The following is a 72,089-nucleotide window of genomic DNA, read 5'->3' on the forward strand; positions in this document are numbered from 1 at the left end:
TTCCGTGATGTGCTGGGCTGTGTCCACAACTCTCTGCAGTTTCTTGCAGTCACAGGCAGAGCAGTTGCTATACCAAGTCGTGATGCATCAGATAGGATGCTTTCTATGATGCATCGATAAAAGTTGGTGCGTGTTTAAAGGGGACATGCCAAATTTCTTTAGCCTCTTGAGGAAGTAGAGGCGCTGGTGAGCTTTCTTGGCCATGGTGTCTACGTGATTGGACCAGGACAGGCTATTAGTGATGTTCATTCCTAGGAACTTGAAGCTCTCAACCCTCTCGACCTCAGCACCATTGATGTAGACAGGTCCATATATACTGCCCCCTTTCCTGAAGTCAATGACCAGCTCTTTTGTTTTGCTGACATTGAGGGAAAGGTTGTTGTCATGACACCATGTCACTAAGCTCTCTATCTCCTTCCTGTACTCTGACTCAGAATAGAGGACGCAGCCTTGTGGGGGAACCAGTGTGAGAATAATCGTGCTGGAGATGTTGCTGCCTATCCTCACTGATTGTGGTTGTTGGTCAGAAAGTCAAGGATCCAGCTGCAAAGGGAGGTGTTGAGTCCCAGGTCTTTGGAGTTTGGTGATGAGTTTGCTTGGAATTATAGTATTTGAGGGCGGAGCTGTAGTCAATAAACAATAGTCTATTGCGTGCCATGACCAGCCTCTCAAGCACTTCATGATGGTGAATGTCAGGGCCACCGAGCAGTAGTCAATAAGGCGCATTTCCTTGTTTTTCTGAAGTACTGGGATGACAGTGGTCTTCTTAAAGCAACTTGGAACCTCAGATTGAAGCAGGGAGAGGTAAAAGTATCCCCGCCAGCAGTTCTGCCACAGGATCTGAGGGACACAGCTCGGGAACTCCATCCAGGCCAGATGCTTTCTGCTGGTTCACTCTCTGGACGATTGATCTTCTAAAGGAGAGTTCTCCTCCACTGCTTGTTTCAAATAGTGCTGTAGGATCTTGTGTCCACCCGGGAGGGTGTGGAGGGTCTTGGCTTGAACCTCATCCATAAGAACTTGCCCCTCACATTTACTTCAGAATCCTGCTTAGTCTGTACTTTGTACTCTAATTTCTTTAAGCGGGATTTGAACTCACAACCCTGACTCGGAGGCTGGAGTACTACCCTACTGAGTCATGTGTCACACAGGCAACCTTTGCAATCACTCTGCACTGATATGCTCCAGTAACAACACTGAAATGGATGACCAGCTCTTGATGGAACTGTACTGGAGGCCTGTCACCAGGACAGGAGTTTGTATGTTTTAATGTTTCTCATGAGCAATGAGAGAAAATATTTTACCTTGAGGGGAAAGGGGAGACATAGAGCAAAGTAAAGTCAAATTTATTGTCATATGCACAAGTACATGTGTGCACAGGTGCAATGAAAACCTTGCAGCAGTATCGCAGGCACGTAGCATCAGATAGACAAGGTTCACAAGAAACACATAAATTATCCACAATTGAAACAAAAAAGAAACAAAGTCCATTGTAGTGCAAAGTGGTCATAGTGTTGCTATACTGAGGTAGTGATTAGGGTTGTGCTAGTTGGTTCAAGAACAGAATGGTTGAAGGGAAGTTGCTGTTCTTGTACCTGGTGGTGTGGGACCTCAGGCTTCTGTACCTCCTGCCCAATGGTAGCTGTCAGAAGATGGTATGGCCCAGATGGCGGATGGATGGATTCTTGATGATAGATGTTGCCTTTTTGAGGCAGCACCTCCTGTGGATACTACACTACCAATGGTGGATGGAAACGCACGGGGAATTGAATGGAGTAGAAGACAGCAAAGCAAAAGAAAACTGGCTTTAAAATCCAAATGGAGTCATCGATTCAAACAGCAGGGAAACAGGCCCTTTAGCCCGACTCATCCATGCCGACCAAAATGCCCATCTAAGCCAGTCCCGTTTGCCCGCGTTTAGCCATATTCCTCTAAATCCCTCCTATCCATGTACTTATCCAAATGTCCTTTAAATGTTGTTATTGTACTTGCCTGAACCAATTCCTCTGGCAACTCGTTCCATATACACACCACCCTCTGCACGAAGAAGTTGGATCAATGGTGCTGAGCTTGACAGCTTCAAGTTCCTAGGTGTAAGCATCACCAGTAGCTTGTCCTGGTCCAACCACGTAGACGCCACGGCCAAGAGAGTGCACCAGCACCTCTACTTTGTCAGGCGGATAAGGAAATTCAGCATGTCCATTTACCCCCCTCATCAGTTTTTATGGATGTATCATTGAAAGCATCCTGTCCAGATGCATCACAACTTAGTCTGGCAACTGTTCTGCCTGAGACCACAAGAAATTGCAGAGAGTTGTGGACACAGCTCAGTCCATCATGAAAGCCAGCCTCCCCTCCATGGACTCTGTCTATACTTCTCATGACTCGGTGATTCCCACAATGTGGTATTTATTAATCTGTAGTTGTGCCACTAGGTCATCCACTTTATTCCCAATGCTACGTGCATTTAAATATAGTACATTTAGTCGTATCTGCTACTGATTTCGTTGTACTTCTATTGTTCAGCAAATTATCCTGACTTTTCACCTGCCTGTCCTTCTTACCATCCTCGCTGCATATTATCTTGGACTTGTTTCTATATACCTCCTCCTCTATCCTAACATCCTGGTCTCCATCCCCCTGCCAGATTGGTTTAAACCCTCCCCAACAGCTAAATTAAATATTCCCGCCAGGATATTGGACCCCTTGGAGTTTAGGTGTAACCCATCCTTAGTGAATAGGTCATGCCTCTCCCAAAAAAGGTCCCAATGATCCAGAAATCTGAAGCCCTGCCCCCTGCACCACTCAACCACACATTCATCTGCCAGATCTTTCTATTCTTACTTCCATTAGCACGTGACGCAGGTAGTAATCCTGAAATTACCACCCTAGAGGTCCTACTTCTCAACCTTCTTCCTAACTCCTTGTAATCCTCCATCAGGACCTCTTCTCTTTTTCTACCTATGTCATTGGTACCTACATGTACCAAGACTTCTGGCTGATCACCCTCTCCCCTCAGAATATTCTGGACCCGGTCCGTGACATCCCGTACCCTGGCACCAGGAGGCAACACACCATCTGGGATTCATTGTCGGGTTTACAGAGTCTCTTATCTGTTCCCCTCATTATAGAATCCCCAATAACCACTGCATTACTCCTTCCCCGCTGGACCACAGAACCAGGCACAGTGCCAAAGTTCCGGTTGCTGTGGTCTTCCTCTGTCGGGTCATCTTCTCCAACAGAATCTAAAATGAGATACTGATTTTCGAGGGGGACCTCCACAGAGGTACTCTCTACAAACTCTTTATAACTTCTGTCTATTTCCCACTCACTCTCCCTAATCAGCCGAAGGTCATCGAGCTGCTGCTCCAGACTCTCAACACGTTCCTTGAGGAGCCACATCTCAATGCACTTTGTGCAGATGTAGTCATCGGGGAGCCTGGTAGTCTCCCAGGGTCCCCACATCTGGCACTCCAATCATAAGACTAATCCCAGATGCATACTGCTAAGGCACTGTCCAATACTATACTACTAAGATAAATAAACCAGTGACTTACACCCGGTCTATAAATCTCGCCTCTTACCCAGTTTCGCCGAAGCTCCTTGAGCCAAAGCCCAACCACTCTGCTCCCTCTCACTCTGCTGCCCGCTGGATATGGCAGTCTTCTTTTTAAATTGCCCGCACGCTACCGAGTGACGTCATGCACCTGCACAGTCACTCGCCGCTATCCCAAACGCTAAGGGAAAAAAACACTCACACTTCATTAATTACTGGCTCTCTCGCCGCCGATCAGAACGCTGAAGGTACTGCTGTAACTTTTAAATCGCCCGTGCACTACTGAGTGACATCACGCGCCTGCGCAGTCACTCGCTGCTATCCCAAACGCTAAGGGAAAAAAACACTCGCACTTCGTTAATTACCAGGTCTCTCTGCTCTCTTGCCCTAACCCTAACCTGGTTCTACCTATCACCTTCCAGCCTGTCTCAGCCCTCCCTCTCACCTCTTTATACTGGCTATCTTCCCTCTATGCTCTCAGTTCTGATACAGGGTCACAAGCACAATCCCATTGCCTGCACAGATGCTGCTTGACATGTCCTCCAGGAGTTTGTGTTTTGCTCCAGACTATAGCATCTGCAGTCTCTTATGTCCGCTGATTCGTCCACTATTTTAACACTCTTTGACTACTGATAATCAGAAGGCTCATTTGGAGAGCATTCGTGAGAAATTCCTCTCAATGTGAGAATGTTATGTGGCACAGGGTAACAGGACAATTGTTTCAAAAAGGTTGTACAATATGGACACAACCAAGTACTAGCTGTGGAAAATATAATTCAGATAATTAACTACAATACTTCTCAATAAATGCAATTTGATGCAAAAGTAGATTTAACTCACCATTTGATACATCTTTCTCTGTACGTAACCAGATTATTGCATAATTGTACATAAACCAGTGCTTCCTGGTACAAACCATACACAAATATTGCACACATTGCACACTGTACAACAATATTTAACAGCATTTGGCAAGTCCTAAATGTACATATATCTCTGTGTACAATGCCAGTATAGCAATTGTTTTGAGCATGTGTGTGCCAAATTAACAGATATCTACATGTTATTTTATGTCAGTGCACAGTAATAATGTAGGGCCGTGTTTCTGCTCCTGGGATAGTAACCCAGTGGCCGAGACTAATGATGCGCAGATGCACGATCAAATGCCTGACAACAGCTGAGGAATTTAAATACTGATAATTAAATATCTGAAGTACGACATTAGTATCAGTAACAGTGAAAAATCTGGTAGCTTCATCTACCAGATTAGGATAAAAACTCATTTGGTTTGCTTGTGCTCTTCAAGGAAGGGAATCTCCCATCCTTATCTGATCTGACCTATATGTGACTCCAGACCTGTGACTACATTTATCTCTTTAAAGTCTCCTGAAGTGGTCTGGTGGGACAACTGGCTCAAGGAAGTGGGGATTGGCACCAGCGACACCTACAAATTGTGAATGCATGAAAAATGTCTTTACCTTTTGTCATGAGTTATGTCAGTATAGATCTGTATGCACTGCTCATGAGCATAACAGCCTATTAACATACAATAAGGTACATCATATGACCGTCTGCATCATATAAACACGTGACACTCTCATGGGGTCCAAGAGGTTATCGCACATGGGATCCAAGGCAAGCTGGTTAATTGGATCTAAAATTGCTCAGTGACAGGAGGTAGAGGATAGTGGTGGAAGGTGTTTATCTGTTTGGAAGTGGTTACCTCAGGGATCAGTGCTGGGACCTTTGCTGTTTATGATATACATTAATAACTTGAATGCAAATGCAGGAGGTATGATTAGTAAGTCTGGATAACGTGAAAATTGGTGGCTATAGATATTGAGGAAGGTTGTCTAAGATGTAGATCTGATGGAAAGTTGGGCAAAGCACTGGCAGATGGAATTTAATCCTGGTAAGTGAGAGGTGATGCATTTTGGAAAGTCAATAATAGGACATACACACTAAGTGGTACAGCACTCAGGAATGTGGAATGAACAGAGACACCGAGAGCTCCAAGTCCATAGTTCCTTGAAAGTGGCAACACAGGTCAATAGGGTGATGAAGGAGCCATGTGGTATGCTCTCCTTCATAGGTCAGAGCACAAAATGTAAGAGTTGGTATGTGACTTGATTGACCAGGATGTTGCCTGGATTGGAGGACTTTAGTTATGGGGACAGATTGGATAGCTTGTTTTATGCATGGCATAAAAGAAGACAGTGCTGCTGGTCTTGACAGAATTAAGAAGAAAAATCTCAAAGGTCTACTAAACAATGAAGGTGACCTATTACCAAGACTGTTTACATTGTGGCTCAGGTCGGGTGCCATACCAGAGTGCCTCAAAAAAAGCAGGACAGTATTAATCCCAAAGACTGATGATAAAGAACAGCTGGAGAGTCTGGACAATTGGAGGCCCATTACCATTGGCCCAATGGTCCTCCGACTGTTTACCAAGACCTTAGCGAAACGACTGAGTCGGAGAAAATCAGTCACCGACAAAAGGGATTTCTACTGCATACGCCTGTAATGAGAATATCACCATCCTCAGAAACATCATGAAAGGTTCCAAACGTAGTGGTAAGGAACTCTCTGTTCTTTTTGTTGACCTAGCAAAGGTGTTCGACTCGGTCGGGAATAAACTAATAATGAGATCTCTACAGAGGGTGGGCACGCCGAAGGTCTTCATTGACCTTGTAATGGATTTATATAACAACACTTCTACTGTAGTAGAAGTTGGCGTGGGTAAAACGAACAGAATCGAGATGGGGGGGGGTAAAACAAGGCGATCCCCTTTCGCCGATCCTGTTTAATATCGCTATGGACCCCCTCATCAGGATGTTGGAACACCGTGGCCACAGAGTGGAGATGATAACATCTGTCACAAACCAGCAACAAAAGAAACACACTGAGCATGATTCAGTGTTAAAAACTATTTTATTAATCACTACTTATGATAATACGTAAAATAAAAGTAAAAATGTTAGTATGTTAGAATTCAAAAATGTTAAACCTCGAACGTTAACCCCAAAACTAAACTCTTCGTGTGTGTGTGTGACAAAGTCCAAAACTCCCAGTTCCGGAATGGTTCTTAAAGTTCAGTTCCGCAAGCCATAAGGTGAAACATGAGCAAGGGCTTCTTCAACAACCACCGTTGTCTGAAGATAAGATGTAGATGTAGAAAAACATAGAGAGAGTACATACGAAATCCAAATGTTCCACGATGGAACCCAAACGACACTTCAGTGTTTACTCGGTAGTGACTTCCTCACCCCGAAAAGCATCCGAACCGTGGTCGTCCACATACAAATACCTGTTTCCTTCTACAGGTCAGCAACAAAGTGAACTCCATCGGATTACTTCCAACTTCCATACATGGATTTCAGTGGCAAACACAGTTATTGTTTCTCATCCATCGATAGAGAAAACAAGCAGGCTGGTGTCTCTCTCCCTTCTCTCTCTCTCCTTCTTCTTCTGCCTTCTTCAACAACGTCATTACGTCCTTTATTTTCTATTGACGTAAGCACGCCCCACACACACATACACACACACTCTCTATCTTAAAGGGACTTTCACTGAGTCCATAACACATCAAGCGGATGATCGCGTTGCACAGCACTTGCTTTTGCAGATGACGTTGCAATTTTAAGTGGATCCTACGAGGGCATGGCCAGAAATATTGAGATCTTGAGTGACTTTTGTTAAGGCACCGGCCTGGGGTTAACATCAAGAAAACAAAGGGCTTTCACTGCATCAGTACCCAGAAGATGTACATCTATAATTCTAAAGAACAGTGGCAATTTGGACCGGAAAAACTAGAAATATACCGCCAGGGGACGTTGAAAAATATCTTGGAGCAAAGGTCGACCCCTGGTGTGGGATTTTAAAAGAAAATACAGCGTCGATGCATGGTTTAATAAATTACAAAGGTCAAAACTTCAACCCATGCAAAAAGGCATATTGCTCCGTACCTATAAATAAAATTATATAAGGTATAGATAGGGCAGATAGAATCTTCTCCCATGGTAGGTGACAGAAGGGAGTTTTAAGCAGGCAGAGGGGGTGACCTGATAGAGGCAAAATTATATTAGATAGGGCAGATAGAATCTTTTCCCCATGGTAGGTGACAGAAGGGTTTTTTAAAGAGGATTTGAGGGGGAGGTTTATGGGCTTTTTTTTTAAAGAGAGTGGTTGAAATCTGGAACTCACTGCTGGGGAGGTGGATTCAGATATAATTACTGCATTTAAGAGATATTTAGATATACAGACGTAGAAGGATTACAGACTTAATGGGGGAAAATGGGATGAATGTAGATGGGCAAACAGGTCAGCATGGATGTGGTGGGCCGAAGGGCCTATTTCTGTGCTGTATGGCTGTATAAAACAATTCTGTCAATACAGAGCTCTACTAGGGACTTTGACATGGCTTATCCGCCCTTGGCTGCTTGGCTTTCTCTCGGTTCCTTCAATTCCATCTCCTGCTTTCTCTGCTGGTACAGATCCTGCAGGTACTTGTCTGGCTCAATCCCACTTGCCCGGAGCTCGCCCATGACTTTCTCCAACCTATGCAAAGTTCTGGCGCCTCTCACTTTTCGCCCAGCAATGTACAGAGCAAACTCCGTGGCGTCGAGCAGCCGGCAGGTGTCCGCCTCGCAGAGGTCGCGGCACTGTCTGGCCTTGTCCAGGCCTGGAAAGAAAGTGAGCCCGGCCATCTTCTCCAAGGTCTGCAGATTCACTTGATACTCAGTCAGCCGATGCTCGAAACCAATTGGTTCGTTGGGCACCACAAAGGCTCCCAGTGACAACAGTCCAGTTGATGCGCTGTCCTTTTGTGCGAGGATCACTTTATACAGGTGTGTTGGTACAGCAACCTCATTCGACCCTATTACCTGATTTGAGAGAGAGGGGACAATGACAAGACCAAGCACACAACCAAAGCTGGGACACTGCAGATACTCAGGCTGAGACCAATAAGTTTCCAGACACTAAGCAGATTGTGACCCCATTGAAGGGCAAACTATTTCCTTCTTCAGAGGAACTGCAAGTTCAGAAATAATTTGAAAAGGGAAATCAGGGCAGCTGGTTGGACAGTGCAGGCTGCCAGTTAATCATAGAACAGTACAGCACAATACAGGACCTTCAGCCCACAATGTTGTGCCGACCTTTAAACCTCACCTAAGACTATCTAACCCCTTCCTCCCACATATCCCTCTACTTTAAATGCCTCCATATGCTTATCTAGCAACCTCTTGAACTTGACCAATGTACCTGCCTCCACCACTGTCCCAGGCAGCGCATTCCATGCCCCAACCACTCTCTGGGTAAAAAACCTTTCTCTGATATCTCCCTTGAACTTCCCACCCATTACTTTAAAGCCATGCCCTCTTGTATTGAGCATTGGTGCCCTGGTTAAGGTAGGTAGGTAGGATCCTACAAAGTTAAGGTAGGATCCCAAAAGCAAAGAGGGGAGCTAATTACTTCCTTCCTTGTCATCTGCTGAGGTGTATTTTATTACGTTTCGCTGACAATTTTTGCTTTTATTTTGTACTATTATTCTTCCTGTACTGCAAGAGCTAGACCACACCCTGCAGTGAAATGGCCAGCTGAGAAATACAAGCTTCACAGTGTGTCCTGCGCTTGAATTTTTAAATTTTTTTAACATTTTATTTGACTGGCAGTGGTTCTTTTCAGGTTTTTCTTCATGATGGACAAAATCAAATATTTTATTTAAAAACACCCAACATCTGATCTCTATAAAAGGCAACAATATCAAAATCTGTAGTAATAATTATTTTTTTCAACAAAATACTTTACATTCCTTCCTCTAATCACAAAGACCTGTTGCTTCCTGTCCACTTTCACTCTTCCTTCCTTGCCTCCTTCACACCACTTACCAGAGGTTCCCAAAACAAACAGGCTTTGCTGGTATCACACCTTCTGACTACAAGTAACTTGGTCTTTCTCTTTGACTCTATCAGACCTGGTCATTTCTGCCAGTCATCCATCTATGACTTTACTTGTTTTTTTTACCTTCCATTAGCATAGTCTGGCCTGCTGGGTAGACCTACAGCCCTCGTTATCTGCTTCGAACCACATTTTCTCCTTTGGTCTCAACCAGTCAGAGATATTACAGCGCCAGCGACCCAGGTTCAATTCCGGCCACTATCTGTAAGGAGTTTGTACGTTCTCCCCGTGTCTGTGTGGGTTTCCTCCGGGTTCTCCGGTTTCCTCCCACATTCCAAAGATGTACAGGTTAGGAAGTTGTGGGCATGCTACAGTGGTGCTAGAAGTGTGGCAACACTTGCAGGCTGCCCCCCAGAACACTATGCAAAAGATGCATTTCACTGTGTTTCGATGTACGTGACTAATAAAGATATCTTATCTTATCCTACCCACTGCACTTTCTCTGTAGCTGTGACACTTTACTTTGTACTGTTACTGTTTTTACCTGTACTGCATCAATGCACTTTGTACTAACTCAATGTAACTGCACTGTGTAATGAATTGACCTGTACGATCGGTTTGTAAGACAAGCTTTTCACTGTACCTCGGTACAAGTGACAATAATAAACCAATACCAATATTCTCCGTAGGTACTCATACTATTCAAGTGTCTTGACTGGAAGGTAATCTCAGAGACTATCTGACCACAGCGCCCTTACAAGTGGCTTATGATTACACCACCCATACGTTAGCCTTCATCATCACATCAAATCTGGGTTGCAATTTGGCTGGAAGGGACTTACTCAGAGGACTTGGAGTGGAAATATTGTGTACCGCTAGGGGGCTCTATCTGATTTCACCCTCTGTGCAGCCATGAGATCGAGTGGCAGTCAGCCCTCCCCAGTAGACCTTCCCCCGGCATCATTCCTTCCTTGCCTGTCTAATCCTCATGTCACCCTGTGCTACGATCCCACTGGTCACGATTGGGAGAAGGAGCACTTCTACGAGCTGTGTGAAGGACACACGGCTAAGACACAATTGACAGGGAAAGTTGAGGGACCGCAAGAAACCGCCCTGACTGCAGAAGTACCGGATAAGTTGTAGAAGCAAACAGGATTAATTCACCCATGTTACACTCACTGTTAATAAGGGACATACAGCTAAGGAACCCGGTGTTTGGACACAATGTTTGGTGAATCTTGCTGATCCTAATTTGATTACTAAGCAGGAGTTCCCTCAAGGTGTGTTGATCTACTGGATGACCACTCAAGAAATTTTTGGTATATTGAAATGTCACTGGCCACAGGACAAGACAGAGAGTTGTGGACACAGCCCAGTGCATCACAGACACCAGCCTCCCCTCCTTGAACTCTGTCTTTACCTCTCATTGTCTTGGTGAAGCAGCTAGCATAATCAAAGACCCCACCTACCCGGATCATTCTCTCTTCTCCCATTGGGTAGAAGATACAGGAGCCTGAAGGCACATACCACCAGACTTAAGGACAGCTTCTACCCCACTGTGATAAGACTATTGAACAGTTCCCTTATATGATAAGATGGACTCTGACCTCATGATCTACCTTGTTGTGACCTTGCACACTATTGCACTGCACTTCCTCTGTAGCTGTGACACTTTACTCTGTACTGTTATTGTTTTTACCTGTACTACATCAATGCACTCTGTACTAACCCAATGTAACTGGACTGTGTAATGAATTGACCTGTACGAACGGTATGCAAGACAAGTTTTTCACTGTACCTCGGTACAAGTGACAATAATAAACCAATACCAAATACCACCCCTACCCCACTTTCTCTGCTATTGTGAACTAACTAGTTTTTCTCTGTCCTAGTTCTGACGGAGGATCTCGCACCTGAAGCGTTCACAGCTCCTCTCTCCACCTGTGGAATGTTTCCAGCACTTTGTTTTTATTGAGGATTTGCCAGTAGGTGCATTTTGCAGATCACATCTGGCATTATTAGTGAAAATGTACATTCTGCATGGTTAAAATGTATTGTTAGTACATAGTTTTACATACAGGCCTTTAGGGATTTTGTTTTTTTTATTGATTATAATAAAAATCAAGCTGTAGATTTATTTACTGTAGTTTCTACCAACCTGACTGATTGCATCACCACCTGGTATGGAGGCTCCAATGCACAGGATCGAAAGAGGCTGCAGAGGTTTGTAGACTCAGCCAGCTCCATCACGGGCACAACCCTCCCCACCATTGAGGGCATCTTCAAGAGGCGGTGCCTCAAGAAGGCAGCATCCATCACTAAGGATCCTCACCATCTGGGACATTCCCTCTTCATACTACCATCGGGGAGGAGGTACAGTAGCCTAAAGATGCACACTCAACGTTTCAGGAACAGCTTCTTCCCCTCTGCCATCAGATTTCTGAACAGTCCATGAACCCTACCTCGTTATTCCTCTTTTGCACTATTTATTTTTGTAACATAGTAATCTTTATGTCTTGCACCGTACTGCTGCCGCAAAACAACAAATTTCACGACATATATCAGTGATAATAAACCTGATTCTGAATGTACTGTCACTTTCCACCTTCTCTGAAATTTGAAACTAACTTTTCTCCCTTTCTCAATTCTTCTACCCGAGACACTAACTCTGTTTCTCTTTCCATAGATACAGCCCGACTCCTGAGTATTCCCAGTGTTTTCTGCTATATTTCAGATTTCCAGCATCTGCAGTTTTTTTTAATTTTTGCCGGCTAAGTGACTTCGGGTACACCAGTTCGACTGGAGTCCTGGCCAAGTGTTAAAGTCCACACAACGCTGCACTATAATCTGTTCTTCGATCACTCTTATTCTGAAGGAAACTTCTATTTTCATACCAAGTGGAAAGGATAGCCAGTTGGACAGCTACAAGATATCCTCTGCTTTCTGACGCTGCTGCACTTGAAATCTGAGTTGATCTGAACGACAGCTAAATAGGTTTGATAATTAGATCACTTGTTCTGTATTGAGGGGTGGCCACGGCTGGTAATATCATCTTTACATCAGTCTAAAAGGCATTTCAATTTACATCAGCATGTTCTATGTCACAGGAGATGGCAACAGGTGGCCTCCAGAGGAGTTGTCCTCTGCTGGTACAGAAACCAACTGCAACATTAATTATCATCAAGCTGTCAGAGTTGACACAGTCTTCCTTCAACACTGTGGACTGAATACAAGGCTCATTTCAAAACACAGACAGCACAGCACGGGAGGGGAGGATACAGTTACAACGTCGGGATCTCATATGTAAAACTCTGATACAACTAATTTGTCTTGATGAGACAAAGGGATTCACACAATAACAGCATCACTATAGGTTATTATCCACTACTACTTGGTATTGGTTTATTATTGTCACGTACCAAGGTACAGCAAAAAGCTTGTCTTGCATACTGATCGTACAGATCAATTCATTACACAGTGCAGTTACATTGGGTTAGTACAGAGTGCGTTGAGGTAGTACAGGTAAAAACAATAACAGTACAGAGTAAAGTGTCACAGCTACAGAGAAAGTGCAATAAGGTGCAAGGTCACAACAAGGTAGATTGTGAGGTCAGAGTCCATCTTATTGTAGAAGGAAACTGCTCAATAGTCTTATCACAGTGGGGTAGAAGCTGTCCTTAACTCTGGTGGTATGTGCCCTCAGGCTCTTGTATCTTCTACCCGATGGAAGAGGAGAAGAGAGAATGACCCAGGTACTGTAATCTATAAGTCATAGGTGAGTGAAAATTTTGCCCTCTCTACAATACCAACACTACAATTCAGTCAACGGGACCATGTTGTTCAAGCTTAGGATTCCAAATGTGAACAACTGCAATTTCTTTTGTTTAAGTTTTTACCTTTCAATTGCTCCTTGTCCTAGGTCTCGGGTCACACATAACTTGAAGACAGTCCCCAGACACTTGAATGGGATTCTCCTTGGGAAGGCATTTTATGCCAACTGCACACTAAAGCTGAAGTGCAGGAAACCTTATACCAATGTCTAAAAATCTACTCAGTACTAGGTGAATCCCATCAGGTGGCCATCGATAAGCTTCATAAGGAACATGGTCTCAGATTTAAAGGATTTAGCATTTGCCAATAAATCTGTGTGCAGTTCATCCCTGGGTAATGAACGGGTTCCGTTTTACAAATTTTTCTCGATTAGAGGGAATGTGCTATGAGGAGAGGTTGGACAAACTTGGGTTGTTTTCTCTGGAGCAGCAGAGGCTAAGGGGAGACCTGACAGAAGTTTATAAGATTATGAGAGGCATAGATAGAGTAGAAAGCTGGTATCTTTTTCCTGGGGTTGAAATGTCTAATACTAGAGGGCATGCATTTAAGGCAAGGGGGGTAAGTTCAAAGGAGATGTGCAGAGTGGTGGGTGCCTGGAATGCGCTGCCAGGGGTGATGGTGGAGGTAACTACGACAGAGGCTTTTAAGAGGATCTTAGATCTACACATGAATGTGCGAGGAATGGAGGGATATGGACATTGTGTAGGCAGAAGGGATTAGTTTAATTAGGCATTTAATTAGTTGAGCATAACATTGTGGGGTGAAGGGCCTGTTCCTGTGCTGTACTGTTCTACACCCATAAGTTGATTTTGTCCGTAAGTCAGAAAACACACAAAAATCACACGATATGGTAATCACACCTCCACAGTATTGCAATGAACGGCATCAAAAGCACACAAGTCTGATAAGAAAGAACATCTACTAAAAGTGGGGAGGGAGGGAGAGAAAGAAAGAGAGAGAAAAAACTAGTAGGGATGAATGGATGTACATATATCGCATTTTTGAATTTAATAATATGATGGGAGCTCCATCGTATATAGGTGTGTCCATAAGTCATGCGTTCATAACCCAGGGATGGCCTGTACTGACTTAGAAAATCAAGTTGTTTTAATTATAAAAGCTCCCATTCATCTATTCTATTATAACCAGATCTGTTGGTTTACGGTAACTAAATGCTACATTCTGTAACCAGTTTTATTTTGAGAAGTAGGGCATATACAATCACACAATCTGCCTGTATCTATTGCTGTGCTGTTGGAGAAATATTTGGAGTACCCCGTGAAGGATTAATGTCAGTCACTTGACACGAGAAGAAAAGGATAGGATCTGAAAATCTAAATCTCTGAGAAACTAGACTCACAATGAAGTAAGATGCGTGCCAGAAATGTTTACTGTCTAGCGTGAATCCAGAACGTTTGCAAACCAAAAGGAGTAACAGCTAATTCCTGGTCATCACAAGGCCTGCTAGAAAGGAACTGGAAACCAAACAGCTCAAAGGTAAATAGGTCTGACGTACTAACAAATGGAAAGAAATGCATTGGAGATGAGATGAAACTTGCAGGAAAGGAAGGCAGGCAGGCACAGTAGTGTAACAGTTAGCGTAAAGCTATTACAGTGCCAGCGACCCGAGTTCAATTCCCGCCGCTGTCTGTAAAGAGTTTGCACATTCTCCCTGTGGCTGTGTAGGTTTCCTCCAGGTGCTCCGGTTTCCTCCCACATTCCAAAGACGTACGGGTTAGGAAGTTGTGGACATGCTATGTTGGTGCCAGAAGTGTGGCGACACTTGCGGGCTGCCCCCAGAACACTCTACACAAAAGATGCATTTCACTGTGTGTTTCGATGTACATGTGACTAATAAAGATATTTAATCTTAAAAATGACTTGAACGGAACTCTTGTATGTTAAGGATGAACGCTTGGCCTGACAATCTAATTCATCATGGCCCTTGCACCTGATTATCTACCTGCACTGCACTTTCTCTGTAACTGTAAAACTATATTCTGCATTCTATTATTGCTTTTCCCTTGTACTACTTCAATGTCCTTACGTTTTGAAATTACCTGTATGGATGGCATGCAAAACTAAGTTTTTCACTGTATCTCAGTACATGTGACAATAATAAAGCAATTCCAATACCTAAATGAAACCAATCAAAAGTAGTAGATACAGAGAGTGACACCAGGACTGATGGGTTAGGCCCACCAGAAAGATTAAGCAGAGTGGATGCCATTTCTCTGGAATAGAGAAGACTGAGTGACCAGATGGAGATCTCCAAGATGAGGGAAATGTTTGATAGAGCAGGTGTTTCTACTTGAAACGCAGCAGATCATAAATATAAAACAATTACTAAAATAAAATGTAAGGAATTAAGAAACCCCTTTACCCAGGGTAGAGTTAGTGTGGATCTCACTAATGCAGAGAGTTGAGGAGAGCAGCATTAGACGGGGAAGTTAAACAAACACACATTGGAGAAAGGAATACAATGGGAATTACAGAAGGATGGGGGGAGTCCTGGAACACAACGGCAACATGGACTGAAGAGTCTGCTTCTGATCTGGAAACACTGTGTAACAAATAGATAAACATGTTTATACCTATTTGCTGGGATGACACTTTTGGCTCAGTTCTGTGGCTTGGGACCATGGGCTTCTTGATATTCAGTGGATTGTTTTCATTTCTCCTTACACATCTTTACAAGACACAGATCAGTGACTTTCACTATTGCTTTTCAATTTGGATCAGGGAGGGTCCACAAGCTTTATTGACCTGCTGCTCATTTGAAACTGGACATATTAGTCCCTCAAATAGCATCAGTAAAGGAAGATCTTCTGATCAGTATTAAGATCGCTGTTTGTGGGAGAATGCCGTGCACAAATTACCTAACATAAGAAACAAAAGCAAGAAGAGGCTATTTGGTCCTTCTAACCTGTTCTGCCATTTAATAATCATGGCTGGTCTTCTGGTCTTGATTTATTATTATTGTCACATGTACCAGAATACAGTGAAACTCTTTTGTTTGTGTGCCATCCAGACAGATCATTCCGGACGCAAGCAGTAAAAAGGAAAACAGAATGCAGAAAAAAAGTGTTATAGGTACAGAAAGAATGCGGTGCAGGTAGACAAATAAAGTGCAAGGGCCACAAGGAGGTAGATCGAAAGATCTTTAGCATATGTGCTACTTCCCTGTGCTAACCCCATAACCATTTCTTTAATATCTAAAAATCTATCCATCATCTAAAGATCATGTTTTGTACATTATTCACAACATATTAACAACACAAGAGGCCACCCTTTGGCCCATCGAGTCCATGCCAACTCCTAGCAGAGAAACCTCATGAGGCCCAATTCCCTTCGCCTTTTTTCCTCGTACTCCTGCAATTTATTCTCTCTCACATGCCCATCAAGTTCCCCTTTCATTCCTACCTACACCAAAGGGGCGATTTACAGTAGGCAATTAGCCAACTGGTACGTTGCTTGACCCACCAAAAGTTCCTCCAGCAGATTGTTTGTTGCTCCAGAATCCAGCCTCTGCGGTCTCGTCTCCAGCATGCTTGTCGGATGTGGTAAGAAACTAGAGCACCAGAGGAAACCCATGCGGTCATGGGGAGAACATACAACTCCGCACAGACAGCACCTAAGGTCACGATCGATCCAGGGTCCCTGGAGCTGTGAAGCGGCAGCCCTAACAGCAGTTATATTATGTTAGTTATAAACTGCATTGGGGAATCCTGAGGCTCTGAACAAGAGATGCAATGTTATATTTTAATATAGCCCACCCTAACAAGTCAGGAACTGTGCATTGCACTTATTCAGTAATGGCTCACACAGTGAATTATTTCCATTGCACACATTAATATTTTTAAGTAGTGAAAACAGAGTTTCCTTCCTTCCAAAGTTAGAATGGTGGGTGGAGGTCCACCAGGAATGTGCTGATATCTGCAGGGGATTCCCCCCATATAGAAAACTTGGAAGTCATTCAAAAAACAGATGAAACTGGCAATCAAGCAGCCAGACATGCAAATGCCATTCACCTTCACAAGTATAGCAACAGAGCAAGTGTGCTTCAGTGGTGATTTGTGTGCATTACATTTAAGTACTATTTTAGAGCTTGCAAGCTATTTTGAAATGAACATTTGTTGCTGCAAAAAATTCAAACCATGCTGAAAAAAAAAGTTTAAAACAAATCCAGCATCTGATGAGAGGATCAGCTAAAGCTACAAAACTTAGGGCAGGAAAACAGACCCCAAATCTCTCAAGGCACTTCATAACAGAATTTGACTTTGACCCACTGAAGCCACTGGGCTGGAATGCACTCAATCTGAAAGACTTCCCTCGCTCGCTCAAGCTGGCCCCATAAGCCAAATTAACCCCTTGCCACCACTCGACTCCCAACCACTTCCAGGGCTCAGTTCTACTGCCGCCCAGTGGGTGGAGAGGACAACCAGCCCTCTAGATGACCAATGAAAATCAAAGAAACTGCAGGTGCCAGAAATCTGAAACAAAAACAGTAAGTGCAAGAGGAACAACAGGTCAAGCAGTAGGCAGTTAACCAACTGGCATGTTCTCTCCTACCTTCTCACCTTTCCAGTTCTGCCGGACAGTCGCAGAGCCAGAGATCATACAGCACAGAAAGAGGCCCTTCGGCCCCACTTGTCCATGCTAACCAAGTTGCCTAACTAGCTAGCTAGCTGCAGACTTGTAACTCAAAATATTAATTGTTTCTCAATCCATAGATGCTGTCTGACCTGCCAAGTCTTTCCAGCATTTTCTGTTTTTACCCTGGGTGACACCGTGTCCCCGGCACTGCTCTGACAGCTCGTGCCCTCAAAGACCTGCCACACTATTTCTAAACGTCTCTGCTAATCAGAGGCATTTAAAATTTTGAAATTGATTTGAAATTTGAATTTGAAGAAAAATGTGAAACTTCAAAAAAAAAGTTAAATAATGCAACTATTTAAAAACACATTAATGGCAAGTTATAAGATGCATTTTGAAAGACAGGGAAGTTAGGGCTGCTAACAAGTGAAAAGTCAATTCCTAACAGGTTACTGATTTTCCAGTGCTACTCATAACATAATTAAAACATCCATTTGTCCAAGGAAACACAATAATGCATCATTTTAAGATAATGGTATGGGAAGTTCATCAGTAGCAATTGAGGTATACACTAAGAAGCTAAACACTTTTCCAAATCACTACCCTTTGTGATTGGGGCTAGGTCTTCAGAGAGTAAACTACTCTCCTCCAAATATAAATGTAGCACCCTCCACATTCCTGTTGTTAAATCTATTGTCTGAAATGGTATAAAGTTGTCAAGTCAGCATAGTCACTAGGTTCTATCGAGTGGCTAAAGAACTTTGATCTACAAGAATGAGGGGTGATCTTATTGAAACACAAGACCCTGGGGCATAACAGGGCAGATGTTAACATGTTTCCACTAGTGGGAGAATCTTGAATGAGGGAACACTGTTGCAAGATTAGGGGTGGTCATTTAAAACTGAGGTACAAAGGAACGTCTCATATGAGATGGTGTGTCTCTGCAACTTTCTATCTTGGAGAGTTGTGGAGCCTAGATAATTGGGGTTATTTAAAGTAGATACATTTTTGAAAGATCAGGGAATTGGGGGTCATGGGGAACTGGCTGGAGAAGAGATTGGCCCTGGGGCAGATGGTCATACTGAACGGCAGGACAGGTTTGAGGGGCTGAGTGGCATACTCTTGCCCTATCCCAGGTTGATCCCGATACACACTGCAGGATTACAGCTGGAGAACACAACTGGTGCTGGCATTCCTCGGTATGAGGAGGGAAGTTGACTGTAGATCCTAGCCTGCCTCAGCTACAAAGTGCTGAGTTGATTTACAGCATCAGGCTCAGCTGTGATGCTTGCAAAGTTTAAACAGCCTTTTGATACCAGCAGTGAGGATGGGAGGAGGGGGTGCATTTTCTTTGGTAGACGGTCCCCTTGGGACTAGCAGTACGTTTGGAGCTGCTGCATGCCTGACAGTGACTGCAAGTGCAGAAAAAATGCGGCCCGATTTATATTCCCATGGCAAACAAATTCAGGATTCATTTTGCTGGCTGCTCCAATCATTCTGCTTGATCCTTAAAACTGTCATGATGTAGGGGCTGGAGCAACTGCTGCTATTAAAGCAACAAAAAGATTAATGGTGAGGAGAAAAAGAAAGGAAATAAGTTGCAAGCGAGTGACCTGTCTGAGAATAACAGCGAGAGAAAAGGGAGGGGGAGTGAGTGAAAGGTCCAGTCTGCTGAAACTAGAGTCAGGATGATTTTTTTGTAGTATGTTACCGGCCAAAAACAGTGAACAAAACCAGAGGAGACACAAGAGACTGCAAGCACTGGAATCTGGAGCAACAAACACCCACACCCTCCTCCCACTGGTTCACCTCCCTCCCTTTATTCCATGGTCCACTGTCTATCTTCTTCAGCCCTTTGCCTCTTCCACCTATCACCTTCAAGCTTCTTACATCATTTCCACTCTCCCCCTCCCTCAACCGGATCCACCTATCGCCTGCCAGCTCTTGCTCCACCCCTTCCCTCCACTTTTTTATACCGGCTATCTCCCCTCTTTCTTTCCAGTCCTGTTGAAAGGGCCTCGACCCAAAGCCTCGACTGTCCGTTTCCCTCCAATTGATGCTGCCTGACCCGCTGAATTCCTCCAGCACTTTGTGTGTTGCTCCAGACTCCAGCATCTACTATCTGCCGGAGGAACTCAGTGGATCGAGCAGCATCTGTGGGAGGCAAGGAACTGTCGACGTTTTGGGTCAAGTCCTACATGAGGACTGAACAAAACCAGTCTGACCCAGGATTTTACGCATTATTAAGGAGGAACAATAAATGCTGGCTTTGCCAGTGATGTCCACATACTGTAAATGAATGAAAACGAATTCCATTCTATTTAATTCCACTCTATTCTAATCTGTTTAATCTGGGCAAATATGAGGTGTTGCATCTTGGGAAGTTAAATGCAAGGGGAAAATATGCAGTAAATGGCAGGACGCTTAGCAGCACTGATGTACAGAGGGATCTTGGGGTCCAAGTCCATAGCTTCCTGAAAGTAGCAACACAAGTAGATAAGGTTATAAAGAAAGCACACAGCACACTTTCCTTCATCGGTCGGGGTGCTGAGTTAAAAGTCGGGAAGTCATGTTGCAACCGTATAAAACTTTGGTTAGGCTCCATTGGGAGTAGTGTGTGTAGTTCTGGTTGCCCCATTTACAGGAAGGATGTGGATACATTTGGAGAGGATGCAGAAGAGGTTCACCAGGATGTTGTCTGGATTAGAGAGTATTAGCTATAGGGGGAGGGAGGGGGGGGGGGGAAGAGGGGGGGGGAGGGGGGGGTGGAGAGGGGGGGGAATAGAGAGAGAGAGAGAGAGAGAGAGAGAGAGAGAGAGAGAGAGAGAGAGAGGGAGAGAGAGAGAGAGAGAGAGATAAGAGAGAGAGAACAAACAATGTGTAGAAGTTTGTAATGAAAGCCAGAGCCGCTGCAGGGAACTGAAGCCATGAAGATTATGTTGAATATATCCAGCAGATTAGATCATATCTATGGAGAGATAAAATATTATAGATAGATAAACTTACAGTGAAACTGGCCAGCTCTAGATTAAACAAAGAAATAAATTAACTGAAATTGTTAAATTTGATGTTGAGTCCTGAAGGTTGCGACATGACCCAAGAGATGAGCTGCTGTTCCTCAAGCTTATGATGAGCACAGTAGCAGCAGTTTGTACCACCTACAGGATGCACTGCAGCAAATCACCTAACTCCTTAGACAGCACTTTCCAAGCTCATGATCTCTACCAGCCAGAAGGACAAGGGCAGCAAAAGCATGGGAACATTACCTCTTGGAATGTGCCCTCCAAGTCACACACCATCCTGACTTGGAAATATATCACCATTCCTTCACCGTCACTGGGTCAAAATCCTGGAACTCTCTCCCTAACAGCATTGTGGATATATGCGCACCTCAAGGACTGCACTGTTTCAAAAAGGCAGCTCACCACCTTCTCAAGGGCACCTATGGTCAGGCAATTAAATGCTGACTCAACGAAGCCCCCATACCTTAAGTGAATTAAAAAGATTATTATTGTAAATTCCCCAGTTACCATGGTGGTATTTGAACCTATAGCTCATTATCTACCCAGGCCTCTGAGTACAAGTGCAGGAACTTAACCAGAGCCAAGAGTGAGACAAGCAAAAAAGTAACAGTTAAAAAGGAAAATCATAAATATTTAAGTTAAGCTAGCAGAATACAAAATGCTGGGCCCAACAAGATGCAGTCATGGATCCTGTGGTAAGAAGTGTCTTGGGTTTTAAAATGATGTTTTTAGGTTCTGATGAATATGCACTTATGTTTGATGATTGGAAAGTGGCCAATGAAGTAGACATTTGTGGAAAAAAACACACAGCCAAGCTGGATAATTCCAGGCCAATTAGCTTAACATCTGCAGTAGAGAAAATTATACATCAGTTAATTGAGAATGAAATGATCAAGTGCCTGTTAGGTGCAGCCAGCAAAAATTTCAAAAGGGACAATCTTGCTTGAGAAGCAGTGTAAAATACTTGGAGACAGTAACAGACTAATAAAGGCAAAAAATAATTTGTTGAAACAATCTGAGGATAGTACAAGATATAGATATCTGGCAGAGAATTTAATGTATTTTAATTCAACATCTCTGACAATATCAGGCTGCTTTCATTCTCTTTATGGTTTCAATAGCGCCTCTGAACCCTACCCTAATTGAATCAAGGCTTTGCTAGTCTCTAATGATATACATTTCTCTTTTCCCTATAATTATACATCTCAAACTCAGATGCTTTGACTCCTCCCTGTTCCGAGTGGCAGCAGGGAAAATATTCTGAAGGTTGTTATACACAGACCCTCTCATCTCATCTCACCTCGTAGGTAATAGTTTTCTTTCCATCGGCTCCTGATGTTGGTAGAGTCAGAGGGCCAGAAATGACCCAAACGTTTTCGTACCGCTGGCACAGCTCTCGACAGTACATTTCCAACCTGCCAAAAACAACATGAATGCCTTGCATGAATTAATAGCTTCACTTCTTTTCTTTAGTAAGCTACTGCTGGCCATGCCTTTAGCTGCCTAGGTCCTAAACTGCTACTGATCAACATACAGTAAAAGTTCAGTTATTCAGCATTTCACAAACTGCCCAAACCAGTAGAGGGAGAGCCCAGGCTGGAGGGACAGCGCTGAGGGAGCACCCAGGCCGACAACAGCTTGACTGGCCTGTGCTGGGTAACCAAGCCTTTAGCATACTTAAATCATGTGTTAATGCCGACTTGTCACCAAACCGTTAGTCAGCTGGCAGGCACAGTAGTGCAGGGCAGGCATGGTAGCGTGGTGGTTAGCATAACGCTTTACAGCACCAGTGACCCGGGTTCAAATCCAGCCGCTGTCTGTAAGGAATTTGTACATCCTCCCCGTGTCTGCGTGGGTTTCCTCCAGGTGCTCCAGTTTCCTCCCACATTCCAAAGACGTATGGGTTAGGAAGTTGTGGGCATGCTATGTTGGCGCTGGAAGCGTGACGACACTCTACGCAAAAAATGCATTTCATTGTGTTTTGATGTACATGTGACTAAACATATGTATCTCACGTAGCTAAGAACCAGTTTATTGATACTGCTTCCACAATGCATTAAGGATGTTACATAGATGCAAATTGTTCTACTTCTGCAGATTATTGATTTTTTTCATCCACTTTTCTCACCATTTCCAGTAAACCATTAGTCTTCAATGGAGCAGTTTCACAGAGGCAAGCAGGCACCTCAACTAGATGCCCATCATTCATGTGTGAAACCCAAGTGACTTTCTTGCATTCAATATTCCTGATATGTCTTCCTACACAATAACTGAGTGCTTATAGAAAGATAAGAGAATGCTGAAAATATGAAATACAGACAACGCCGTAAGTGCTCCAGGTCACACAGCAACCGTGAAGAGGAGCAGATTTAACTCCCCAGACCCTGCTGGAAAATGCTGGCAGTGTGTTATCTGTTTCACTGCAGTTGTGTTATCTGTTTAAACCCTTCCCAGCCCCATCTGTCCATCAACCTTCCTCACCTGGATCCACTTATCACTTGCCAGCTCCTGTCTCACTCTTCCCCCCTCACCTCTTTATATTGGCCATCCCTCCTTTACACTCACAGTCCTGATGAAGGGTTTTGACTCAAAATGCCCATATGCCTCCACAGATGCTGCCTGAGCTAATGAATTCCTCACAGTGTGTTTTTTTTGCACCAGATCCCAGCATCTTCAGTCTCCTGTGTCTCCAGCTGTTTAAACAGCAGGTCCAAAACTTCCATACATGCGCTGTCAAAAACTAAGCCTATCAGTTCACTCCACTGCAGGATGCCAGACGGAGCTTCAGCCTGCTGTAATTCCCCAGCACTTACACCGAGGAATTGCTTCTACTATCTTGCACCAGATCATGTCTCAATGAAACATCATGGTATTAGAACAGTACAACACAGTACCGGCCCTTTGGCCCACGATGTTGTGCTGACCTATATAAACCTTATCCACATTTAATATATCCCCCTCTCTACTTCACCTCCCATAACCCTCTATTTTTCTTTCAACCACATATTGTAGCAGAGGAAGCCACTCAGCCCATTGAGAATGCAAGCTCCACACAAACAGCAGCAGAGACCGGCGTTACTGAAGCTGTGACACAGCAGCTCTAACTGCTGCACCACTGCGTCACCCACAGATCGGTAACCCCACTGATTTCAGTGGGGATTCTCAGGCTGCAGAGAAGTAGTAAAGGTGGCAGCAAGTTCACTTTGGTTTCGTCTAACATCGTTCATGATTTTAGCTATTTCTTAAGCAGCATCAAAGGCTCTTTAAAATAACTGACCCTCACACATTTGACAGTCGGCATAACTGGAGGAAGGCGTTTGCTAGCTGTCAAAGCTTTCAGGGAGAGGACAGGGCATCTCAGTTTGCTGTTGAAGGCTCTGTCATCACTCAGGACACGTTGCTGAGTCCAGGCTGCTCTAGGCCCTTCACATCTACACCGAGTACGAGTTCAGGGTAGCCTCAGGATCCAGTCAATCATCTTCCATCGGCACTGATGTATATGTGAGTGCCCTTCAATGTAACAAAAGCATCTGCCATACCATGAGAAACCTGTAGTAAGCTGTGCTCAAGGAACTTTAGGTAATTTCAGTTTAGCTAGTTAGAGTTCAAACTTACTTACACCAGCTTATTTAATCATTATTCATTCCCCAATTTAGGAAGAGAAATATGGAAATGTTTTCAAGTTGAGTATTTCCATCATTTTCTGTTTTTATTTGAAATGCAGAACCCTTATTTCAACTGGTGACTCACAGTTCTAGATTCCTCCACAAATATATCAGAGATCATTCATTCACTCTGATTACAAGCAAATGCATGCTACTAATTAGCACGCGATACTGCTAAATGAAGGGATGGGATCACTTTAGTACAGGAGCACAGTTAAAAATCAAAGCGCAGACATGGTCTTGGGATCTTCGAAGGCCAATGTGATTTACGATTCGGTGATATATCTGGCTTTGATTTTATTTAACAGTATAATGTGCAGTCCCTATAATCAGCATGAATGAACGAACTTGGGTATATTTGTGTTGACTAACTACAGCCTACGTAAAAGCACGGATGACACACCTGACTCAAGGCATTTCTGATCAACTGTTCATTGGCTGCCGTGAAAGTGTGACGAACTTGAGGTGAGCAGGACCGGATTTGACTGTGATGCCCTGCCAGGTCAAAGGGGCTGCTGACAGTCAAAGCCCTGGCCGAATGGGTGTTGAAAGCAGGTCCCTATCTGTCAGGTTGCAGCTGTTATGAGCTGGCACATGTGAGAAACAAGGAGCAGAGGATGATGCCATTCAGGCTGACATTAATAGTCATCTCCTTGTCATGACTTTTCCTGCAGCAGACAGCAGGGAGGACCCTCTGTGTTGCAGCAATCTAATTTGTTGTCTTTCTCGAACACTTCTGAAGATCCCCGGCACATCCTCTGGCCTCTCAGATGTGAGACACAAAACTATGATACGCACAAAATTCTTAAGTGGCTTGATAAAGAAATGTAGAGTTAATGCTTCTCCCTGTCTGAGGTTTGCGGGTAGTGGTGGAGTGTTATTCTGGCTGAATATCCGTGGCCAGTAGTGTCCCTCAGGGATCAGTGCTGGGGCCTCTGTTTGTGATATATATAAATGACTTGGATGGGTGGGTTAGTAAGTTTGCAGACAACACAAAGATTGGTGGCGTTGCAGACAGTTAAGAGGGTTGTCACAGGATACAGCAAAATATAGAATATGGGCAGAGAAATGGCAGATGGAGTTTAATCTGAGCAAGTGTGAGGTGTTGTAAGGGGAAGGTTAAATGCAAGGAGAAAGTATAAAGTTAATGGATCTTGGGGTCCAAATCCATAGCTCCGTGAAAGGGGCCATGCAAGTAGATAGGGTGATAAAGAATGCTTGCCTTCATTGGTTGGGACATTGACTATAAGAGTAAGGAAGTCATGTTGCAGCTATATAAAACTTTGGTTAGGCCGCACTATTGTGTGCAATTATGGTCGCTCCATTACAGGAAGGATGTGGAGGCTTTGGAAAGGGTGCATAACCAGGATGCTCTCTGGATTAGAAGGTATGAGCTATAAGGAGAGATTGGACAAACTTGGGGTGTCTTCTCTGGAGCAGCAGAGGCTGAGGGAAGCCCTGATAGAAGTTTATAAAATTATGAGAGGCATAGATAGACAGTCAGAATCATTTTCCCTGGATAGAAATGTTGAGTACTAGAGGACATGCATTTAAGGTGAGAGGGAAGGTTTAAATGAGATGTACAGAGCAAGTGTTTTATTTACACAGAGTGGTGGGTGCCTGGAACGGGCGGCCAAGGGTTGTGGTGGTAGCAGATACAAGAGTGGTGTTTAAGAGGCACTTCCTGTTCTGTACTGTTCTATGTTCGGTATGTATCCAGAACGTGAGGTCACAGTCTTAAAATAAGGGGCTGATCATTAGGGCAGAGACATTTCACTTTATTCTTTTATCGTAGAATTGTTTGTTCTAAGGATGGACAGTGAACTTCTCTGGAGAGCCTTGCTCTGTGTGGTAGCTGGTGTACATCGGCTACCCCACGTAAAAAGAGAGGTGACTTCCACTCCACAGTATTGGTTAATGGGATTGGAATGGATAGGTGCTTGATGGTTGGTATGGACTTGGTGACCATGGGCATGTTTCTGTGCTGTATGGCCGTATGAGCCCAGTACACGATCAGGGTCAGGAACATGCGCTGGCTGTGCAGCTGGAGCAGGGGTTCAGTAACAGGGCCTGATATGTGACTGGGCTCCGGAGCTGGAGACCAGATGAGAAGAGGGAGACAATGCGAGGGAATGTGTACTTGCCAAGTGGCACCTGTGAGTGTGTGCCAACTTTTATGTATGAGTGTTAACATATGGCAGAGTTGGCCTCCAGTGGAAACTTTACCCTTGCCTCTAGATCACGACCTTGATCTGTGAAGCCCATGTGGTAGCTGGTGTACAATGGTTACCCCACTTTAAAAGAGAGGCAACTTCCTCTCCACAACATGAAGTTAGGGATCTGGAATGTCAGGACCTTCACGGACCATCTCGTCAGTGACAGGTCTGAGTGCCGCTCTGCAACTATAGCTTAGGAACTCGGAAGCTTTGACGTTGACATTGTCGCACTAAGTGAGACATGTTAGGCGGCAGATGGCCAGTTTAAAGAACAGGGTGGTGGGTAACAAACAACCTGCCAGAGGAACTCCGCGAGTCGAGCAGCTTCTGTGGAGGGGGAGGAAATATTGACGTTTTGCGTCAAAAACGCTGCATCAGAACTGAGAGTGAAGATGGGAGATGGGCCAGGCATTGTTCGACAATCGTCAACAATTCGTTTCCCTCCCACGGACACTCAACCCGCTGAGTTCCCTCCGGCAGACTGTTTGTTGCTCCCAGATTCCCGCAGCCTGCAGTCTCCCCTCCATTGTTCAATCCCATTTGCAACTCCTCAGCTAGGGACCTGCATGCAGCAAGATCTAGGCAACAGGTGAGGCTGATCAGTGGCAAGTAACATTTGCACCAGAGAAGTGCCATGCAATAACCGCCTACAACAAGAGAGTCTAACCATGGATCTTTGATATTCAATGGCATGAACATCACTGAGATGTCCCAACATCAGTATCCTGGGGGTCACCACTGACCAGAAACTTGACTGGACCCAGCACATAAAAACCGTGGCTTCAGGATCAGGTCAGAATCTGGCAAGCAGCTCATCTTGCCAACCCTCACTGCACAAGTCAGGAGCGCAAGAGCCGCTCCAACAACTTTCAGTAAGTTCAGTACCATGTAGGACAAAGTAACTTGACGGGCAGCCCATCTACCACCCTAAACATCCATTCCCTGCACCACCTCAGCATGGTATTGCAGTGTGTAGCATCTATAAAATGCTCTGCAGTTATGCCTAAATTACTCTGACAGTGCCTCCCCAAACTCTCAACCTTTACCACCAAGAAGGGCAATGACACAGGTACATGGAAACACCACCACTGCAGGTTCCCCTCCAAGTCACAAACCATCCTGATTTCAATATACATTGCCATTTTTCTCAGGGAGTTGCCTTTGCACATTCCTTCAGTGATCTTGGGGGTGTCATCCAATTTCTTCTACATCTGAAGATCTGCTGCAAATTGGCTGCTGCAAATTGTTCCAACCATATCCTTATTTAGGTGGGAGGCAAGGGGGTGGGGAACAGGAGGGAGGGGGTGCAGTTAAACAGCACGTATGAGAGAATAAAAGTTACAAGGAAATAAGGAGAATGGGACTGATGGGATTGCTCTGCTGGGAGCTGGCAAAAACTCAATGGGCTGAATGGTCTTTATCTTTGCTGTAATACTATGACTACACCACAAGCCATCCCCTTCAAGTTGCGCACCATCCTGACTTGGTAACATATCACCATTCCTTCATCATCATGGAGTCCAAATCCTGGAACAGCACTGTGGGAGTACCTTCACCAGAAAAACTGCAATGAGTCAAGGCAGTGGTTCACCACCACCTTCTCAAAGGCAATTAGGGGTGGCCAATAAACGCTGGCTTTCTCAGTTATGCCCGGACTCCAAAAAAAATGAATAAATTAAAAAAAAATCAAGCTAGCTCTGATGAGCAGACCATGCTCAACACCAGGTTCTCAAAGCAGACACACTACTCTGTCATACCAAGACATAATGAGGTGCAGAAGAAAAGATTGAAGGACGTTCCCAAATCCTTCTTGAAGTGGAACATCTTTGTGGAACTTGTGGGAGTCCCAGGCCAAAAGATCACTCAATATTGAGATGCGTATTCAGGATGGCACTGAGAATGCAGAGTCTCTTTATTGGGAGAACAAGGAAGCCCAGCATTAACAGAAGGAATGCTCCTCCCTTCTAATTATCCACCCCCTACCCACACTATCAAGTATCTCTTGCCACACTTGTAGCAGAGGTCCCACATTGGCAACATTGCAGAACTGGAGAGGAAGCAAGTCACCCTCAAGCCCAAGGGACTACGTAAGATAATAGTCACCTGATTCAGGTATAAATTTAGATTTTGATCCTCACCGGTTCCAGAAGCCAGCATTGTTTTCATAATTCTGAGGCACAATGTTGGATAGATAGAAGGTTTCGGCCATGGCTTTCTGCAAATGAGAGCAAAACACACCGCAGGTTCAGCTAATGTAATAAAGTAACTGTTTTAAAGGCAGTCTTTGTACACGGGCTAATCAAATTGACACAGAATGCTAATGTGAGACTGCTACTGTATATTCCTCATAATGTGCTCATGCTAACTTTTAACCATTGTTTGTTCAAGTGCTGATTGTGTGTTCCAAGGCTGACCCTTCAACACCATATAAAAATTTGACACTAAATATGGTCTGTAATATCCATTCAGTGCATCAACCAAGACACGTTAACTCTCTTTGAGCTATGGACATACAGAGAAAGACATGATATTAACACGTACTCTTCCTCAATCCTGAATCTCTAAATGCCAAGAGAAAGCTCAAGATTTTTTAAAGGATATCTCTCAACACCATGCTTGGCAATTCAATATGGCACAAGATTTTTTTTTAGTGAAAAAGACCTCCCCAACATCAGATGACAATTTGGAACCAAAGAAAATTTACAAAACAGAAAGAGGTCATTCAGCTCATGTCCTGGCTACTCAGCCTAATACGATCTTTCTCCACTTGATCCATAGTCCTTCAGATTAAAGCTCTGAGTACGCATTCAGGCAATTTTCAAGTGTACTAGGTACCGAGTACAGGCCCTTACCTCAGAGGGCAAAAAAAGTCTTCCTCATCGCCCCTCAAATCCTTCAGCCAATCACTTTAAAGTATGGCCCGGGTTTCTATACACAGCATGGAAACGGGCCCCTTGGCCCAACTGGTCCATACTGATCAAGGTGCCGACCTGAGCTAGTCCCATTTGCCTGTGTTTGGCCCATATACCTCTAAACCTTCCCTATCCATGTACTTGCGCAAATGTCTCTTAAATGTTGTTATTGTACCTGCCTCAACAACTTCCTCTGGCAGCTCGTTCCACAGACTCATCACCCTCTTGTGTGGAAAAAGTTGCCCTTCAGGTCCCTTTTAAATCTTTTCCCTCTCACCTTAAATCTATGCCCTCTAGTTTTAGACCCCCTTACCCTAGGAAAAAGATTGTGACAATACACTCTCATGATTTTATAAACCTCTATCAAGTCACCCCTCAGCCTCCTTCCTTATAACTCGAGCCCTCTGATCCTGACAACATCCCTGTGAATCTTTGCTGCACCCTCTCCAGCTTAATCATATCTTTCCTGTAGCATGGTGACCAGAACTGCACACAATGCTACAAGTGCATTCTCATCCATGCTGTGTACAGCTGTAAAAGAACATTCCAACTCCTGTACTCAATGCCCTGACCAATGAAGGCAAGCTTGGAATATGCCTTCTTCACCATCCTTACTGTGTTGCCACCTTCAGGGAACAATGTCATTTTGCTCTACAACACTCCACAGGGCCATACCATTCACTGTGTTTATTCTGCCCTGGTTTAACTTCCCCAAAATGCATCACATCACACTTGTCTGAGCTAAATTCTATCTGACATTCGCTTGACCACTTTCCCAGTTGATCCAGATCCTGTTGTAACCTTAGATAACCTTTTTCACTGTCCATTACACCACCAATTTTGGTGTCATGTGCAAACCTATTGATCATGGAACCTATATTCTCATCCAAGTCGTTAATATATACGGCAAACAACAGGGGGCCCAGTACTGATACCTAGAGCACACCACTGGTTAGACACCTTCAATCTGAATAACATCCCTCCACCACCACCTTCTGACTCCTTCCATCAAACCAATTTTGTATCCAATTGGCTAGCTCAACCTGGATCCCATGTGATCTCTCCTTCTGGACCAGCCTACCATGCAGGACCTAGTCAAAGGCCTTACTAAAGTCCACATAGACAATGTCTACTGCCCTACCTTCATCAATCCTCTTGGTTACCTCTTTGAAAACCTCAATCAAATTGTGGGACACGATTTCCCACAAACAAAGCCATGCTGACTATTCCTAACCAGTCCTCACCTTTCCAAATGCAGGTAGATCCTCTCTCTCGGAATCCCCTCCAGTAACTTGCAGGACATCACTGTGCACTTCCCCGAACTCACACACCTAAGGGAAATAGGTCCTTTTCATCTACTTCATCTGAATGCTTCACAACTCTATACATCTCAAATGTCTCCCCTCACCTCAGCATCCTCCTTTCCAAAGAAAACTACAAACTCTAACCCAATCTTTCCTCATAGCTACAATTTTCTACTCGTGTTAACTTCCGCATGAAGCTTCGCACCTCAAAGTGCAATCATATCTGTCCCACCATTTGGTGATCAGAACTATAGACAGTCCTCAAGTCTGGTGTTTTACATCGTTCGAACACAAGTCTGTACCTTAACAAAGGGTTATGTCTTTTTCACCACCTTGAACACCTCTCCTTCAACGATCAAGGTCTGTCTCTTCCTTTACACTGCTTAATATCCTCCACAATTTATCGTACGTTCCCCTGCCTTCTTGCAAAGGCATCACCTGCTTGCTTTCCATCTGTCATTTTGTCCTGTTACCCATCTCAAGCCTGCCCCAACCACCTTTTTCCCAGGATGTGGCCACAACAAGCATGAATCACACATTCTGCAAATTCAATGCAGTCAACATAGTTGTACACTAACGCATTAACACTGAACACATCCTGTGAATGAACAACCTTGTCATTTCTAGTTAGAAGAAAGAGACCAAAAGCTTCAGATCTGTGAGATTGAAGCAAATGCTACCCTCGGTATACGTGAGCACACAATTAAGGAATGCTACATTTCACTGGGTTCATTACAAATCAATCCCCGATTAATGATTTTGATTAAAGTAATGCCATTGCATACCGTTTCCTGTGTCAGGGCGCTGTGGCCAGTGACATCTCCTAGTGAATCAATGCCATGTACTCCCTATGGCTTTAGTGTCCAAATGCAGAACTTCTCCAGATGTTGGGCCCTTCTGCTGCTGCACCTCTCCAGCAAGAGATAGCGAATGATTAATTTTAAATAGACAGAATTACCCTGAAACCCACAGCAGAACTGAAACAGCAATAATGAACCCGTGCGCACATGTCCTACCTCTCAAAGGCGTACTGCTTCAAAGACACACACATAGGAAGTGCGACTACTGAGCGAGCTGGAATGGTAGAATCACCAGTGCTTAACTATACAACATTGCCATCTTCTGGCTAACAACTTGTGGAGTGAAATTAATAAAAGGGCTTGCATTTTAAAGCGCCTGGCACAAACTCATGATATCCCAAAGCATATTACAGCCAATTAAGAACCTTTTTTTTAAGCACAGCCCCTCACGTAATGTAGCAAATGCAAATTTTAACGCGTGGCAATATGCTGATTAAGTGATTTTTAATAGTCAATGGGGCAGGTAAATGCTGACAAGGACACCGGGGATAATACTTTATGTATATTTTGAATTTGTGGAAGACAAAGGCCAGCTGAGATTCTGAGTTGTGAGGAAGATGCAAGGAGGCTTCAAGGCAATTTAGACAATTTGAGTGAGTGAGCAAATACATGGCAGATACAATGCAATGTGAATAAATGAGAACTTTGGAACTTAGGAAATGATGTACAAAGTGATTGGGGTGGAGGGGGTAGTCCTCAAACACCTGTCACTGAAAGCAAACATGCAGGCAGAGCAAGCAGTTAAGAACGCAAGTGGTGCATTGATGTTTACTGCAAGAGGTTTTGAGTACAGGAGCAAGGATGTTCTTCTACCATTATACTGCACCTTGGCAAGTACCGCGTGCAGTTTTTGTCCTCCTTACCAAGGAGATGCCTGCCATGGAAAGAGTGCAGCAAAGGTTCACCAGACTGATTCCTGCAATGGCAGGAAGGCTGCACAAGATTTGGTTTGACAAGGCCCGAGTTCACCGGAGTTTTTAAGAACGAGAAATGTCATTGAAATGTACAAAATTCTGACAGGGCTCAGCAGACTGCATGCAGGAAGGATATTTTCTTTGACTTGGGGAGGCTCCAGAACCAGGCATCAGAGTCTCAACACAGGGGGCAAGTTACTTCAAACAGAGGTGAGGAGAAATTTCCTCAGAGGGTGGTAAGCCTGTGGAATGCTCATCATTGATGCTGTGAAGATCACTTCCTCCATCGTTCCTTGTTCAATCACATCAAACATGCCCTTCTATTCCTTCCCCTCTTGCCTGCTCCCTCTAAGTCACACCCACGCACATTGAGACAGGCCCACAACATCCTGACATGTGATAAATCAAAAGCTCTCTTTTTCCTTTTCTTGTTTCTCATTTCTAAGGTTTGTTGCAACTTTCTTCAGGTACACATCATCCTCAGCCACAGCAGGCTCCCAGGTTACACTGGCTTCAAATTGCCGTTACGTACTACCTAAAACATCCTGAAAACCCGCAGCAAGACCTGTGCATAAAAAATGTGAGTGGCCGTAACCACCCTCAGGGGGGCAGAGAATTTCAGAGATTCACTGCTCTCAGACAAAATTTCTACACAGGTATATAAAATCATGAGAGGTATAGATAGTGGATGGCCAGTCTTTTTCCCCAGAGTAGGGGAGTCTAAAACTAGAGGGCATGAGTTTACGGTGACATGGGACCCGAGGGGAAACTTCTTCCACAGAGGGTGGTGGGTACATGGAACGAGCTGCCAGATGAAGTGGTAGAGGCGGGCACCATAACGACATTTAAAAGATATTTAGACAGGTACATGGATAGAAAAGGTTTAGATGGATATGGGTCAACTGCAGGCAAATGGGACCGGCTCAGATAGACATCTCGATCGGCATGGGTGAGTTGGGCCGAAGGGTCAGTTTTAAATGACCGGTCCCCAAGTATGTCCTCTCGTTAGAGACTCTTACATGAGTAAAAACACTTCAACATCTACCCTGTCACGCCACTTTAGGATCTTATATGTTTGAAGAAGGTCACTCCTCATTCTTATAAACTTCAAGAAAGACATGCATGTATGCACGCACACACAAACACAGAAAACAGTACAGAGATTGATCTATACCAGTGAGTACTTGTTATCTCCCGCTGGGGCCATGTGTCCTCGGCTCCAGCCGCTGTTGAAGTAGTCCTCGTTAGTGGCACTGAACCATGGTGGGACACTGGGGTCTGGCTTAAACCTGCAGTGCTCCCGAGTGGCTGTTCCTGTTCAAAACCACAGCCCAATGTAAATATAGTTCCATGGTCGATTCTGGCATTCCAGCTTATTAAGCTTAATGCCGCCATCTATTATTAGTTAAACTTCAAAACAATTCAGCTGTAAAGACTCTCTATCTTGATGCTGGTAATTTCACAAACAGAAAGTGGAGAACCTTTGATGACCAGAAGGCACAGAATTTGGGTAATTTAAGAAGAATGTTTTTTCACACAAGTGGTTGGAAATGAGAGGGTGGCAGATACAGATTCAACAGCAACCTTTTTAAGGGAATAGTATAAGTACTATTCCCTTAAGGAGAAAATTCCTCCCAGAATCGTGGAATTGAATTTAGGAGCCGAGAGATAATGTTGCAGCTATATAGGACCCTGGTCAGACCCCACCTGGAGTACTGTGCTCAGTTCTGGTCACCTCACTACAGGAAGGACATGGAAGCCATAGAAAGGGTGCAGAAGAGATTTACAAGGATGTTGCCTGGATTGGGGAGCACGCCTTATGAAAACAGGTTGAGTAAACTCGGCCTCTTCTCCTTGGAGCGATGGAGGATAAGAGGTGACCCGATAAGAGGTGTATAAGATGATGAGCGCATTGGTCATGTGGATAGTCAGAGGCCTTTTTCCCAGGGCTGAAACAGTTGCCACAAGAGGACACAGATAAGATCTTTATTAATCACATGTACATCAAAACTCACAGTGAAGTGCATTTCTTGCATAGTGTTCTGGGGGGCAGCCCGCAAGTGTCGCCACGCTTCCGGTGCCAACATAGCATGCCCACAACTTCCTAACCTGTACATCTTTAGAATGTGGGAGGAAACTGGAGCACCCGGAGAAAACCCACACAGACACGGGGAGAACGTACAAACTCCTTACAGACAACGGCGGGAATTGAACTTGGGTCGCTGGTGCTGGGGAGTAGGTACAGAGGAGATGTCAGGGGTAAGTTGTTTTTACTCAGAGTGGTGAGTGCGTGGAATGGGCTGCCGGCCACGGTGGTGGAAGCGGATACGATAGGGTCTTTTAAGAGAATTTTGGATAGGTACATGGAGCTTAGAAAAATAGAGGGTTATGTGTAAGCCTAGTAATTTCTAAGGTAGGGACATGTTCGGCACAGCTTTGTGGGCCAAAGGGCCTATATTGTGCTGTAGGTTTTCTGTGTTTCTAATTGAGCAGAGCAGTGGAATTGATTGGTGTGCTCTTCCAAATAGCCAGCTCCTACTCGATAAAATTGTAAGCCTGCAGGAGAGGTTCTGGGTACATGGAGTGAACCCAGAGCTTTTCTCTGGACTCCCACAGTGAGGAATTCCAACAGATCCTCTCTCTCCTCTTCTATTTGCAAACTTGATCAGACCCTTTGGGTTTTTTTGTCCCAAGGATAAGCCATGCATTTTGGGAAGTCAAAACGAGGGGTAGGACTCTGACAGTGAACGGTCCGGCCCTGCGGACTTTTGTAGAACAGAGGGATTTAGGTGTACAAGTACATAGTTCCCTGAAGGTGCTGTCGCAGGTAGACAGGATAGTGAAAGGCCTGGATAGACTGGACAAGGAGAGGGTGTTTCCAGTAGTCGGAAAGTCTAGGACCAGAGGGCATAGCCTCAGAAAAAAAGGACATCACTATAGAACAGAGGTGAGGAGGAATTTCTTTAGCCAGAGGGTAGTGAATCTGTGGAATTCATTGCCACAGACAGCTGTGGAGGCCAAGTCACTGGGTATATTTAAAGCAGAGGTTGATAGGTTCTTAATTAGCAAGGTGTCAAACGTTACAGGGAGAAGGCAGGAGAATGAGGTTGAGAGGGAAAAATAAATCAGCCCTGATCGAATGGCAGAGCAGACTCGATGGGCTAAATGGCCTAATTCTGCTCCTATGTCTTATGGTGAAGAAAGTGTTTGGCCCGCTGGCCTTCATCAGTCAGGGCAATGGGTATAGGAATTGGGAGGTATGTTACAGTTGTACAAGACATTGGTGAGGCCACACCTGGAATATTCTGTACAGTTTTGGTTACTGTTATAGGAAAGATGTCATTAAGCTAGAAAGAATGCAAAGAAGATTTACAAGGAGGTTGCCAGTACCCAAGGCCTGAGTTACAGGGAGAGGTTGGGCAGACTAGGACTTTATTCCTTGGAGTGTAGGAGACTGAGGGGTGACCTTATTGGGCGTATAAATCATGAGGGACAGAGACAGGGTGCATGCACACAGTCTTTTTCCCCGGGAAGGGGAACCAAAATCTAGAGGGCATAGGTTTAAGGTGAGAGGTGAAAGGGACCTTTGGGGCAACTTCCTCACGCAGAGAGTGGTGCGCATGTACAAAGAGCCGCCAGAGGAACTGGTTGAGGCAGGTGTATTAACATTTGAGAGAGACTTGGACAGGTACATGGAAAGGAAAGGTTTAGAAAGATATGGGCTGAACACGGGCAAATGGGACCAGCTTCGATGGGAATCTTGGTCAGATGGCCGAGTTGGGTCGATGGACTTGTTTCCATGCTGTTTGACTCTATGATTCTATGTACTAAGATCCAGTACATTAAAGGGCTGGCATGATTTAATTTCCAAATTAATAATCCAGCTGATTTATACCAACAAGGATATCAATCTCCAGTTTGTCAGCCATGACTGAGTCAGTGTGAGGTGGTTTAAACCTGGAGTGAATAACTATGCTGCCTCATTTCCTGAGGTGCAAGATGTGAGTTTGCATTGCATTTGTGAAGTGCGTGTAAACAATGCACCACTGCTTTTCCCCAGACCGTGAGTTCTGTCATGTGTGCATTCACTTCTCTCATTCCCTGTCAATGTGGAGCAAATAAATCCTCCTATTGAATGTTTCAGTCCTTTACAGATCTTTTAAGGAAATCCACTCGACTACTCCCATGAGCTTATAGCACCTGTAAGGATGGATCACGGTGATTTGTCAAAAATTACCATTGGAGCTGGGCAAGGGATAACTGGATGCCAGATCCCCGAAGGTCTCAGTGCCATTTAACCTGATGGTTAATGTACCTTGTACTTTTTCTTTCGTAATGTGCTCGAGAACCCATCTGGGAGTCCTCTTGGCCTGATCATACGAGGAGACATGATTGGTATAATAACGAACCCCTGTGCCGAGTAGAGGCAGGCCGAACCTTTCCAGCAGGTTGTCCTCCAAGTGCTCTACAGAGAGAAGTCAAAGTGGAGTTTATTGTCACAAGCACAAGTACACATTTGCACAGGTGCAATGAAAAACTTACAGCAGCTTCACAGGCACATAACATCATATAAGCAGCATTCACAAGAAAAACATAAATTAAACATAAATTCTTACAAGAAAAAACACAATTAGAACAAAAAACAAAATCCATTACAGTGCAAAGTGATCAGAGTGGTCATAGAGTTGCTGAAGCTGTAGTGATTAGCGTTGTGCAGGTTGGTTCAAGAACCGAATGGTCAAAGGGAAGTAGCTGGTGGTGTGGGACTTCAGGCTTCTGTACCTCCTGCTCAACGGTAGCTGTAGAAGGTGGCAGGGCCTGGATGGTGGCGTTCATGAACATCAGTAAAGGAAACAAAACAGATAATGATTTTCAAACAATGGGCCATCTCGAGCCAGTCTCGTTGGCTTTGCTCTTCCACTGTGGCGCAATGAGAGACCGGCGTTTGTCAACTGTTACAGGGTCCCAGCCAGGAATCAGCCCCCTGTTGGCTGTAGGTTAACAACTGGGTAGCACAGCACAAGCTCTCCTGATCAGACACCCAAAATCAGGTGCACCGATCCATGCAACACCCGATCTGACATTCAATGATAACACAAGAGACTGCAAATGTTGGAATCTTGAGCAAATTCACAAAACGCTAGAGGAACTCAGCAGGTCAGTCAGCATCTACGGAGGAAAAATGAACAGTCAACATTTCGGGTCTCGATCCGAAACATCAACTGCCCATTTCCCTCCATAGATGCTGCTGGAGCTGCTGAGCACCTCCAGCATTTTCTGTTGCTAACGTTCAATGACTTTGCTTCGCATTCACTGTATTGGAAGCTGTATTCATGGTTGGCTGGATCGAGAACAGTACAAAAAAATCTGCATTTGTCTATCAATGAGGAGATTTACCAGGATGCTGCCTGGTTTAGAGAGTATGCATTATGAGGAGAGACTAAGGGAGCTAGGGCTTTACTCTTTGGAGAGGAGGAGGATGAGAGGAGACATGATAGAGGTATACAAAATATTAAGAGGAATAGATAGAGTGGACAGCTAGCGCCTCTTTCCCAGGGCACCAATGCTCAATACAAGAGGGCATGGCTTTAAAAGTAATGGGTGGGAAGTTCAAGGGAGATATCAGAGGAAGGATTTTTTTTACCCAGAGAGTGGTTGGGGCATGGAATGCGCTGCCTGGGGCGGTGGTGGAGGGCAGGTACATTGGTCAAATTCAGAGATTACTAGATAAGCATATGGAGGAATCTAAAATAGGGGGATATGTGGGAGGAAGGGACTAGATAGTCTTGGGCGAGGTTTAAAGGTCGGCACAACATGGTGGGCCGAAGGGCCTGTATTGTGCTGTACTGTTCTATGTACACAACCTCAGGTTGTCCCAAAGTGCCTCATAGTTAATGAAAGCTCTCTTTAGTGTAGTCTCTGGGTCAAGGCAGAGTCCTGTCACCTATCGTAGGGTCCACAGGTGATTGGGGGAGGGTGAAAGAGCACCAGGTGATGTTGAGTTATCTTAAGCGAAATGTATTACCTCAGGGATCCAAGTCAAAATTGACTTGTCACGTGCACAAGTACATGAATGCACAGAATGTAGAACAACACAACACACGATCAGGCCCTTCAGCCCACAATGTGCCAAACTAATTAAACTAGTAATTAAATGCCTAACTAAACTAATCCCTTCTGCCAACACAATGTCCGTATCCCTCCATTCCCTGCACATTCATGTGCCTATGTAAGAGTCTCTTAAATACCTCTATTGTTTGCCTCCACTACCACCCCTGGCAGCACATTCCAGGCACCCACCACTCTCTGGGTTTAAAAAAAACTTGCCCCGCACATCTTCTTTGAACTTTCCCCCCTCACCTTAAATGCATGCCCTCTAGCATTAGACATTTCGACCCTGGGAAAAAGATACCAACTGTCTACTCTATCTATGCCTCTCATAATCTTATAAACTTCTGTCAGATCTCCCCTCAGCCTCCGCCGCTCCAGAGAAAACAACCCAAGTTTGTCCAACCTCTCCTCATAGCACCTGCCCTCTAATCCAGGTAAACCTCTTCTCTGCGCTCTCTCCAAAGCGTCCATAAGCTTCCTATAATGGAGCAACAAGAATTGAATGCAATACTTTGGCTGCAGCCTAACTAGAGTTTTATAAAGCTGGCAATGTAACTCCTGACAACTGCACCCCACTTAAATGCAGCAGCATCACAGGCACATAGCATCAGTTACTCAACATTCACAAGGGAAAACATAAATTATACACAATTTTTAAAGGAAGAACAGAATTAGAACAAAAAAAAGTCTTTTGTAGTGCAAAGTGGTCACAGTGTTGCTATAGCTGAGGTAGTGATTAGGGTTGTGCAGGTTGGTTCAAGAAGCCAAATGGTTGAAGGAAGTAGCTGTTCTTGAGTTGAATTGTCTCACGGATTAGAAGGTGTGAGGGAGCTTAAATGTTTTCAGGGATCCTGTTAACCATTTCCTTTAGCGTGCAACAACAGAACAACTAGCCTTTGAATTAGAGAAGGCTGTTCAGGAACGACGTCGGAAGCACTTCTTCACACAAAGTCAAAACCTGGAACCCACTCATCCAAAAAAGTTGTTGGTGAATGGCTGATGGCGGGAGAGGGGTAGGGGAGACACCCCTTAGTTTAAGTACTGCAGAGTAGGTCAGCCAAGCACAGGATGGTGTGACTACAAGTCATGTGATCCAGAAGACAGTGTGAGAGGAACCACAGCCCTAGAACTTGTTGGTATTGGTTTATTATTGTCACTTGTACCGAGGTGCAGTGAAAAACTTGTCTTGCATACCGATCGTACAGGTCAATTCATTACACAAGATCACAAGATAAGGGAGCAGAAGCAGGCCATTCGGCCCATCGAGTCTGCTCCAACACAGTGCAGTTACATTGAGTCAGTACAGAGTGCATTGATGTAGTACAGGTAAAAACAATAACAGTACAGAGTGAAGTGTCACAGCTACAGAGAAAGTGCAACAGGTACACAGTACTTGCAGCCTGTGTGGATGAGAACTGAAGCCGGAGAGAGGAAGAGCAGACTGACCACAGCTTCGGCATGCAGGGGGGCATTCAGGTTCAGCTGTACACGTAATAGGGGACAGTGTAGTTAGAAGGAGCGATACTGCTGGCAGTAACCATAGGCGAGTCCTTTTGGCTGTGTTGCCTGCCTGGTGTTGGGGTTGAGGACGTCTCCTCAGGGCTGGAGAGAATGAGGAACTTGGAGCCAGCAGGAAAGCATCCACCTACCATGTCCACATGAGAACCAATGACATAAAGGCACAGTGGCACAGCTACGAGAGACGCTGCCTCACAACTCCAGTGAACAGGAGACAATATTACTGAAGAAATAGGAACAGCAAGTGTTTGGGTTCAAAACAAAAAGAACCCTGCAGTTAATAATGCCTGGATTAGTGCCCAAGGCATGTGCAAACTGACACAGGGCTGAAAGGGTAGCTCGAAGATTGGTGTGGGAGAAATGGGTTTCCATTAATGGGAAAGAGGCACCAGCACTGGGAAAGAGGGAGCTGTTCCACTGGACAAGCTTCACTTGAATAGAGCTGAGACCATTGTCCTAACCAGTTGAATATCCAGGGCTGTGGATAATACTTTAAACTAAATAGAGTCAAGGGTTCTGATGAGAGTAACTTGGAAAGTTAAAAATGCAAGGAGTGATAGTGAAGGGTAATGGATAATAATATCCAGACTCTGTAAGGAAGCATCAGTAAATATAAATTAATATAACCACCAGTTAAAGTCAGATCAGGGGGAAAACGAAGGCTCTTTATCTGAATGCATGCAACATTTGCAAATAGACGGATTAACATCACATAGAGAAATAACTGGGTACAATCTAATAGTCATTACAGACACACAAATGTAAAATGGACAACATTTGAAGTTATTAGAAGAAAGAGTCAAAATGGAAAGGGGGCAAAGTAGCCCTGAGACATTACAAATGGGGGGGGAAGGACAGGGGGAGGGACAGGGCTGGATCAATGTCTGTCACATCCCACCCCCACCTTCCTCCATCCCTATCCCCCTCTAAACCAGTTTCACCACCATCCCCTCCCTTTCCCACCACCATCAAACTTCACTGATCCAACCTACCTCCCTCATCACCTAATGTCCCCAACACACCCCTCGCTCAACGCCATCGCCACTATATCCCCCTTTACCCAGACACACACCTCATTCCCCATTTACCGTCCCAAACCCCAACACAACGCTGCTTCAAACCTTCCCCTGCCCCCTCCACCACTCACCTCCCCAACTCCCTCACCTCACACTCCACCTACTACACTCCCACCACCCTCCCTCCCCACTCCCCTCCTTTGCCCCCCACTGCCCCATCCCCACCACCTCCCCCCACTCTTTGTCCACCTCCAACGCCCCTTCCCTCTCCCCCCACCTCCCTCCCCTTCACCTCCCTTCCCTCCCCCCCTCCTCTCCCCCCTCCTCCCCTCACCTCCCTTCCCTCCCCCTCCTCTCCCCCTCACCTCCCTTCCCTCCCCCCTCCTCTCCCCCCCTCCCTCTCCCCTCCTCCCCTCCTCTCCCCCCCCCTCCGCCCTTCCCTCCCCACTCCTCTCCTCCCCTCCCTTCCCTCCCCCCTCCTCGCCTCACCCCCCGTACCTCCCCCCCCCTCTCCCCACCTCCCTCCTCTCCCCCCTCCTCTCCTCACCTCCCTTCCCTCCCCCCTCCTCTCCTCACCTCCCTTCCCTCCCCCCTCCTCTCCTCACCTCCCTTCCCTCCCCCCTCCTCTCCTCACCTCCCTTCCCTCCCCCCTCCTCTCCTCACCTCCCTTCCCTCCCCCCTCCTCTCCTCACCTCCCTTCCCTCCCCCCTCCTCTCCTCACCTCCCTTCCCTCCCCCCTCCTCTCCCCCTCTCCCCCCTCCTCTCCCCCTCCCCTCACCTCCCTCCTCTCCCCCTCCCCTCACCTCCCTCCTCTCCCCCCTCACCTCCCTCCTCTCCCCCCTCACCTCCCTCCTCTCCCCCCTCACCTCCCTCCTCTCCCCCCCTCCTCCCTCCTCTCCCCCCCCTCTCCTCACCTCCCTCCTCTCCCCCCCCTCTCCTCACCTCCCTCCTCTCCCCCCCTCTCCTCACCTCCCTCCTCTCCCCCCCTCTCCTCACCTCCCTCCTCTCCCCCCCCTCTCCTCACCTCCCTCCTCTCCCCCCCCTCTCCTCACCTCCCTCCTCTCCCCCCCCTCTCACCTCCCTCCTCTCCCCCCCCTCTCACCTCCCTCCTCTCCCCCCCTCTCCTCCCCTCCTCTCCCCACCCTCTCCTCCCCTCCTCTCCCCACCCTCTCCTCCCCTCCTCTCCCCACCCTCTCCTCCCCTCCTCTCCCCACCCTCTCCTCCCCTCCTCTCCCCACCTCCCTCCTCTCCCCCCCCCTCTCCTCCCCTCCTCTCCCCCTCCCCTCCTCCTCCCCTCACCTCCCTTCCCTCCCCCCTCCTCTCCTCACCTCCCTTCCCTCCCCCCTCCTCTCCTCACCTCCCTTCCCTCCCCCCTCCTCTCCTCACCTCCCTTCCCTCCCCCTCCTCTCCCCCCTCCTCTCCCCCTCCCCTCCTCTCCCCCCTCCTCTCCCCCCCTCCTCTCCCCCTCCTCTCCCCCTCCCCCCTCCTCTCCTCACCTCCCTTCCCTCCCCCCTCCTCTCCTCACCTCCCTTCCCTCCCCCCTCCTCTCCTCACCTCCCTTCCCTCCCCCTCCTCTCCCCCCTCCTCTCCCCCTCCCCTCCTCTCCCCCCCCTCTCCTCACCTCCCTCCTCTCCCCCCCTCTCCTCACCTCCCTCCTCTCCCCCCCTCTCCTCACCTCCCTCCTCTCCCCCCCTCTCCTCACCTCCCTCCTCTCCCCCCTCACCTCCCTCCTCACCTCCCTCCTCTCCCCCCCCTCTCCTCACCTCCCTCCTCTCCCCCCCTCTCCTCACCTCCCTCCTCTCCCCCCCCTCCTCACCTCCCTCCTCTCCCCCCCTCACCTCCCTCCTCTCCCCCCCCTCCTCACCTCCCTCCTCTCCCCCCCCCTCCTCACCTCCCTCCTCTCCCCCCCCCTCCTCACCTCCCTCCTCTCCCCCCCCCTCCTCACCTCCCTCCTCTCCCCCCCCCCTCCTCACCTCCCTCCTCTCCCCCCCCCTCCTCACCTCCCTCCTCTCCCCCCCCCTCACCTCCCTCCTCTCTCCCCCCCTCCTCACCTCCCTCCTCTCCCCCCCCTCCTCACCTCCCTCCTCTCCCCCCCTCCTCACCTCCCTCCTCTCTCCCCCCCCTCCTCCCCTCCCTCCTCTCCCCCCCCCTCCTCACCTCCCTCCTCTCCCCCCCCCCTCCTCACCTCCCTCCTCTCCCCCCCCCCTCCTCACCTCCCTCCTCTCCCCCCCCCCCTCCTCACCTCCCTCCTCTCCCCCCCCCCTCCTCACCTCCCTCCTCTCCCCCCCCCCCTCCTCACCTCCCTCCTCTCCCCCCCCCCTCCTCACCTCCCTCCTCTCCCCCCCCCCTCCTCACCTCCCTCCTCTCCCCCCCCCCCCCTCACCCCCCTCCTCTCCCCCCCCCCTCCTCACCTCCCTCCTCTCCCCCCCCCCCTCCTCACCTCCCTCCTCTCCCCCCCCCCCTCCTCACCTCCCTCCTCTCCCCCCCCCCCTCCTCACCTCCCTCCTCTCCCCCCCCCCCCTCCTCTCCCCACCCCCCTCCTCTCCCCACCCCCCTCTCCTCACCTCCCTCCTCCTCCTCCTCCTGCCGCCTGCGGGTCCAGTGCACAATCAGAGCCCAGCCGACGGAGCCCAGGACCGACCCGCACACAAAACCTGTGCCGAAGTGTCGCCGAGTCGGCAAAGGCGCCGACGGCCGGTCACCGCCGCCCCACCTCAGTGCTCGCAGCACCGCCCTCACCGCCCGTCCGCCGGCCATCGGAGCCCGCGGGAGCCACAGAGGGGAGCCGGACACCGCGCCCCCTCCCGCCCGGCGGACCGAAGGCCCGCAGATGTTGAGAATGAGCGGAGCGGAACAGGCCATTCAGCCCGTCGTGCCTGCTACACCATTCACCGAGATCATGGCTGATCTTCCACCTCAGCACCACTTTCCTGCTCCAGCTTCATGGCTCTCAGCTCTCTTGGTATCCACCAGCTACAACATGACCCCTCCATCAGCCACATCTTCCCCTCCCTACCCCTTTATGCTTCCCGTAGGGACCACTCCCTCCACGACTCCCTGGTCTGCTCATCCCTCCTCACTCAGCCCTCCATGACCCTTGGCGCTTTCCCCTCTAACTGTAGGAGGTGCAACACTAGTCCCTTCACGTCCTCCCTCTGCACCATCCGTGGACCCAAACAACCCTTCCAGGTGAGGCAGAGGTTCACGTGCATCTCCTCCAACATCATCTACGGCATTCGATGCTCCCGATGTGGCCTCCTCCACATTGGTGAGGCCAGGCGCAGACGGGGCGACCCACATTTGGTTGGCAATGGCCATCCTGCACTCCCAGTAGCTGTGCCATTTCAATTCCCCTTCCCACACTGACATGTCCATCCTCGGCCTCCTCCACTTCCAGGGTGAGGCTGAACACAGACTAGAGGAACAACACCTCATATTCTGCCTGGGTAGTCTACAAGCAGCTTTGAATGAACATTGAATTATACAATTTCAGGTAACCCTTACCTCCAGTATGAACATAGAACATAGAACACGACAGCACAGTACAGGCCCTTCGGCCCACAGTGTTGTGCCAACATTTTATCCTGCTCTGAGATCTATCTAACCCTTCCCTCCCACATAGCCCTCCATTTCTCTATCATTCATGTGTCTATCTAAGAGCCACTGAAATGTTCCTAATGTATCTGCTCCCACAACCTCTGCCGGCAGTGCGTTCCACACACCCACCACTCTCTGTGTAAAAAACTTACCCCTGACATCCCCCTTGTACCTTCCTCCAATCACCTTAAAATTATGTCCCCTCGTGTTAGCCATTGTCGCCCTGGGAAAAAGTCTCTGACTGTCCACTCGATCCATGAGTATGTTCCCCACCATCCCCATACCTTCCAATCCACTTCCAGTCCTCCCAGTTTTGTCCTCTTTCCCATACCCCCACCTCTGCAGCCCCTTATCACACATTTCTGTCCCCTTCCTGGATCCATGTACTACCCACACATTTTACCCACTGAATCCCCCCCCCCATCTAGTTCCATTCACCTCTCCCCTAATGGCTCCCATTATCACCCTCCTTCGTTATCAGATTCCAGCACTGATAGCTTTTGTGTTCCTGCCTATCACCCTCCTGCAGCTGTCTCCACCTTCACCCCCTCCCCCCACCTTTATATTCTGGCTTCTGCCCTCTCCCTTTCCAGTCCTGATGAAGGGTCTCGGCCTGAAACGTCGACTGTTTATTTCCCTCCATGGATGCTGCCTGACCTGCTGAGCTCCTCCAGCACTTTCTGTGTACTGCTTGTAATTGGAAATAGTTTATTAAGGTAAAATATTCATTAGTCACATGTACTGTACATCGAAACACACAGTGAAATGCATCTTTTTGCGTTACTGAGAATGTGCTGGGGGCAGCCCGCAAGTGTCGCCACTCTTCCAGCGCCAACATAGCATGCCCACAGCTCCTAACCTGTACGTGAAAACTCATCTTGCATACCGTTCATGCAGATCAATTCATTACACAGTGCACTGAGGTAGTACAGGGTAAAAACAATAACAAAATGCAGAATAAAGTGTTACAGCTACAGAGAACGTGTAGTGCAGGTGGACAATAAGGTGCAAGGTCATAACAGGGTAAATTGTGAGGTCAAAAGTCCACCTGATCATACTAGGGAAGCGTTCAATAGTTTTATAACAGCAGGATAGAAGCTGTCCTTGAGCCTGGTGGTACGTGCTTTGAGGCTTTTGTATCTTCTGCCCGATGTGAGAGGCGAGAAGAGAGAATGACCCGGGTGGGTGGGGTCTTTGATTACATTGGCTGCTTTGCCAAGGCAGTGAGGTGTAGACAGAGTCCATTAAGGGGAGGCTGGTTTCCGTGATGTGCTGGGCTGTGTCCACAACTCTCTGCAGTTTGTTGCAATCATGGGCAGAGCAGTTGCCATACCAAGCCGTGATGCATCCAGATAGGATGATTTCTATGGTGCTTTGATAAAAGTTGCTGAGTGTTAAGGGGGACATGCCAAATTTCTCTAGCCTCTTGAGGAAGTAGAGGCGCTGGTGAGCTTTCTTGGCCGTGGTGTCTACATGGTTGGACCAGGTCAAGCTGTTGGTGATGTTCACTCCTAGGAGCTTGAAGCTCTCAACCCTCTCGACCTCATCACCGTTGATGTGAACAGGAGCATGTACACCACCCCCCTATCCTGAAGTCAACGACCAGCTCTTTTGTCTTGTTGACATTGGGAAAGGTTGTTGACACCATGTAGTGTAGCGGTTAGCATAATGCTATTACAGTGCCAGTGACCCGGGTTCAAAGGCTGCGATGTGGTATGAAGAGTTCTGGACTGGCAGGTGTGAAGCCCCCGCTGGAGGACCATGACATGCAGGGTCAGGGTCACGAGGCAGTGGCCTCAGGGAGAACAAAAGAGGGGTCAGGGACTTCAAAATTGGGACTCGCTGTCTTTAGATCGGGAAGAGTTGAGTTGAAGAGTATTAGCTCTCCTTTTAACACTACAACACCCCCCCAGTCGTGCCTTCAGCCCCCAACCACTCAGTGTAATAAAGGGTCTTAGACCCAAAACAATAACTCTGTTTCTCTTCCCATAATGTTACCTGACCAGCTGAGTAGTGTAGCAGTTAGCGTAACGCTACTACAGCGCCAGTGACCGGGGTTCAATTCCGGCCACTGTCTGTAAGGAGTTTGTACGTCCTCCCCATGTGTCTGTGTGGGTTTCCTCCGGGTGCTCCGGTTTCCTCCCACATTCCAAAGATGTACGGGTTAGGAAGTTGTGGGCATGCTATGTTGGCGCCGGAAGCGTGGTGACACTTGTGGGCTGCCCCCAACACATTCTCAGTAACGCAAAAAGAGGCATTTCACTGTGTGTTTCAATGTACAGGTGACTAATAAATAAATAGATACCTTGTATCTCTATCTCCGTCCTGTACTCTGACTTATCGCTGTTGGAGATACAGCCTACTACTGTGGTATCATCTGCAAACATGTAGATGGAGTTACAGCAGAATCTGGCCACACAGTCATGAGTGTATAGGGAGTAGAGTAGAGGGCCGAGCACGCAGCCTTGTGGGCACTCCTCACTGATCACTGATCCTCACTGATTGCAGTCTGTTGGTCAGGAAGTCAAGGATCCAGCTGCAGAGGGAGGTGTTGAGTCCCAGGTCTCGGAGTTTGGTGATGAGTTTGTTTGGAATTACAATATTGAAGTTGGAGCTGTAGTCAATAAACAATAGTCTAACGTAGGTGTCTTTGCTGTCCAGATGCTCCAAGGATGAGCATTGGGCCAGGGAGATGGCGTCTGCTGTAGATCTGTTTTGGCGATAGGCGAATTGCAGTGGGTCGAGGTTGTCTGGGAGGCTGGAGTTGATGCGTGCCATGACCAACCTCTTGAAGCACTTCATCATGGTGGATATCAGAGCCACCGGGCAGTAGTCATTAAGGCACGTTACCTTGTTTTCCTTAGGTACTGGGATGATAGTGGTCTTCTTAAAACAGGTGGGAACCTGAGACTGAAGCAGGGAGAGGTCAAAAATGTCTGCACAGGATCTGAGGACACGGCCAGGGACACCATCCAGGCCAGATGCTTTCCTCGTGTTCACTCTCCAGAAGACTGATCTTACGTCTGCAACGGTGACCATGGATTCATTTGCATTGGAGGCTGTCGGGGTGGGTGGTGACATACCAATCCCCTTCTGCTCAAAGCGTGCATAGAATGTGTTAAGCTCATCAGGAAGGGACACGCTGTTGTTGGTGATGCAGCCCGACTTCGTCTTGTAGCCCATTATAGCATGTAAGCCCTGCCACAACTGACAGCTGGTCTGGGATTCGATTTTGGACTGAGATTTGATTTTGGACTGATATCGTCTCTTGGCATCTCTGATAGCTTTCCGGGGGTTCGTATCTCGATTTCTTGTAAAGGTCAGGGTCAACTGATTGGAATGCAGCAGTCCTCGACTTCAGTGGATCTCCTGGTTCATCCGTGGTTTCCTGTTTGGGAACACCCATATTGTCCTCTTTGATACACAGTCCTCCACACACTTGCTGATAAAGTCTGTGATGGTGGTGGCATACTCATCTGGGCTGGCAGCTGTGTCTTTGAACATGGTCCAGTCCACTGACTCAAAGCAGTTGTGCAGAAGCTCATCTGCTTCCTCAGACCAGCACTGCATGACCCTCTGAACCGGATCCTCCCGTTTCAGCTTCTGTTTGTATGCAGGGAGGAGGCGCACAGCCTGGTGGTCTGATTTCCCAAAGCGAGGGCGAGGGGTGGCTCGGACGGCATCTTTGATGGTCGTATAGCAATAATCAAGGGTGTTAGGGCCCCTGGTGGGACAGGAGACGTGCTGGTTGTACTTTGGTAACTCACTCTTGAGGTTGACCTGGTTGAAGTCACCTGCAATGATGAAGAGGGCCTCAGGGTATCCTGTCTCAAGGCTGTTGACCCGAGTATAGTTCACTGAGTGCAGGCTTCATGTTCGTCTGGGGTGGGATGTAGACTGCTGGTGAACTCCTGTGGCAGATGGTATGTGTGGCACCTCACTGTTAAATATTCCAACACTGTAGACATCTGATGATAATCACTTACCAGGGACTTCGATTATTGCAAGAATAGGACAAGACGTGTTTTCCACTTGTTCCATATTCGGAGAGAAGCGCCGCTGTCTTCGAGAGCAGTGCAACCAATGGTCTTACTTTCTCAGAATAAAATCTTATTCTGACTCCGACCACCAGATCAGAGGGTGGTTGCAATCTAGAATGCTCTGCCTGAGAAGGTAGTGGGGGCAAGTACTCTCACAACAAGCAAGAAGCATCTCAACCAGCACGAAACACCAAGTGCTGGCAAATGGGATTAGTATAGATAGGTACTTGATGGTCAGCATGGACAGGGTGGGCCGAAGGGCTTGATTCTGTGCTCTATGATTATGACCTCTCACTCCCTAATGCTTAAAATGCGTCACTCATAACTTTAAGAATATCATTATCTCCATCTCTGTGGGGGAGAGAATTTCAAAGTTTCAAAACCCTAAATAAGAAATTCCTTATTTCTGAAATGGGTGACCACTCATTCTGAAACTGTGCTGCCGAGTTCTAGAGACCTCGGAACGACCTTGCAGCATTAGTTGTGTTTCATTACAATTCCCTCTCATTCTCCTAGAAGCTGCAGAGAGCAGTGGACTCAGCCCAATGCATCACGGACACATCCCTCCCCACCGTCGGTAGTAACTACAGGAGGCGCTGCCTCAAGAAGGCAACATCCATCATCAAAGATCCCCACCATGCCATCTTCTCGCAGCTACCACCGGGCAGGAGGTACAGAAGCCTGAAGTCCCACACCACCAGGTTCAAGAACAGCTACTTCCCTTCAACCATTCGGTTCTTGAACCAACCTGCACAACCCTAACCACTACCTCAGTATAGCAACACTATGACCACTTTGCACTAAAATAGACTCTATTTTTTTTTGTTCTGTGTTTTCTTGTAAAAATTGTGAATAATTCACGTTTATGTTTTCCTTGTCAATGTTATGTATCTGATGCTCTGTGACTGTGATGCTGCTGCAAGTGAATTTGACATTGCACCTGTGTGTACATGGGCTTGTGCATGTGACAATAAACTCGACTTTGACATGTGGCTCCAATCTGCTCAACCTTTCCTCATGTTTGCCACGCAGGTCGATAGGGTTGCTAAGAAGGCGTATGGAGTGTTGGCCTTCATTAGTCAGGGGATTGAGTTCAAGAGCTGCCAGATGATGTTGCAGCTCTACAGAACTCTGGTCAGACCACACTTGGAGTATTGTGTTCAGTTCTGGTCACCTCATTATAGGAAGGATGTGGAAGCTATGGGGGGGGGGGGGGTGCAGGATGCTGCCTGGATTGGAGAGCATGTCTTATGAGGATAGGTTGAGTGAGCTGGGGCTTTTCTCTTTGGGGAGAAGGAGAATGAGAGGTGACTTGATAGAAGTGTACAAGATGATAAGAGGCATAGATCGAGTGGACAGTCAGACACTTTTTCCCAGGGTGAAAACAGCTCACATGAGGGGGCATAATTTTAAGGTGATTGGAGGAAGGTATAAGGGGGATGTCAGAGGTAAGTTTTTTTTTTTACAGAGAGTGGTGGGTGCGTGGAAAGCACTGCAGGCAGAGGTTGTGGGGGCAGATACATTAGGGACATTTAAGAGACCCTTAGATAGACACAGGAATGATAGAGAAATGGAGGGCTTTGTGGGAGGGAAGGGTTAGATAGATCTTAGAGCAGGATAAAATGTCGGCACAACATCATGGGCCGAAGGGCCTGTACTGTGCTGTAATGTTCTATGTTCATTTACACCCGATTCCTGAAGCAACCTTGGCCTCATCCTATCAGAGATCCTCCTATTCATCCCTCCTCTACAGCTTAACATTAACTTTTCCTGAGTTCTGACAAAGGGTCTTACCTACAACGTTAAGTTGGATATATATTCTATAAATGTTGCCTCATTTGCTCCACGTTTGCAGCAATATTTGTTTTTATTACAAACCCAGTCTTCTTAAAGTCACACAGCACCGAAACAAGCCCTTTGGTTTGTCTGTGCTGCCTGGCACCTTCCTACCGATACTAATCTCATTTACCAGCACTCGGTCCGCAAGTTCATCCAAATGGTTCTTAAATCTGGAGCAAAAAAAACTGCTCGGAGGAACTCAGCAGGTCTCAACCCGAAACATCAACTCCTATGGAGGGAAGTGGACAGTTGATGTTTCAGATGGAGACTTTTCATCTAGGCCGGGGTCCATTTCCTTCCACTCAACAGGTCAGGCAGAATCTGCGGAGAGCAAGAAATAAACCGTGCAGAACCCGTCACTTTGACCATCCCTCTGCCTCCACAGACGCTGCCTGACCCACCGAGTTCCTCCAGCATTTTGGGGGTTGCTTCAGATTCCAGCAACTGCAGTCTCTCATGTCTCCAAGCTTCTTAAATTTTGTGAGAGTCTCCGCCTCAACCACTCTCCCTACTTAGGGGGAGAGAACAAGTAGTCTCCGCCTGATAGGGTGGTGGAGGCAAATTCATTGGCGGCTTTTAAGAGGGGCTTGGATGGGCACATGAATGAGAGGAAAATAGAGGGATGTGGGCATCCTGTAGGTAGGAGGGAATAGCTATGTCATCACAACATTGTGGGCTGAAGGGCCTGTTCTGTGCTGTGCTGTTCTATGTTCTACCACTTTGATTTCATGGTCTCGTTACACAGGCAATAGTTGGAAACTACCGTGATCCTTCCCCCCATGGAAATTCAACCAGAGTGTGCCTCACAATGCCCACTGCCAGGGAGTGACAAGCAAGAAGCTGGAGGAACTCAGCAGGTCAGGCAGCATCTATGGAGGGAAATGGACAGTCAATATTTTGGGTCGAGACCCTTCATCTGGACTGAATTGAACTCAGATAGATTTAACAAAATATTTAGAGGAATGTCCAACCAGTGAAGCTTTGCCTTAACTGTTGCCTTGGAGACACTTACCTTAACCATAGTGGAGAGTGCAAACTGGTAGTGTGCATGGTGCAAGGGTACCTTTCAGAGTAACACATGGTGTAACTTTGTTGTAACAGACACTTGCTGGTTGCAAGTTACTGCCTTCAGTGAGGGGTATTCTCCATCTCTTCTGTGAAGGTCAGCTCCATCTCCATTACTATTATTTAGAGTATTGTATGCAGTTCTGGTTGACCCACCACAGGAAGGATGTGGATGCTTTGGAGGGGGTGCAGAAGAGGTTCACCAGGAGAAATAAAGGACTGCAGATGCTGGAATCTAGATGAAAAACACAACGATGCTGGAGGAACTCAGCAGGCCAGGCAGCATCCGTGGAGAAAAGCAGGCGGTCAACGTTCTGGGTCAGGACCTTTCTTCAGGACTGAAGATAGGAAAAGGGGGAAGCCCAATATATAGGAGGGAAATGCAGAGCAGTGAGAGGTGGACAAAAGAGGGGAGGTGGGGTGGGCACAGGGTGGTGATAGGTAGATGCAGGTAAGAGACAGTGATGGGCAGGTGCGGGGGAGGAGGAGGGGAGGGCAGATCCACTAGGTCAAAGGTAGAAAAAAAAGGGGTGGAAAAAAAATAGGCTGGGAAAGGGAAGAGGCATGGTTGGTGGGCGGGGGGAGCTGGATGGTGGGGATTACTTAAAGCGGGAGAATCCAGGATGCTGCCTGGATTAGGAGAGGTTGGACAAACTTGGATCGTTTTCCTGGGAGCATCGGAGGCTGAGGGGAGACCTGATAGAAGCATTTAAATTGATGAGAGGTGTAGATAAGAGTCTTTTCCCCCAGGATAGAAATGTTTAATACTGGAGGGCAAAGATTGAAGGTGTGAGGGGGAAAGTTTAAGAGAGATGTGCAGGGCAAGTATTTACTGCCAGGGATGGTGGTGGAAGTAGATACAATAATCACGTTTAAGAGGCTTTAGAGACACGTGAACATAAAGGGAATGGAGGAATGTGGATCACGTGAAGGCAGGCGGGACTAATTTCATTTGGCATGGTCAGCACAGACATTGTGGGCTGAAGGGCCTGTTCCTGAGCTGTTCCACTGTTGCAGCGGGTAAAGCACAAGAGCTTACGGACATTGCAATATTCAACCATCGCCTGCTGAAATGCAAGTTGGGGGCCTGTCAGCAACAGGGAAACTTAATCAAAACACAGCAGATCGACTTGCCAGCTTGTGAAATCCTTACTACTGTTGCTTTTCCCCCCAGCCTCTGCGGAATTCGTGGGAGCGTGACGTCAGCGTGCATTTACGTATCGCCTTTCATGTAGTAAAAACAGCCCAAGTTCCTGCATGGAGGTTTTACTAGGCATTACATTAAGGTGACGTTTTAGGGAGGGAAGTTCCTAAGGAGCGTTTGACAGAGGGAAAGAAGTGAAGTCCCTGAGGAGCGTTTGATGTCTCTGGGCCTGCACTCAATGGAGTTCATAAGGATGGGGGGGGGGGGGGGGGGGGGGAGATCTCATTGAAACCTACGGGATATTGAAAAGCCTGGATAGAGTGGGTGCGGAGAGGATGTTTGCATTAGTCGGAGACCAGGACCCAAGGGCACAGCCGGAGAATAAATGAACGTCACTTTACAACTGAGATGAGGGAGAATTTCTGCAGCCAGAGGGTGGTGAATCTGTGGAATTTGTTACCACAAGAGGACTGTGGAGGCCGTCATTGGGTGTATTTAAGGCAGAGGTCGATAGGTTCTTGATTGGTTACAGGGAGAGGCAGGAGAATGGAGTTGTAAAAGGAAAAAGAAAAATCAGCCATGATTGAATGGTGAACACTCGACGGGCTGAATGGCCTAATTCTGCTCCTATACCTTATGGTCTTACCTCCAATGCTTATAGCCCAGTAGGCTGATGGCACGAGCCACCACAGTGGAGTAAGTACATCTCGGGCTGAGCAACAGGCCAGAACTGGAGGAGAGAAGAAATCGGTGGTTTCCAGAGCAGGAGGAGGCTGCAGAGGCAGGGGGAAGGGAGGTTAGCACAATGTCAAGACCCTCGGCAAGATGACTGGATGCCCAGTGAGGGGGGGGGGGGGGTTCCACTGCTTAGTTGAAATGGAGGAGCTGTCCTTCTGATTGGTCTGTTTGACCCAATGAACCAGCTGTGATCAAACTGTGCATGATTTCTTCCAGAGAAAAAATAAGTTCTTTCTGAAACACGGGGTTTATCAACTTTTTTATTTTCATATACAAAAAGATAAAGTTGAAATAATCCTTTCTAGTTCCTCCTACTATTGCAGTGTTGCTGTTTCACAGGAGGGGAGGGGGGAAAATTACTACATTCATACTGGTTTGTTCTGGCGTTGGGTCCAGAAACTGGGAAACAGCGACACCCCAACATCTCATCTATTCAAACATTTGATACTTATTTCTAAAATTACCACAGTAAAAAGAACAAAGATCACTGCAAATTGTATGAAGTATGTTACAATGATTGTTAAGTGTTCTGTCCAAGATGTAGTCCTTCCAGAACTGTAATACAATGGAGGGAGGCATCATTTTAGGGTGTGTCATTTAAAAAAAAATTAACATACTTTCTTTTCCAATTCAGAGGGGTTACATCAAAGAGCCAAACTCTCTGTATATCTTTTTATTAAACAATTTTAAGTATAATTTCTGTTAAATCAGTAGTACAAGCTAACACGGTCCTACAATTTCAACTACAATAGTGAATTTATATCCTACACATTTACAATTCACATCCGGTATAAGGAACAGTACTTAAGTTTGGGCCCCAAAGATTAAGAAACCTTCCAAATCTTTTCCAGCATCAATTTTCAAAGCATTGCAATTAATTCCTCCTTTAAATTGCTCAGATCGCATGACTTTTTTTCCTTCATCCTAAGTCATTTTTAATATACCTTTTAAAAAAAATCCAAGTTTGCTCTGGCAAATTCATCAACTTACCATTGCTCTGGCAAATAAATAGAATTACTAAAAACAGATTTAAATATCGTAAATTAAAACAAGCTTAAAATGCAAAAAACAGCTCTCCGTGGTGTTAGTTTTTCCTTGAGGATGATGACAATGGCATTGTGTGGAATCACGGCACTGGATTCACTGGATAGAGTTAAGTCAGAAATACCAGAGATTTCTGTCACAGCAGTTAGAATCTGCTTTACAAGGCATCCCAAGGCCAGGAACAGTTATTGGCATCACTACTGCCTCACTTGGACAAGTAATACTATTTTTAAACAGTGAAGTTCGACACAGAACTCCTTCCAAACGCCAACATTATGTAGTCCCAGAAGCATCATTGGCTTCAATTTGACACTTGCTTTAAATACTGAAAGGCTCTCTAGGTAGTGAGTTAAGAGACAGAATTCCTGACAAACCACACAGCGTCTAATTCCTTCTCTCTGCTTTGTTTCAAATATATGGCCAACAATTGTCCTCCCCCTAAACCCCGAGTGAAATAAAGAATTATTCAAAGATGCAATGGAGACACTTCAGGTTTTTCATTTCTATTTTACTTCTCAAATATATTGTTATTGAGGATGCAGCTTAATAATCTTAATAAATTGAGTGACTTTTCTTTGACCGCACTAGCAGCATAGTTTGGGAAGCAAGTCATATTTAAAACTGAACCATGACCAGGTCTTGCCTTCTTATCCCCTATCTCCAAGGTGAGAGGTCTCCTGTGGTCAGTAGGTCACATCTGGACAAAGAAGCCGTGGACAGAACTCAGGGAAGAGGGCTTCGACTTTTACCACTAATCCCTAGGTCACCCGTGGACCTTGGTTCCATTGTGGTGACACGTGACCCCAAAGCAAGCCCAGAATGCGGTTGAAAAGAAGTGGCTGATTTAAATATTGAATGAATAAAAGGTACAATTTACATTAGGGCTGGACAACCTAGTTTTATGGCAGGGCAGTCTTAAGTAATTCATCTCAGGGAACCAAGTACTTTACCTATTGCCCTAAATCACTATCGAAGTTCATTGGTCCTCGTTACCTTTGTACATTCACTCACAGAGCAATCACCGCGAGTTACTCGGGAGAGGAAACATACAGCATGGTAAAACAAAACTGCACTGCTTGAAGCAATAAATAAAAAAAAAATCTCTTGGGCAATTCTGCAAGTGATTAAATAGCTTTCAGATTAGAGTTCCTGAAGAACCTGCTTTCTTTTAAGGAATTTTCAATGACAAATGGTTGAGAGCTCACCAGCCCTGATTTCTCACATCACCGTGACGCCTAGTTTAACTAATGGGATGGTGTCTGCTTCAGGGCATTCCGAAACCCTAAGATCCTATTTTAAAAATTCTACTGCTAAACGCAAACGTAAAGGGTGACTACTTTTAAATAAATAAACGAAATTCTGCTTTCGGTGTCAATTTCTCCACCACTTCTCAATGGGCTTATCTGGGATGATGCCTCTGCACAAGGTTTAGGCAATGCTAACGGCTTCAGTTTGGCATTTAAGAAACAAGGTGACGGAGGCAGCAGTCCATTCAATGGGGAACACAACTCCCAAGGACAATTAAAGGGCTTTGCGTGTGGGGTGTAGGTGCGTGGAGATTGTATCAAATCACTGAAAACAAAACTCAAATTGGTCGTAATTTTTAAATCTATTTTCCTCCAGATAAATTAAGGAGCCGGAAAGCTCCGTCTTGGGTTCCTGCCACTGGAGGTCAAGAGGGTGGAGAAAGGTATCTCAAACCATTGCCTGACTAGCAATTCTCTACGAGGTTCTGCTGATGTGACCATGCTGATGTCCTGCATTTAGTTTTGCCTGCAGGAGCTGAGGTGATCGAGACTGCCGCCTGGTTACTGACTTCTGGGGGCCTTGTTGTTGGCACTCAAGTGTTGGCTACTTCCCTCTCAGTACCAAGTGACACCTCCCCTCAACCATCGGTTCTCAACCCTCCCAAATCCACCCAAGCATTCATTCACGCACTCGACTGCTTTATTGGCCCTGCCACTTGCGTCACCCAGCAGTTTTGTTTCATGCTGAATTTTGCCTGTGGCACTATTTGACATTTGAGCACACTGCATCTGAGATAACAATTAAGGCCATCTGTGGATTGTTGCTGTGTGGTTCCCATCTAACCCTCCTCAAGGTCCTCCCCAAAGCAGTTTCTAATACAAAAGGGCTCCAACATCAAAAAAAACTGTAGATGGCTTGACCCAGAAACTTTTTTTCTTTTAGCATCACTGTCTCCAGATTAAACACTTTCAACACAATGCCATTTCAGAGCTTAAAGCCCTCTGCTTCACTTGATGCTGGACCTGTGAGTAAAGATTTTTCAATCCCTGGGAGTGTTTTATTTAATGCAAGTGATAATCCAGAGAGGTCTGTGTTTTGGTTACATGTGTGATGTCAAGTTCCAGCTAGCAACACTGTTTACTGAGGTCTGAGGTAATTGGTTCCTGTAATACCTGTATCCAGCCTCCGAGTGAAGGAAATGGCTGGCCAACGAGCAAATAGAGACGACGCAAAAGCCATCTGCTTCTCAGTTAAACCCAACGCAAGCTAAGAGACGTGTGGCAGCTGCTTGTAACACTTAAGGAAAAGCAAAGGAATAAAAGGAAAGGCACAATATCGATGATCCTTCACCTTTCCGCTGGATCAGTGTTGGCATATGGAAAGAGTAAACACAAACAACCCTCGGGAGGAGTGGTTTTGCTCAAGGCTTGCGTTGGTTCAGATACTTTTGCATAATGTATAGTCGTGTGGTGGAAGGCTTTAGAAGGTGTCAACCAGTAAATGTCTGAATGTATCGAGGGAACTGAGTGAATGAGCCCAGCATGAGCTAGCACTACCCAGATAAATCCCATGTTTTTACTTGCCAGATTAGTTGACAATACCAGTGCTTCAGCCTTATCTGTGGACCTGATGACAGTTCACACGAATGAGCCCTTGACTAGGATCGACGTACACCCGGTAACTGCAAACAAACCACACAGGACATGCCAGCCTGATTTACCCCGACAACTGCAAGCACATTGTCCTAAAGATTGTGGCTCGGAGCAGGTGTGCTGCTGAATCCTCCAGCAGTTGGGGAAACTACCCCCAGGGAGATTTTGGATCAAAGAAGCCAGTGGCTTTCAGCTAACTGAGCCAGTCAGCTTTCAAATTCCACCATCGGCTACTGGCCAAGGCTTAGACCGGAAGTGTCACTCAAAGTTGGTTGAGATGGACCAGAAAACTACAGGTTTTAAAATCAATCTCTCTCAGGATCTGTGCCAAGTGGAGTTGGAGACACGAAGCCAAGACATTACATGGTGAAGATGCAAACAGGTGCACGGTTTGAACAGAGCAGAGCATCCAATATATAAAAAAGAATCACCCGCATCTTTTAATGTACATTCACTTGCTGCCCATTTAACCGTACACCCTGCGTTTGACAAAGTGAACGAGGGCCGCTCAAAGGTGTTGGGGGCCACGAAAAGCAGCCACAACCCCCAAGCACACTCACCTCCCACCGTGTCCACGGCGAACCGTATCGCCCTCCAGCGGGCAAGTCTATCGAGAGAGCAGCACCAGCTCCCGAACTGGGGAGACCCCCGTGGATTAAGAGCACTGGGCTGTCAGGGCAGTGTTGCCAGAGGTCATTCCATATCGGTACAGCCCTGGGATACCCCAACCCTACCCAACCCCGACGGAGGAGTTCCATCTTCCCTATCCACCAACTCGGGAGCATGCCACGTGTGGCTTCACACCACCTAAATCCACCCGGCACAGTTAATTCTAGGACCAATTAAAGAAAGCTTGGGGATACTAATCGGATCCACTTGTTACGTCGCTTCTGTTTGTAGACTGTCAGTCGCAAGGAACCGAATGCCTGTCCTGGCGAGGTCAACTCTGCACATTGAAAGTGGAACACATTCCTTCCCACCAAATCTCCTGCCTGTGTGTCCCCACCCCCAGCCTGGGTGCCACCTCTAGCCTTGAGCCAATCACTTCAAGGCCAGACCAGCACCAAGTCAGCGTTGATTTTATTTGAAAAGATTGGCTACGGGAATGAAAATAGCCACCAGGTTATGATCATTATTTTGAGTAAATGCTCGTCGAATTTACGTCTGCCGGTAAGTCAAGCATCGTTAACCTGCACTTCCTTCTTGGGGATAAGACAGAGCCCTTACTGAACCCAATTTCATGACCAGAGCTTTTGGATGCTTTCTCTCTCCTTTCACATCTGGGATGACTCCTGTCCCACGTCTCAGCCTCCAAAGCAGCAAAGTACCTGCCCTTATTTTCTTCACTCAGCTCAAACGAAGCAGGGAGCACATGGCTCTCAGCTCCCTGGATTCCCATTTGAGGGAATAGTTGGTCCAAGGAGCACACAAAGGACCACGTACAGACATTGAGCCTTGCCACGTGCTGCTCTGTTATATCTACTTTTTAAATACAGTGCGAAGAAACAAGATGGTGAGTATCTACAGTACCATACAATGACAGAAGAACAGGACAAGAGGGTATTTGATACTTCAGAGAACACCAGCCAGATTGGGAATACCAACACTCGTCCTCTGCCCCATTATGCTCCCGGGACACAATTCACAACTCTGGCCAGTTTTCAACACACACTTGCTCTGTGCAGAGAGGAAAGTAACAAATCGTTGAAACGAGCTTAAAAATAGAACCACAACCAGCAAATGCCATGTAACTGTTGGTTCAACTTCTATCAGGTTAGAATCGGTAAAGTATCTGCATAGTTTCGTGGTAAAGTGGATCATTATTTATATCAAGCAGCAGGCCGGAACTTAAACCAATCACATTCCAATGCACGGCACTGAGTATTGAAGGAAATGAAGTTAAAATTTTTCTTTTAATACAAACACAGTTACTGTGGCATTCCATGCAGATATGACTGAGTAGGGCCCTGGTGTTGGATGTCATTTCAGCGACAGAGTGGCTCTGGATATAGAACCTGCTTTATACAGAAGAAAGCACAGTTAAGACACAACTCAGCAAAGCTACTGGACAATACACTAGAAGCTGTTTGGATCCTCCTCACAGAGGCCACAGTTAGTTGAGGTCTGGATGCAATGGCTTATTTCTGTCTTCTCCTTTCAAAGGGGGATTACCCTCCCCACATCCCCTCCACTTTCTGTCTCCTGTGAACCTGGAAGCTGCGGCCACACCGACATTTACACCTCGATGGAAAAAAAAGGTGGAAAATCTGTCCTGACGAAAGAATTCTGCACCAGGCTGCGCGGGTAAGCACTCCCGCCTCCAAGCACTCCACCCTCCAAACAAGTGGGACGACCATACGGTCCAGGGGGTGCCTTCAATGCCCAAGCCCTTCTGCGCGGTCCCCTTGTCACACCCACCACTCTCCTTAGCACCACCTCCCCTGTCAGCCTGGGCTTTGTCTTTCGATCGTCCCATCGAAGCACTCTCAAGATCCTGCTTCAGAACGGGGAGACAGAACAAGGTACTTTACACCAAAGCATCCTGAGCCAGAAGCACTCTGAGGAAGTTGACACCTGGCCAAGACAGAGATGCACATGGTCACAAAGCCCACACCACCCACTTGACACCTGGCCTATAAACACACCTATTAATAGCTTGCTAAAATTTTTAATCACCATAAAATCAACATCAGCAAACTAATCTCATTAGCCCCAAAGGAAACAAAATCCATCAGAAAGTTCTTTTGAAAATTTCCATGATGTACAAAGAGAATCAGAGCTGATGCTGTGTGATAGTTCTGTCACAACTAACAAATTTTGGTATAACAGCATCTTTCTTGTGAGATTTTTCTCCTGTTTAAGATTGTCCCATGATGTTCAGAGAAACAAGCTGAGTGTTCCTGGGTCCAGATTGCATTTAAAATGCTCTTCTCGAAGGTCAAAAGCTCATACCCCTTCAGAGAACAGTGGCCAGGTTTACTTTTCCTTTGTTGAAAAGAAAGTAATTACCCCTGAATTCTTGATCATCGCTTATCTGGTGTGTGGACAAGAGTGATAGCTGTCACAAGAGATGGGGTCAGAGTGCAAGGGGGAACGATTGGCTCCGAAACCGAACAGCTAATGAAATGAACAGGCCAATGCAATTCTTGTCCCCATCGCACCCCCGTCCCAACTCAAAAGAACCAGATGCAAAGAGATCTTCTTAAACAGTTTGCCCCCGGTAGACCAAGATAGCATTTGCTTCCTTCTAAACACGAAAAGCTTGTATCAGCATTTTTTTTTGTGTGTGAACATTTACCACAAAGAGATTATGCCCAATAAAACTTCATCAACCAACCCTTAATACATAATCACGCTTTTAGTCCTCCTGTTAGCTAATATTATGGCACATGGGATGGTCTTGTGGGGGAATAAAAGAGAGTTAAATTAAAACCTCCAAAAAGACTTTGCAAACTAGTGTCTGGAAGACATCTGCACTGCAAAGATTAAGCTGCTAGGGGGAAAAAGAATCATTAAGTGTTTTTGTTTTGAGAGGATAGGAACTGAAACCTTCACAAGAGCAAAGTATTCACAAGAGCTACAGGGGGTGAGGCAAGCACAAAACAAAATGAGACCAATAATGCCCAGATACCTTATAGGCAATATTCTACAACCCTACAGTTATTTACATCGGTGCTTTACAAGGTAAATGGTAGCACTTCCTAAGAATTTGGAACTTATTAAACTCCCTTGTCATAAAAGCCAACTTACATTAAAATAGCTCTACAAAGACAACACAACTAACAAAATATATAATAAAATCATACAGGTAGAAAAAATCTGAGGTATTTCTGGTTTTTGAGGTGGTTTGTGGTCGTGAGTTTTTGTTTTCTCGTTAAAACCTCGGAAGCCACGTTATGTAGTCGGTGTTGTGTTTTTGTCTTCTTGAAACATTGCATGTTGCAAAATAAAGAGAGCAGCATTCGGGACATTCACGGACTTAAAACTGCTTATGGCGTGTGTAAATATGCGGCCATAAAATATGCACCTCTTTCTTTTTTTTAAGACAAAATAAACTCGTTTTCTTTCCCCCAGCCTCTCCCCCCCACCCCCGCGTGCTCGTTGGATAATGACGCACCCGAAAACACAACCCCCACCCACCCCAATCCCCCCAAAATTTGCCAGTTACCTGAGAATTACTTTCGGAGCTACTACATGTACTTGCTTTGTCCAAATGCTGCCAAGTCTGTTCACTCCTCCCTTCGCACCCCACTTTCTCCACCCGCCCCACCCCCTCCCCCCCACAACTCCCCTCGCGCGCTACGCCCGTTTCCACGCCAACGGCCGGGGAGCTCCTTCCCGCCTCTCCTTCGGTGCGGGCGGGCACGCGCACGAAATCGCGCGCGTTACAGTGGACACCCGTTCTGCCCGTTAAAAAAAGACCGCTTTGAAGCACTCACCGTCGAAAGAGTGTGTGTGTGTGTGTTTGAGAGAGAGAGAATGTGTGTGTGTGTGTGTCTGAGAGAGAGAGAATGTGTGTGTGTGTGTGTGTGTGTGTGCGTGCACGCGCGCGCGCCTGTGTAGATCCCTTGAGGAAGGTAAATTGCGTGTAACAGTCAAAAGGTTTCCTCCTATTGGGTGCAGCATTTTGTTTTGTCTTCCTGTTTTGCCTTTTTTTTTGCCAGTGGTACAGGTTTTCGCAAATTTTCTTTTTTTTAAAAAAAAGTCACAAACATGCTGTCGAGAAGACAGAGAAAGCTACAAATGAGTGAAGAAAGAAAAAAAACACTCACACGGCTGAAATGGACTCAAGTCTGAGGTACCTGCACCTTGGTAGGTTTTTTTTTTGCTGCATTCACTGGTCGGTACCTGAATGCTTTTGAATCAAGATGTCCATCAAATACAGTAGAGTCCTGTGTGTGCTGGTAAATAGCTCCGGATCCGATGAGAGTGACCAGAAGTCGGGTTAGGTTAGCAGCTGTGTTGTGTGGGTTTGACTTCCGCCCCGCGGGATCAGATGCTGGACTCTTTGGGGGGCAGGTCCACGTTGGTGAGAGTGGAGACACGGCTCACCAGGCAGTCGGAGGTAGTGCCGTTGATCAGCCTGCGTGTCTGCGCAATGCGCTCCACCACGCAGCCGGCCGACAGGCGAGCCTCGGCGTCGTGGTCCCAACACTCCTCGATCGTCTCGCAGAACAGCGCCAGCCCCTAGAGTGGTGGTAGATGAAAGGGAGCGATGCAAGAACGTAAGAAACAGGAGCAGGAGTTGGCCATCTGGCCCGTCGAGCCTGCTCCGCCATTCAATAAGATCATGGCTGATCTGGCCGTGGACTCAGCTCCACCTACCTGCCTTTTCCCCACAACCCTTAATTCCCCTACTGTGCAAAAATCTATCTGTGTCTTAAATATACTTAATGATGTAGCCTCTGCTGCTTCTCTGGGCAGAGAATTCCATAGATTCACTACTCTCTGGGAAAAGCAGTTCCTCCTCATCTCCGTCCTGAATCTACTCCTCTGAATCTTGAGGCTCTGTCCCCTGGTTCTAGTCTCACCTACCAGTGGAAACAACTTTCCTGCCTAACCCCCTCATCTCCAGAATCAACCTGGTAAACCTCCTCTGCACCACCTCCAAAGCCAGTATATCTTTCCTCAAGTAAGGAGACCAGAACTGCACACAGTACTCCAGGTGCGGCCTCACCAGTACCCTGTACAGTTGCAGCATAACCTCCCGGCTCTTGAATTCAATCCCTCCAGCAATGAAGGCCAACATTGCATCTGCCTTCTTGATAACCTGTTGCACCTGCAAACCAACCTTTTGCGATTCCTGCGCAAGCGCTCCCAAGTCCCTCTGCACAACAACACGCTGCAACCTTTTGCCTTTTAAAAAATTCAATTTTCTATTTTTCCTTCCAAAGTGGATGACCTCACATTTACCAATATTATACTCCATCTGCCAGACCCTTGCCCACTCACTTAACTTATCTATATATCTCTGCAGACTCTCCGTATCCTCTGCACAATTTGCTTTTCCACTCAATTTAGTGTCAATTCAGCAAACTTAGATACTCTACAGTTGGTCCTCTCTTCCAAATCATTAATGTACATCATGAACAGTTGCAGGCCTAGTACTGACCCCTGTGGCAACCCGCTGACCACTATTGCCAACCAGAGAAACACCCATTTATCCAACTCTCTGCACTCTATTGGTTACCAATCCTCTATCCATGCTAATATATTATTCCCAATTCCATGCATCCTTATCTTATGGACAAGTCTTTTGTGCGGCACCTTATCGAATGCCTTCTGGAAATCCAAGTATACAACATCCACCTGTTCCCCTCGATCCACTGTACTCATTATATCCTCAAAGAACTCCAGTAAGTTTGTCAAACAGAACCTGCCCTTCCTGAATCCACGCTGTGTCTACCTGATGGAACCACTTCTATCCAGATGTCTCGCTATTTCCTCTTAATGATGGCTTCAAGCATTTTCCCGAATACAGACATTAAGCTAACTGGCCTATAGTTACCTGCCTTTTGCCTACATCCTTTTTTAAACAGTAGTGTGATGTTCACTGAATCCGCCGGGACCTGCCCAGAATCCAGAGAATTTTGGTAAATTATCACAAACGCTTCTACTATAACTTCCGCCATTTCTTTCAGTTCCCTGGGATACATCCCATCAGGACCAGGGAACTTGTCTACCTTTGGGCCCACCAGTTTGCTCATCACCACCTCTTTAGTGCCCCCCCCCCCCCCACCCCCATCACATCCATAACATCTCCCTTTGGTATGTTAAGACGTGTCCTCCACCCTGAGGACCGACACAAAATAGTCATTCAAGGCCTCAGTCATTTCCACATTACCCAATATTAATTCCCCCTTCTCATCTTCCAAGGGACCTACAGTCACTTTACCCACCCTTTTCCACTTTATATAATTATAAAAACTTTTACCATCTGTTTTTATATTTTGTGCTAGTTTACTTTCATAGTCTATCTTCCCTTTCCTTATTGCTTGCTTAGTGGTGCTTTGTTGCTTATTAAAGTTTTTCCAATCTTCCAGTTTCCCACTACTGTTGGCACTCTTGGGAACAACTCAAATTGTTGAAATTGCACTCATGTTTTCCTCAGATTGAATAGTTCCCTAGTACGATTAAATGGACTTGACGTCACAATCTACCTTGTTATGACTTTGCAGCTTACTGTCTACCTGGACTGCACTCTCTCTATAACTGTAACACTTTATTCTGCTTGCTTATTGTTTTACTTGAACCACCTCGATGCACTGTGTAATGAATTGACCTGTACGATCAGTATGCAAGACAAGTTTTTCACTGTACCTCGGTACACGTGACAATAATAAACCAATTTACCAGGGTCATGCATTTAAATTGAGAAAGGAAAAGTTCAAAGGAGATGTCGCGGGCAGGTTTTTTCTCTTTTACCAGATTATTAGATCGAGCCTTTGCAATTTCTACATCTTCAGCATTAAACCTGCAACCCTTTCATCAATGCGCTGCATTGCCTGATAGGGTGGTGGAGGCAAATTCATTGGGGGCTTTTAAGAGGGGCTTGGATGAGCACATGAATGAAAGGAAAATAGAGGGATATGGGCATTCTGCAAGTAGAAGGGATTAGCTATGTCAGCACAACACTGTGGGCCGAAAGGCCTGTTCTGTGCTGTGCTGTTCTATGTTCTATGTTCAGATTTCATACATTAGGTGGGCCAAAGGGCCCACTTCTGTGCTGTCACTATGACTTCATTAACAGAGCTTGTTAGTAGCTCACAAATAGCTAGAAATAGAAATAGGCACAGTAGTGTAGGGGTTAGCGTAATGCTCTACAGCACCAGCGACCTGGGTCAAAATCCGGCCGCTGTCTTTCAGGAGTTTGCATGTTCTCCCCGTGTCTGCATGGGTTTCCTCTGGGTGCTCCGGTTTCCTCCCACATTCCAAAGACGTACGGGTTAGGAAGCTGTGGGCATACTATGTTGGCGCCAGAAGCGTGGCGACACTTGCGGGCTGCCCCCAGAAGACTCTACACAAAAGATGCATTTCACTGTGTGTTTCAATGTACATGTGACTAATAAAAGATATCTAAAAAAAAAAGTTCTGAAAGAACCCAGGCAGAACTCCTGCCCTCTCTGCTTCAGCTCCGCACCCTGTGCAAACCTTTTTCTTTCTACTCCTGCCACTGGCGACTACGTCTTCAGCCAACTGGGTCCCAGGCTCTCAAACTCCCTTCCTACTCAAGTCCTAAAATGCAGACTCCAACATTCGCCCAAGCCTGACAGGACCTGGCTGTGCGCATTCAGGCCAACTTGGCTATCAAACTAATTCTAAGTCCTCATGCTCGGGTCAGTTTCAATTTGGCTGTGGTTGGGTGAGATTTTAATTTTATATCCAGTTAGTTCTCCATTCCAAATCAGCAAACACACACAAACAGAAATACTCAACAGGTCAGGCAGCGTCTGTGGTGACAGAAACAGAGGTAGCATTTCAGGTTGCTGACAAGAACTGATGACAGGCCATCAGCTTGAAACATTAACTCTTTATCTTCACACAGTTGCCGATTGACATGATGAGTATTTCCAGCATTACTTCAGATTTTCAGCATCCAGGGGTTTTTTTTTGGCTTTAAGGAGAATCACAAGAACTGGTTCATGGAGATGGAGCAGGATACCATTCAGCCAATGGACCATACCAGCTCCCAGCAGAGTGATCCCATTGGTCCCATCACCCCCCCGCCCCCACAAAGTCACAGGGAGAACGTGCAAACTCCAGACAGACAGCATTCGAGGTCAGGATCAATCACAGGTGCAAGGAGGTTCAAACCATTGTCTGTGGGTTTTTTTTCATACCACAGCCAATGTTTTCTCCACTGAGTTGCAGTTCTGGTCACCCCATTACAGGAAGGATGTGGAGGCTTTGGAAAGGGTGCAGAAGAGGTTCACCAGGATGGTGCCTGGATTAGAGAGCATGAGCTACAAGGAGAGGTTGGACAAACTTGGGTTGTTTTCTCTGGGGCGGCAGAGGCTGAAGGGAGACCTGATACAAGTTTATAAAATTATGAGAGGCATAGAGTAGACAGCCAGTATCTTTTACCCAGGGTCAAAATGTCTAATACCAGAGGGCATGCATTTAAGTTGAGATGGGAAAAGTTCAAAGGAGATGTCAGGGGCAGGTTTCTTTCTTCCTTTTTGCTTTTACACAGAGTGGTGGGTGCCTGGAATGTGCTGTCAGGGGTGGTGATGGAGGAAGATATCATAGAGGGGTTTAAGAGGCTTAGATAGGCACATGAATGGAGGGATATGGACCATGTCCAGGCAGTAGGGATTAGGTGTCATTAGTTTAATTAGTTCGGCACAGAATTGTGGGCTGAAGGGCGTGTTCCTGTGCTCTACTGTTCTATGTTCTATGAGTTTCCGCACTGTGCAAGGGAACTGGACAGATTCTTCACAGGTAATGCAATGAAAGGACCAGCTACTCACCGGATGTTTATACCAGCATTCTTTTAGGACAGGCCTCAACTTCTTGTGGACAACCACGTCCTGCAGGTCTTCCAGTGTCGGGTGTTGGCCGATCTCTTCCTCGAATGGCAGAGTGTACTCGTCGATGGGCCCTGCCCGGGTAGAGAGGCAAGAGGTGGTGGTTAGTACTGGTGTCAGATGTCACAGCCGGAGCAAGATCAAAGCAACACCAAACACGTCTAGTCCTGGAAACCTGAAATATAACACACAGTGTTGTAAACACTCAGCAGGATAGGGCAGCATCTGTGGAGGGAGAAACGGTCAATGTTTCAGGTGGGTGACATTCCATCAGAATTAAGTACATGACAGAATAACTAGTGACATTTCTCCCTCTGACGAATATATCATAGACTTGAAGTCATTGGGAAAATAGTGTCATAAGACTAATATAGCACGGAATTAAAGGCAGGCATGGTAGTGTAGCGGTTAGCGTAACACTATCACAGCGCCAGCAACCCGGGTTCAATTCCGGCCGCTGTCTGTAAGGAGTTTGTACGTTCTCCCCATGTCTGTGTGGGTTTCCTCCGGGTGCTCCGGTTTCCTCCCACATTCCAAAAGACGTACAGGTTAGGAAGTCGTGGGCATGCTATGTTGGCGCCAGAAGCATGGCAACACTTGTGGGCTGCCCCCAGAACGCTATGCAAAAGATGCATTTCACTGTATGTTTCGATGTACATGTGACTAATAAAGATATCTTATCTTATAGACAGGCCCTTTGGCCCCAACTAGTCCATGCTGACTATGATGGCCATCTAAGCACGGCTGTTTGTAAGGAGTTTATACGTTCTCCCCATGTGTCTGTGTAGGTTTCTTCCGGGTGCTCCGGTTTCCTCCCACATTCCAAAGACGTACAGGTTAGGAAGTTGTGGGCATGCTATGTTGGCGCCGGAAGTGTGGCGACACTTGCAGGCTGCCCCCAGAACACTCGACGCAAAAGATGCATCTCACTGTGTGTTTTGATGTACATGTGACTAATAAAGATATCTTATCTTATCATTTGCCTGCACTTGACCTATATCCATCTAAACCTTTCCTATCCATGCACCTGTCCAACTGTCTTTTGAATGTTGTTACTGTACCTGCCTCCACCACTTCCTCTGGCAGCTCGTTCCATATACACAACACCGCCGGGTGAAAAAGTTGCTCCTCCAGGTTCCTATTAAATCTCTCCCCTCTCACTCTAAACCCTCTAGTTTTTGATTCCCCTTCCCTGGGACAAAGACTGTATGCATTCATCCTATCTGTGCCCCTCATGATTTTATACACCTCTGTAAGGTCACCCCTTAATCTCCCAGGAATAGTGTCCTAACTTGCTCAACTTCTCCCTATAAACACAGAGTTGGATTTGGTTCAGTGCTCATTAAAGTAGGCTTTCCGCCTGGGATGTGGAAAGCAGGTGGGCTTTGTCTGAGGAAGATGATACCTTCACAATTGGTCCAGAACAGTAAGTCAGTGGTGGACACGAAGGCAGAATACTAATGCAAAGACTGGGCTGCAAAAGATTCTTCTCCGGCAGAACTCTCATCAACACACAACCACAACTGACCACAAGTCTGAAGTCTCAGTAGCGTCCTTCTGCAACCACTGGACTTCCTAAAGGACTTACAATAGTGAGGGACTTCTCGAAACATGGTTGCTCTTATGATCTGAGAAATGGGGCAACCAATGTGGGCACAGAAAGATCCAACAGCACAGCCATTCACCTGCTTTAGTTTGGTTGGCAAATAAACACCAGAAAGATATTACGCTCCCCTTTAAAAGAGCATGGGATCCTCTGTGTCAGCCCAAGAGCAGAGGGCTGTGTGAAAGCCTGCACCTTGGACTGTGCAGCACTCCTTCAGTGCTGCACTGGAGTCTCGCCCAGGGACTTGAACCCTTCCAGGTCCAAAGACAAGACCCCTTTGGACCTGGAGGCGCGAGGGCTGTGTCATCGCGCCAATGAGGCACCGAACGGTTTGCCGTGTAACAAAGCAGCAGGAACGAATACTTGCCGTCGGCTGCGGTACACCTCATGATCATTTCCCAGAGCACCAGCCCCATGGCGTACATGTCTATCCTGAGGAAGGCATCTCGCTGGAAGTTAATTGCCCCCTCCAGCACTTCGGGGGCCATATATCTTCGTGTTCCAACCTAGGAAGAGAGAAGGTCCCCAATTAACAAACCGCAGAACCATTACATCAGAGGAGGCCATTCCCAGCCCACTTCCAGACTGATTTTGGGATAACTATCCCGTCTCCCCGTGAGCCGTTCTTTCCACAGTGCCCTGCTAGTAATTTCCCTTGGAGGACCTGTCCAATTTCCTTTTAAAAGCCCTGATTCCACCAAGCTCACAGCCGACGAGCTTCAAACCCCAAACCACCCTCAGAGTGACGGTGTTTCCTCACAGTCCCCTTGTATAGTTATAGAGTGTAGAAACCAGGCCATTCGGCCCCACTTGTCCATGCAGACCCAGATGTCTACCTGAGCTAGTCCCATTTGCCTGTGCTTGGCCCATGTCCTTCTATACCTTTTCTATCCGTGTACCTGTCCAAATGCTTTTTACATGTTGTAATTGTACCCACCTCTATAGTTTGCTCTGACTGCTCGTTCTATATACCCAGCATCCCCTCTGTGGAAAAAGTTGCCCCTCAGGTCCCTTCTAAATCTTTTTCCATTCATCTTAAGCCCATGCCCTCTAGTTTTAAACTCCTGGGAAAAATTATCATCTGTCTTATCTCTGCCCCTCATGATCTTATATATAAGCTCACCCCTCAGCCTCCTACACTCCAGGGAAGTCCCAGTCTCTCCTTATAACCCAAGCCCTCCAGTCCTGGTAACAACCTTGTGAATCTTTCTTGCACCCTATCCAGCTTAATGACGTCCTTTCTGTAGCTGGGCGACCAGAACTGCACTCAATACTCCAAGTGTGGTCTCACCAATGACAAGCGCAAGTTGGAACCGGATGCCCCAACTTGTGCATCTTTTGCCCTTCCCCCATGATCTGCCCCTGGTCTTCGAATTACCTGCAAATAGGGACAGCTTCCCTCTGTTCATCCTACCTAACCCCACCGTGGCTTTGTACACCCATCACCCCGCAGCCTCCTTTGCCGCAAGATCGACAAGCTTAATTATGGGTTAATCTTTGAATGCAATGAGATGTGGGGAAAGTGGGTTTATGGAGAAAGAGATTCAGCCAGAATCACGCTGCATGGTCCAAGATCCTCTTGTTTCAGTCAACAATACACGAGGGTTAGGTTAGGGTTACCCACGTGCGACATCTTTAAACAAGAACGACACAAACTGGGCAAAGGGCCTAAACTAGACTTTGACACACCATTGCAACAGACTCTTCCATGACTTAGTAGAACTGCTGATCCTGACTAGCGCTACCAAACCACAAGAGTAGTACAAACACGGGAGATAGGAGCGCGAGTAGGCCATTGACCCTTCAAGCCTGCTCATCAAGATCATGCCTGACATTGCAGGAAAAGGGAGCGATCTCCCTACCCCTCAAAATACCCAAGAATCCCAATTTTTGGACAGACACAATGACTGAGCCTCCGCAACCCTCTGGGGTAGAGGACTCTAAAGGTTAACCACCCTGAGCGAAAAAGTCTCTCCTCACCCAATTCTAAATGGCCTGTGTGACACCACTGGTTCTAGACACCTCAGCCCCAGGAAACAGTCGCCTGGTTGAGCCCTGTGAGAATTTTTCAACTTTCACCGAGATCACTTCTCATTTTCCCATACACAGGATTAATCTACTCGATCTCTCCTCGTACAACAAGCCCGCCATCTGAGGAACCAGTCTAGTAAATCTAATCAAAACCAGGCCAACTGTCCAAGCACAAGGACCCAGCGCCATAGGGGCAGGCACGGTAGTGTAGCGGTTAGCATAACGCTTTACAGCGCCAGCGACCCGGGTTCAATTCCGGCTGCTGTCTGTAAGGAGTTTGTACGTCCTCCCCACGTCTGCATGGGTTTCCTCCGGGTGCTCCGGTTTCCTCCCACATTCCAAAGACGTACGGGTTAGGAAGTTGTGGGCGTGCTATGTTGGCGCTGGAAGCGTGGCGACACTTGTGGGCTGCCCCCAGAACACTCGACGCCAAAGATGTATTTCACTGTTTCGATGTACATGTGACTAATAAAGAAATCTTATCTAGGGTGCACAATTAAACAGCAGGTATTGACTGCTTCACGTGAACAAGGAATTTCATTGCATCCTGGTGTATACGACATTAAACCAATCTGAAATGTGTGCTGCCATCTGAAGAGTTGTGACTGGTATCTAAAGCAGACAGAATGGCTCTCCTTGAGCTACACCGCCAGGACTGGTAGTGGAGACAGATATGATAACGGCACTTAAGAGGCTCATAGATAGGCTCATGAGTGTGCAGAGAATGGAGGGAAATGGACGATGTGCAGGGAGAAGGGATTAGGCATCATTTGCTTAATTAGTGCAGCACAACATTGTGGGCCGAAGGGCCTGTTCCTCTGCTGTACTGTTCTATGTCCTTCTGCCCTTTGCTCTCTCTACACTGCCGATTTCACTGGGCTGGGTGGAGGTCACACTGAAAAGTTATCCTGGTGGGTTCCATCACTGCCTGTCCTTCAACATCCATTGGGTTAATATCTTCCTGGGGCCCCTTGTGCACGAATGCAAATGGCTCTCTCTGTCACACATGGGCGGAACCCTGCAGGGTGGTGGCAGTCACTGCTCCCCATGTCTGCACAGATGTTCTTTTGGGGCCGTGGAGATTCCCGCTGTACTGGAGTGAGGGGTATTAATCACAATGTCACCGCACCCATTCACC

The 72,089-nt window shown here is 46.6% G+C and overlaps 2 protein-coding genes across 3 annotated transcripts in view; both read right to left on the reverse strand.

Moving 5' to 3' along the window:
* Positions 1-6,471: 6,471 nt before the first annotated feature.
* On the reverse strand, positions 6,472-44,226 carry LOC127570554 (nuclease EXOG, mitochondrial-like). Its single transcript, XM_052016216.1, has 6 exons — positions 43,985-44,226; positions 37,091-37,240; positions 33,950-34,089; positions 28,924-29,000; positions 22,205-22,319; positions 6,472-8,439 (listed from the first exon to the last, which is right to left on the reverse strand). Exons 1-6 carry the CDS (start codon positions 44,175-44,177, stop codon positions 7,978-7,980), a joined length of 1,137 nt encoding a protein of 378 aa, XP_051872176.1. The 5' UTR covers positions 44,178-44,226; the 3' UTR covers positions 6,472-7,977.
* Positions 44,227-62,097: 17,871 nt separating this feature from the next.
* Positions 62,098-72,089, reverse strand: part of acvr2ba (activin A receptor type 2Ba) — a 140,119-nt gene continuing 130,127 nt past the window's right edge. For both annotated transcript variants that reach the window (XM_052015782.1, XM_052015783.1), the window contains exons 9-11: positions 69,288-69,426; positions 67,258-67,388; positions 62,098-62,974 (exon numbers count right to left, since the gene is read on the reverse strand). In XM_052015782.1, coding sequence (XP_051871742.1) covers positions 62,780-62,974; positions 67,258-67,388; positions 69,288-69,426 — 465 coding nt within the window. In that variant the 3' untranslated portion in view covers positions 62,098-62,779. The remainder of the gene's footprint in view (positions 62,975-67,257; positions 67,389-69,287; positions 69,427-72,089) is intronic.

Source organism: Pristis pectinata, chromosome 5 (assembly GCF_009764475.1).
Source record: "Pristis pectinata isolate sPriPec2 chromosome 5, sPriPec2.1.pri, whole genome shotgun sequence".
Taxonomy (NCBI): domain Eukaryota; kingdom Metazoa; phylum Chordata; class Chondrichthyes; order Rhinopristiformes; family Pristidae; genus Pristis; species Pristis pectinata.

Coding starts and splice junctions, on each gene's coding strand:
- LOC127570554 (XM_052016216.1), bottom strand. CDS start 44,177: ATGGCCGGCGGACGGGCGGTGAGGGCGGTGCTGCGAGCACTGAGGTGG. Junction 29,001..33,949: donor GAGATAACAAGTACTCACTG/GTATAGATCAAT, acceptor TCTCATTTGCAG/AAAGCCATGGCCGAAACCTT. Junction 8,440..22,204: donor AGAAAACTATTACCTACGAG/GTGAGATGAGAT, acceptor CTCTCAAATCAG/GTAATAGGGTCGAATGAGGT.